The 72089-nt window shown below is 36.0% G+C and overlaps 2 protein-coding genes and 2 long non-coding RNA genes across 26 annotated transcripts; 3 read left to right on the top strand and 1 right to left on the bottom strand.

The window, feature by feature from the left end:
• Positions 1-16989: 16989 nt before the first annotated feature.
• Positions 16990-19872, top strand: LOC130726859 (uncharacterized). Of its 3 annotated transcripts, XR_009015033.1 has the most exons (5): positions 17012-17109; positions 17643-17698; positions 17974-18109; positions 18230-19012; positions 19165-19872. It is a non-coding gene; the product is annotated as an uncharacterized LOC130726859 (long non-coding RNA). The 3 variants fall into 3 exon arrangements; XR_009015031.1 differs by having other exon boundaries at positions 16990-17109; positions 18230-19872; XR_009015032.1 differs by having other exon boundaries at positions 18285-19872.
• Positions 19873-38807: 18935 nt separating this feature from the next.
• On the top strand, positions 38808-39960 carry LOC130726806 (uncharacterized protein At4g04775-like). Its single transcript, XM_057578110.1, has 2 exons — positions 38808-39414; positions 39494-39960. Exons 1-2 carry the CDS (start codon positions 39241-39243, stop codon positions 39764-39766), a joined length of 447 nt encoding a protein of 148 aa, XP_057434093.1. The 5' UTR covers positions 38808-39240; the 3' UTR covers positions 39767-39960.
• Positions 39961-43893: 3933 nt separating this feature from the next.
• LOC130722688 (uncharacterized) lies at positions 43894-48574 on the bottom strand. 21 transcript variants are annotated; one of them, XR_009014075.1, is made up of 7 exons: positions 48045-48574; positions 47725-47847; positions 46700-47618; positions 46530-46572; positions 46003-46130; positions 45121-45851; positions 43894-44306 (listed from the first exon to the last, which is right to left on the bottom strand). It is a non-coding gene; the product is annotated as an uncharacterized LOC130722688 (long non-coding RNA). The 21 variants fall into 21 exon arrangements; XR_009014065.1 differs by having other exon boundaries at positions 46530-47618; positions 47725-47773; positions 48045-48111; positions 48219-48572; XR_009014063.1 differs by having other exon boundaries at positions 46530-47618; positions 47725-47773; positions 48045-48111; positions 48234-48572.
• A 1851-nt stretch (positions 48575-50425) lies between these two features.
• LOC130723688 (uncharacterized) lies at positions 50426-51070 on the top strand. The gene has a single exon (XM_057574799.1). The coding sequence runs from the start codon at positions 50571-50573 to the stop codon at positions 50778-50780; it is 210 nt and encodes a 69-aa protein (XP_057430782.1). The 5' UTR covers positions 50426-50570; the 3' UTR covers positions 50781-51070.
• The last annotated feature ends 21019 nt before the right edge of the window (positions 51071-72089 follow it).

The following is a 72089-nucleotide window of genomic DNA, read 5'->3' as shown; positions in this document are numbered from 1 at the left end:
ATTTGAAGATTTAAAGGTTGTATGTCTTATGAGTTTTCTTTACAAAATAATATCCTTTTAGTCTTATCGCAAATCCTATAAGTTCTCGGGATCTCCTAATCCCCAAATGACTCCAGAGAATGTCTCGATCCATGAAACACCATAACAAGGCCTGAATCTCATTCGTCCTATCAAACTTTCTCAAAACTCTCAAAATAAAATCGGCATGACCTGCCCGCTATTCTCACTACTCAGAAACACAGATATCAGCAAAAGACATAATTAAATCATCACAGTCAACAAACATGTCATATATCAATACATCTCAGAATAAACATGTAGCACTTAGTGTAAGACCCAAGTTTTTAAGCTTAGAATAAGTGGAAGAGATTTCCATTTACGATTAGGCTTGATGTATCGTGAAAGGAAACCTGAACAAGAGTTTACCAAAGGAAATAAATTTATGAAGGAGAAAGTTCAGGAAAAGCCAAAGGATCGTATCGAAGTCGATAAAAGTTATAGCACGATCGTTATACGCTTAAACTTAGGTCAGAAACCCTAATATATAGCTAATTTTCATTTATAGGCACGACGGAAGTTAATTCCAAAAATCTTCAGAGAAATGTTAGAACTTCTCTTTTTCCATATATCACAATCGTTTCGAGGCGAAACTCTAGGATCTACGAACGTCCGATTCCAATCATCGGAAGTTTGCCGAAACCGAATCCCTAGTATTTCAAAACCCTAGAATTTCTCGACAATGAAGACTTTATCTATTTAGAGCCTCAAATGAATATTCTACACGCGTACACCCATTTCTCTTGATGATTTCAATCTTTCTTCCGAAGGAAGTTTTCTATTCCGACATTCGATGCAAAAAGCAACTTATCGGGTAAAATAGTTTTACACCGACTTTGCACCGACTTTGCATTAGTTGCCAAAAATACAAGGAGACATCTTCTTAGCTTAGGAATTCCTTTGCCAAAACCTATCTTAGAATTCATGGAGAATGATGCCGGAAAAATCAGATTCGCGAAACTTTCATTTTCCCGCGAATTACCATTTTCTATATATAGCAAGCAAGTGAGAAGAAATCACAAAACTCTACCATTTTCTACCCAAGGAGGCCGCGAGTTTGCTAAGGAGAGGAGGAGAAGAGATTTTGTTCAATCCTTGCTTGATCGTTGATTAATCAGTTGCTACTTCAAGGTTTCGAGGTATAGTCGCTAATCCTTACCTCTGATCGCTTTTTCCATAGCTTTTCTGTAGAGTTTTCTGAGCGGATAGTTTATGGGTTTTTGCAAAACTATCCTGAATCTTTCATTTCTGATTCTAAACCTCTTCTATATGTGCCCAAGATCACTTCTGCCGGATTAGATTTTCCGTTATGTCGCAGGAATTCCGCCGGAATCAATTTGAACCTAAAATACCCATTTATGTAGTTTTTGAGTAAAGTTCCAACCTTTAGGCTGAAAACTATCGCCTTAGCTTAGTGCTAGTAGGATTAGTTGTCATAAACGTCGTTGGTGACGTCCCTGCAAAATTTTATTTTTGGGATTTCAGTTTTGAAAATCCTAAGTTAAAAATCATGACCAAAATACCCCTGCGACAGTTTTTGATCCGATAATTTTTCCGAGTTCAGAATACCCTTAGTTACGGCTTATGAAAGCATAGGAACCAAGTTTGATCGAAGAAAAATCGAGCCCCATAATTAGCCAAAGTGGCCGAGCCCTATTAAGGGGGAGGAAGAAATTTCCTTTTTCCGAAAACTTGTCTTTCGCGCTAGATTATCGTACCTTAGAGTATAGATTACTTCGTGTAACCTTAGTAAGTATCGATAGCTTAGTTTTCGATAGATTCTGATAGTATTTCTGTGACTTTGCTTTAAAGGAACTTTTGAGGAATTTCCTGAGGAGCAAGGCGTTGATTGTGAAGGAGCTTTAGGAGATAACTCTGGAGAACCTACAGGTGAGGGCTTCTCACTGAATCTCTAGTTAATGCTTAGGGTCGATGTTTCGACATTGTTTACTGTTTATGCATTGGAATTGTGTGTGATTGAAAAATGTTTTCTGAGGCTTCGGCTGACAATGTAGATGATTCATCTACTGAATGTTTTTGAGATTGTCTTACATGCTATGTGCTATGTGGGTAATCTAGGATGTGTGGTGCATGCTTTATATGCTAAGTGCTAAGTGTTTATGATGCGATTTATTGATATATGACATGTTGTTGATTGTGATGATTTAAATATGCTTTACACTGGAAATCTGAGATTCTGAATGGTGAGAATAGCGGGCAGGTCATGCCGATTTTATTTTGAGAGTTTTGAGAAAGTTTGATAGGACGAACGAGGTTCGGGCCTTGATTTTGTTTAGTGGATCGAGACATCCTCTGGAAGCGACTTGGGATTGGGAGATCCTGCAAATGTATAAGACTTGCGATAAGACAAAATGGAATCTATTTTATAAAGAAAACTCATAAGACCTTAAATAACCTCTAAATCTTTAAGTAATGATAACAACCTCGAAGGAAGGCATTGGAAGTGAAATCTTAATTTTGGAAAATGAGGAGTGTCGTCGGATCCAAGTGTTGAGTATGTTGTCGTTGTGCTGTTGGAGCAGCGTTTGATGTTGTGCTGTTGGAGCAGCGTTTATTGTTGTGCTGTTGGAGCAGCGTGTGTTATTGTGCTGTTGGAGCAGCGTGTGTTGTGGTGCTGTTGGAGCAGCTATGTGTCGTTATGAAGTGTGTCTTTTGGTCGCAGAATCGACCTTACCTTAGGGTAAGCTTTTAGAGACTTTAACTTCCCTAGAACACGTGGCGACGTGTCGAGTGAGGTCGGAGACGTTGTTTGACTAATCATTTTGCATACATGCAACATTAATGAGGTATTAACACAGGACGTACACTGGACCTCGTCGGTTTCCAAAATGGTCATAAGACCCGGAATGCCGTGAAAGAGCGTTTGTAAACGTCTCTTGTAGCAGACCGAAATGGCAGACCTACGGGTTACGGCTGATCTGGCTACCTTGGTTTGGTGTAAGAGACACTCGGGCAGAAATGGTCCCACCGTTGCTGGTGCTAGGATTGACCCGTTGATGTCCATCCCAGAGGCACGCGAGCGGAAATGGTCCCACCGTTGCTGGTGCTAGGATTGACTCGTTGTTGTCCATACCTTTGCTTGGTGTAAGAGGCACGCGGGCAGAAATGGTCCCACCGTTGCTGGTGCTAGGATTGATCCGTTTGATGCCCATCCGTTCCGGATTGCATATTGGTTGACTGGGTTAACCTGCATATATATCACGCATCATGCATACTGACTTAGTTGATGAGTGTGGTTGCTATTTGATAAACTTACTTGGAACATGTTAATTGTTATTATTGTCGTTATGATTTTGTGGAACATGCAACCCTAGGAATGATATCTCTAGTTATAAGCCTAAGTGGCTATCTATTATTTGTACCTATTGGGTTTATTATCTACATAGTTCTTTAGAGTTGACCCTCGCGTCTTCTGTGTGTGTTTTGGCGGACAACGCCTTTTGTCAGATGAATATTGCGGATTGGTACACCATGGTCCACCCTTCGGGGGGGATTAGGTATGAGATGATCGATCAGGACGACCCCGGGTCGTGGGTGGTTGACCCCGCGAGCCACCGAGCAACGTATTCGGGGCGCATCATGGAGGACCACGTGGACAGTGGAGGACTCTTGAGGTCAGGAGTGTTGAGGCGATGCTCTATCAGCTTCAACTTGCCACCGGGCGTTCACTGTGGACCAGGACTTGGAGAACCACCACCACCACCATTGTCTTCAGACGAGGAGGATCCCTCAGAGGAGATTCCAGTGGGAGTGCCTTCGGCAGGGTCTAGTGCACCCACCGTTGCGATCATCGATGATCAGGGTTCGGGCCTTAAGCCCGTGAGTCCAGCATCGGAGCGCACTGCGGTTGCGAGGGGAGGACGGATAGGGTTGGTAGACTTGGTCGTTCTGGATTCTGATTCAGACGACGATCATGCTAGCACATAGTTTTGAGTGTTGGTATGAGCTCCTCGAGTTAGGATTAGTGTAGGAGTAGAGTTTTAGCTCTGACAGTCTTGCTTCATTTGTTACTTAGGGGACAGGGTAGATCCGCCTATAGCTTTTTGTGTGGTTTCCTTACGGGGATCACAGAGAGTTGGTTGGACTTAGGAGGTCTTATTTTCAGGCCATTGGGTCAGCTGATTCTCAGTTTTGAGGGATGGTGTTGCGGGCACTTCACCCTTTTCATTTGGTTTGTATGTATTGCCTACGGGCGTTGTACTTTTCTTTCCGTCACTGGAGGTTACTCGTGACGATGTTACTACTACAGCGGGGGCTGTTTATATATTGTATATTAGTTCTGATTATTGTTATTGTTGGGTTTTATTTAATTCAGTCTTGTCTTAGTTATTATCAAAAAAAAAATATATTCACGTTTTTCCGCATTAAGTTTAATTTGGTTACTAAAGTGACGCCACCTAAATCGGGGTGTAACATTGTGGTATCAGAGCACGGTCGAGTCTTTCGGGAGTTGTTGGGGAATAGGTCTTCTGTGCTAGGTTGTGTGACTCTGCAAAGAGTGAAAATTGATTGTCTGCAAGCGATTTTTCGCTTAAAAATTGATTGAAGTTATTGCTTACTCATATTGTATAGTGATGCTAGATGCTATCTTATGATAAGTACTGACTGTTTGCTTCCTTTAACAGAATATGGTGAATACTAACCAGCTAGCTGAGATGATGGCCACTATGGCCCAAGCGGTAACAGCGCAGGCCCAAGCGGTAACAGCACAGGCAAACGATAATGCCATGAGGCGTGCTACTGAAGAAGCACGTGAACAGCATCAGCGCCAGAGGGAAGTCACTCTGGACCAGAACAAAGGCCTCAATGACTTCAGGAAGCAAAACCCACCAAAGTTCTCTGGTGGTACTGATCCAGACGCAGCGGATCTCTGGATCCAGGAAATCGAGAAGATTTTCGGCGTTCTGCAGACTGTAGAGGGTGCTAAGGTGGGCATGGCGACTTATCTTCAGCTGGGAGATGCTGAATACTGGTGGAAGGGCACCAGGGGAATCATGGAAGCCAACCATGAAGAGATCAACTGGAACTCGTTCCGGACCGCATTCTTGGAAAAGTATTTTCCAACAAGTGCTCGGGATGAGCGGGAGTCACAATTTCTGACACTCCGTCAGGGAGGTATGTCAGTGCCGGAATTTGCTTCGAAGCTGGAGTCCTTGGCGAAGCATTTCCAATTCTTTCATGATCACGTGAATGAGCGCTATATGTGCAAGCGCTTCGTGAATGGACTGAGGCCCGATATTGAGGACTCAGTGAGGCCACTAGGAATCATGCGATTCCAATCATTGGTGGAGAAAGCCACGGAAGTGGAGCTGATGAAGAACCGGAGGTTGAACCGGGCTGGAACTGGAGGGCCGATGAGATCAGGTTCTCAAAATTTTCAAGACAAGGGGAAGTTTCAGAGCAGGAAACCATATCAGCGTCCTGCTGGAGGAGGGATTACTTCAGGATCTTACAGACCCATGACGGGTACTGCTGGTGGTTCTGGAGATCGGACTTTGAACAGGGAGGTGACCTGTTTCAGATGTGAGAAGCCGGGGCACTATGCTAATGCTTGTCCCGACAAGAGGCCCAAATGCTTTAATTGTAACAGAATGGGGCATAATGCCGATCAGTGCAGAGCACCCAAGACGGAGCCAACCGTGAACACTGCTCGTGGAAAACGTTCTGCTGCTAAAGCAAGAGTTTACACCATGGACGGTGAGAGAGCTGAAGGATTTGTCAGAGGAGAGCGCAAGAACGATGGTAACCTTCTAACCAATCTTTCTTATTTCAGTATAATATTGTTCCATTTCTCTCGTAGCGTGTGCAAACACACCTATCTTGCTTACATCGTTTAAGCTTTGACCTTATAGTTAGTACGCCTATTAATACCTTATTTGACCGTAGCTCGTATTTTAGCTATAGAAGTTATACGAGGCTTAGAATGACACGCGAAGCTTAGAAAGTAGTCTTCTACCGATGCGTTTACAAGGAAGCTAGAAGCTGAAGAATGAATCTCATAGAGATTTCTTATAGATAGTATACGTATGATGTCGAGGGCGTGTAGTTCCGTAGCGGAATCGTTGAGGATGTGAGGTCAGGATATTTGTGACTATTGGATGATAGGAACTCATTGACTGTTCCAGTGGGTTTTTTCTAAATTTCACCTTCGATGTATTAGGCTTGATCAACTTAATATTGAGGGGGTGATATTCGGAATCAGAGCTGGCTATGGACTTTGATAGAAGGATTGGTAAGATTAACTTGATTGGATCGAGGATTAGTCGAGCTGGGAGGAAAAAGTTCGCATTAAGTATAAGTTCTCTTGCGAAGGAGATATAGTTTGAAGAAATGGATATTCATTCAGGAAACATTGAAGAATTAACGGACATTGGAGGTCCAAACTTGGTGAAGGTTCAGGTTTTAAGTCTATGAATTGTTGTCTTAAGTTTCTAGGACTCGAAGTTGGTTAGAATTTGATAGAGAGATTAAGAAGTTGATTGACGAGATGGTGATCAAGTTACAGAAAAGGGAAGTGTTAGTATTAAGATGAACACTTGAGGTTGTCATATTTGGACAAGTAGCTTAAAGTCTAAGAGTGAATGAAACTTGTTATGGATTTCGGTGATACAAGCTAGAGATTAGCGAGTGAATTTCGCTAAATGGAATGAGAATCTTAGGGTAAAGATTGACTTCAGAAGCTGGAGATCATATTCGAGTAAGAGTTTTAGTGGTGTTATCATTGATGATTGTAGTTAAACCTCGGCAAGTTGAAAGATGATATGTCTGTTGAGACGCCGTTGGTCAACATTGGGACTAGAAGAGTGAAACAATCGAAGGGAAAGCAGAGTGTTTTAGTGAAAATTATTTGGAATAAAGACACGGACGGTGTTATGTGAGAGTTAGAGGAAAAGGCCAAGGAATAATATCCAGAACTATTACTGACCCTTAAGTTTCGAGGACGAAACTTTCTTTTTGGAGGGTAGTAATGTAAGACCCAAGTTTTTAAGCTTAGAATAAGTGGAAGAGATTTCCATTTACGATTAGGCTTGATGTATCGTGAAAGGAAACCTGAACAAGAGTTTACCAAAGGAAATAAATTTATGAAGGATAAAGTTCAGGAAAAGCCAAAGGATCGTATCGAAGTCGATAAAAGTTATAGCACGATCGTTATACGCTTAAACTTAGGTCAGAAACCCTAATATATAGCTAATTTTCATTTATAGGAACGACGGAAGTTAATTCCAAAAATCTTCAGAGAAATGTTAGAACTTCTCTTTTTCCATATATCACAATCGTTTCGAGGCGAAACTCTAGGATCTACGAACGTCCGATTCCAATCATCGGAAGTTTGCCGAAACCGAATCCCTGGTATTTCAAAACCCTAGAATTTCTCGACAATGAAGACTTTATCTATTCAGAGCCTCAAATGAATATTCTACACGCGTACACCCATTTCTCTTGATGATTTCAATCTTTCTTCCGAAGGAAGTTTTCTATTCCGACATTCGATGCAAAAAGCAACTTATCGGGTAAAATAGTTTTACACCGACTTTGCACCGACTTTGCATTAGTTGCCAAAAATACAAGGAGACATCTTCTTAGCTTAGGAATTCCTTTGCCAAAACCTATCTTAGAATTCATGGAGAATGATGCCGGAAAAATCAGATTCGCGAAACTTTCATTTTCCCGCGAATTACCATTTTCTATATATAGCAAGCAAGTGAGAAGAAATCACAAAACTCTACCATTTTCTACCCAAGGAGGCCGCGAGTTTGCTAAGGAGAGGAGGAGAAGAGATTTTGTTCAATCCTTGCTTGATCGTTGATTAATCAGTTGCTACTTCAAGGTTTCGAGGTATAGTCGCTAATCCTTACCTCTGATCGCTTTTTCCATAGCTTTTCTGTAGAGTTTTCTGAGCGGATAGTTTATGGGTTTTTGCAAAACTATCCTGAATCTTTCATTTCTGATTCTAAACCTCTTCTATATGTGCCCAAGATCACTTCTGCCGGATTAGATTTTCCGTTATGTCGCCGGAATTCCGCCGGAATCAATTTGAACCTAAAATACCCATTTATGTAGTTTTTGAGTAAAGTTCCAACCTTTAGGCTGAAAACTATCGCCTTAGCTTAGTGCTAGTAGGATTAGTTGTCATAAACGTCGTTGGTGACGTCCCTGCAAAATTTTATTTTTGGGATTTCAGTTTTGAAAATCCTAAGTTAAAAATCATGACCAAAATACCCCTGCGACAGTTTTTGATCCGATAATTTTTCCGAGTTCAGAATACCCTTAGTTACGGCTTATGAAAGCATAGGAACCAAGTTTGATCGAAGAAAAATCGAGCCCCATAATTAGCCAAAGTGGCCGAGCCCTATTAAGGGGGAGGAAGAAATTTCCTTTTTCCGAAAACTTGTCTTTCGCGCTAGATTATCGTACCTTAGAGTATAGATTACTTCGTGTAACCTTAGTAAGTATCGATAGCTTAGTTTTCGATAGATTCTGATAGTATTTCTGTGACTTTGCTTTAAAGGAACTTTTGAGGAATTTCCTGAGGAGCAAGGCTTTGATTGTGAAGGAGCTTTAGGAGATAACTCTGGAGAACCTACAGGTGAGGGCTTCTCACTGAATCTCTAGTTAATGCTTAGGGTCGATGTTTCGACATTGTTTACTGTTTATGCATTGGAATTGTGTGTGATTGAAAAATGTTTTCTGAGGTTTCGGCTGACAATGTAGATGATTCATCTACTGAATGTTTTTGAGATTGTCTTACATGCTATGTGCTATGTGGGTAATCTAGGATGTGTGGTGCATGCTTTATATGCTAAGTGCTAAGTGTTTATGATGCGATTTATTGATATATGACATGTTGTTGATTGTGATGATTTAAATATGCTTTACACTGGAAATCTGAGATTCTGAATGGTGAGAATAGCGGGCAGGTCATGCCGATTTTATTTTGAGAGTTTTGAGAAAGTTTGATAGGACGAACGAGGTTCGGGCCTTGATTTTGTTTAGTGGATCGAGACATCCTCTGGAAGCGACTTGGGATTGGGAGATCCTGCAAATGTATAAGACTTGCGATAAGACAAAATGGAATCTATTTTATAAAGAAAACTCATAAGACCTTAAATAACCTCTAAATCTTTAAGTAATGATAACAACCTCGAAGGAAGGCATTGGAAGTGAAATCTTAATTTTGGAAAACGAGGAGTGTCGTCGGATCCAAGTGTTGAGTATGTTGTCGTTGTGCTGTTGGAGCAGCGTTTGATGTTGTGCTGTTGGAGCAGCGTTTATTGTTGTGCTGTTGGAGCAGCGTGTGTTATTGTGCTGTTGGAGCAGCGTGTGTTGTGGTGCTGTTGGAGCAGCTATGTGTCGTTATGAAGTGTGTCTTTTGGTCGCAGAATCGACCTTACCTTAGGGTAAGCTTTTAGAGACTTTAACTTCCCTAGAACACATGGCGACGTGTCGAGTGAGGTCGGAGACGTTGTTTGACTAATCATTTTGCATACATGCAACATTAATGAGGTATTAACACAGGACGTACTCTGGACCTCGTCGGTTTCCCAAATGGTCATAAGACCCGGAATGCCGTGAAAGAGCGTTTGTAAACGTCTCTTGTAGCAGACCGAAATGGCAGACCTACGGGTTACGGCTGATCTGGCTACCTTGGTTTGGTGTAAGAGACACGCGGGCAGAAATGGTCCCACCGTTGCTGGTGCTAGGATTGACCCGTTGATGTCCATCCCAGAGGCACGCGAGCGGAAATGGTCCCACCGTTGCTGGTGCTAGGATTGACTCGTTGTTGTCCATACCTTTGCTTGGTGTAAGAGGCACGCGGGCAGAAATGGTCCCACCGTTGCTGGTGCTAGGATTGATCCGTTTGATGCCCATCCGTTCCGGATTGCATATTGGTTGACTGGGTTAACCTGCATATATATCACGCAACATGCATACTGACTTAGTTGATGAGTGTGGTTGCTATTTGATAAACTTACTTGGAACATGTTAATTGTTATTATTGTCGTTATGATTTTGTGGAACATGCAACCCTAGGAATGATATCTCTAGTTATAAGCCTAAGTGGCTATCTATTATTTGTACCTATTGGGTTTATTATCTACATAGTTCTTTAGAGTTGACCCTCGCGTCTTCTGTGTGTGTTTTGGCGGACAACGCCTTTTGTCAGATGAATATTGCGGATTGGTACACCATGGTCCACCCTTCGGGGGGGATTAGGTATGAGATGATCGATCAGGACGACCCCGGGTCGTGGGTGGTTGACCCCGCGAGCCACCGAGCGACGTATTCGGGGCGCATCATGGAGGACCACGTGGACAGTGGAGGACTCTTGAGGTCAGGAGTGTTGAGGCGATGCTCTATCAGCTTCAACTTGCCACCGGGCGTTCACTGTGGACCAGGACTTGGAGAACCACCACCACCACCATTGTCTTCAGACGAGGAGGATCCCTCAGAGGAGATTCCAGTGGGAGTGCCTTCGGCAGGGTCTAGTGCACCCACCGTTGCGATCATCGATGATCAGGGTTCGGGCCCTAAGCCCGTGAGTCCAGCATCGGAGCGCACTGCGGTTGCGAGGGGAGGACGGATAGGGTTGGTAGACTTGGTCGTTCTGGATTCTGATTCAGACGACGATCATGCTAGCACATAGTTTTGAGTGTTGGTATGAGCTCCTCGAGTTAGGATTAGTGTAGGAGTAGAGTTTTAGCTCTGACAGTCTTGCTTCATTTGTTACTTAGGGGACAGGGTAGATCCGCCTATAGCTTTTTGTGTGGTTTCCTTACGGGGATCACAGAGAGTTGGTTGGACTTAGGAGGTCTTATTTTCAGGCCATTGGGTCAGCTGATTCTCAGTTTTGAGGGATGGTGTTGCGGGCACTTCACCCTTTTCATTTGGTTTGTATATATTGCCTACGGGCGTTGTACTTTTCTTTCCGTCACTGGAGGTTACTCGTGACGAGGTTACTACTACAGCGGGGGCTGTTTATATATTGTATATTAGTTCTGATTATTGTTATTGTTGGATTTTATTTAATTCAGTCTTGTCTTAGTTATTATCAAAAAAAAAATATATTCACGTTTTTCCGCATTAAGTTTAATTTGGTTACTAAAGTGACGCCACCTAAATCGGGGTGTAACACTTAGCATATAAAGCCTGCACCACACATCCTAGATTACCCACATAGCACATAGCATGTAAGTCAATCTCAAAAACAGTCAGTAGATGAATCATCTAAATTGTCAGCCGAAGCCTCAGAAAACACTTTTCCAGTCAACCACACACAAGTGCATAAACAGTAAATCAATGTCGAAAGCATCGACCCTAAGCATTAACTAAGGATTCAGTGAGAAGCCCTCACCTGAAGATTCTCCAGGATTGTCCTCGAACTCTTCTTCACAAGCGAAGCCTTGTTCCTCGGGAAACTCTTCAAATGAACCTTTAAAGTAAAACCACAGAATTCTATCAAAATCTACCGGAACTAAGCTATCAATGCTCACTAAGGTTACCCGAAGTAATACATACTCCGAGGTACGATAATCTAGCGCGAAAGGACAAGTTTTCGAAAAAGGAATTTTCCCCCCTCCCCCTTAGGGTGCTCGGCCACTATTGGTAATTGTGGGGTTCGATTTTTCTTCGATCAAACTTGGTTCCTAGGTTATTATTAGTCGTAACTAAGGGTATTCTAAACTCGGAAAAATTATCGGATCAAAAACTGTCGCAGAGGTATTTTGGTCAATATTTTTAGCTCAGAAATTCAAAACTGAAATTTCGAAAAGCAAATTGGATGGGGACGTCACCAACGACGTTTATGACAACTAATCCTTCTAGCACTAAGCTAAGGTGATAGTTTTCAGCCCAAAGGACGAAGCTTTGCCCCAAAATGGGTATTTTAAGCAGAATTGAAACTCGACGGTAGTTTTTCGAGAATCGGCGCAGTATTATTAGCTAAACATACTCAGGAGAACGTAGGGAAGATGTTTAGAATCAAAAATGGAATTATCAGGATAGTTTTGCAAAAACCTCAAAACTATGAGCACAGAAAGACATAGAGAAAAGCTATGGAAAAGACGATCAGAGGTAAGGATTAGCGACTATACCTCGATACCTTGAAGTAGCAACTGTTGGATCAACGATCAAGCAAGAAATGAACAAAAGCTCTTCTTCCTTCCTATTTGGTGAAGCTCGCGGGTTTGGGAGAGAAAATGGTGAAGTTTTGCCATTTTTTTCTCCTTTTCTTGCTATATATAGAGGTTGGCAAAACGCGGTAAAATGAAAGTTTCGCGATTCTGATTTTTCCGGCTTCATTCTCCGTGAATTCTAAGATATGTTTTGGCGAAAGAATTCCAAAACTAAAATGAGGTCTCCTTGTATTTTTGGTAACTAATGCAAAGTCGGTGTAAAACTATTTTACCCGATAAGTTGCTTTTTGCATCGGATGTCGGAATAGAAAACTTCCTTCTGAAGAAAGATTGAGATCATCAAGAGAAATGGGTGTACGCGTGTAGAATCTTCATTTGAAGCTCTGAATAGAAAAAGTCTTCATTGTCGGTTGATTCTAGGGTTTTTGAACTACCAGGGTTTTAGTTTCGGCAAACTTCCGATGATTGGAATCGGACGTTCGTAGATCCTAGAGTTTCGCCTCGAAACGCTTGTTATATATGGAATAAGAGAAGTTCTAACGTTTCTCTGAAGATTTTTGGAATTAGCTTCCATCGTGCCTTTAAGTGAAAGCTAGCTATTTACTAGGGTTTTCGCCCTAGGTTTAAGCGTAAAACGATCGTGCTATAACTTTTGTCGATCATGATGCAATCCTTAGACTTTTCCTGAACTTTCTCCTTCATAAATTTATTTCATTTAGTAAACTCTTGTTCAGGTTTTCCTTCACAATACATCAACCCTAATCGTGAATAAGATTTTATTCACTTAGCATAAGCTTAAAAACTTGGGTCTTACATTACTACCCTCCAAAAAGAAAGTTTCGACCTCGAAACTTAAGGGTCAGTAAAAAAAATTCTGGATACTGTTCTTGAATCTTCTCCTTCAGCTCCCATGTCGCATCGCCGGTGTCTCTGTTCCATATGACCTTCACTAACTCGATCTCTTTTCCTCTTAACTGTTTTATCCTGGTGTCACCAATGCTAATTGGCGGTGTCTCGAAAGACAGATCATCCTTCAACTCAATGTCATCCAGCTCGATAACATGTGTCGGATCCGCAATATATTTCCTCAATTGTGACACGTGGAATACGTCATGAATATTCGATAGGAATGGAGGTAGTGCAATCTGATAAGCGACTGGTCCTATTCGACGAGTGATTTGATAAGGTCCAATAAACTTGGGCGTAAGTTTCTTTGACTTGATTGCTCGACCAACCCCCGTAGTCTGAGTAACTCGCAGAAATACATGGTCTCCTTCTTCGAATTCCAGAGTTCTACGCCTTTGATCTGCATAACTCTTATGTCTACTCTGAGAAGTCTTCATTTTCTCTCTGATCTGCTTGATTTTCTCGGTTGTCTGTTGCAGAAGTTCCGGTCCTACTAACAGATTTTCTCCATTTTGATACCAACACAAAGGTGTTCTACACTTGCGGCCATACAAAGCCTCATACGGTGCCATACCTATGCTCGTATGAAAACTGTTGTTGTACGTGAACTCGATCAATGGCAATAGATTATCCCAACTGCCCTTGTTGTCTAACACGCAAGCTCGTAGCAAATCCTCCAATGATTGGATAGTTCTCTCAGTCTGTCCATCAGTCTGTGGATGATAAGCAGAACTTAGTCTCAGCCTCGTTCCCAAAGCCTCTTGAAGAGCTCCCCAAAAATGTGAAGTAAACTTTGGATCTCGATCGGAAACAATACTGGTCGGTACCCCATGAAGTCGTACAATCTCAGCTATATATATCTCTGATAGTTTCTCCACGTTGTACGTAGTCCTCACAGGTACGAAATGAGCCGACTTAGTCAATCGATCCACTATTACCCAAATAGAATCGTATCCCTTTTGAGTTCTTGGCAAAGCCACTACAAAATCCATCGATATGCTATCCCATTTCCACTCTGGTACATCTAAGCTTTGTAGCATACCTGAAGATTTCTGATGTTCCACATTTGCCTTCTGACAGGTTAAACATGCAGCCACATACTCAGCCACTTGTCTTTTCATTCCTGGCCACCAAAAATTCATCTTCAAGTCCTGATACATCTTTTTCATTCCAGGATGAATGCTTAACTTACTCTTGTGACCCTCATCCATAATCAATCTTCTCAAGTCAGGGTCGTTAGGTACGCAAACCCTATCCTTACACCGTAGGATATTGTCACTTCCTACCTTGAATTCTGGGTCTTTACCTTGACTTACCAAATTCCTTTTCCCGAGTAGAAACTCATCTTGCAACTGTTGGTCTCGGATTTCTTCCATCAATCCATTGGTAATTCTGATCATTCCGAACTTCAGCTCTCCTTCGGATAATCTCACATCCAAGCTCAAATCTCGAAATTGCTCCAGCAGTTGCAGCTCTTTAACCATCATCGACGAGATGTGCATCTTCCTGCTCAAGGCATCAGCAACAACATTCGCCCTAAGAAAAGAAGGTGCTAGATTCGGGAGTCGATTACGAGTAGGGAAGGTGCTAGCACCCTACAACATGCGTTTTTGAACGGTTGCCTCTAATTAATTGTGTACAATTTATTAGCTTCTAAAATACTTGTTTCACCCTAAGAAAATATTTATTATTTAATTGTGTATATTTACTATTAAATTTAATTAAGAAAAGAAAAGGAGGTTATTATTTACAGATTTGGCCCGACAAGCCTCTGAGGCTTGTGCCTACGTATCCCCCATGTGCAATGGGGTCTTCAAGGCCACGTAGTTCTTAGGGTTTAAATGAATTTTGATTTGGGGTGCCTGACGGAAATCGATTCCCGGCCTACGTATTCTCTTTAGAGAGACATCAAGGCAACGTAATTATGGGAAGCTTGAAAGAACTGTGGAAAGATTGAAGGAGCTTGATTATGAAAGGCTTAAGGAAGCCGGAATTTGATCATGAGAGGCTTAAAGAAGCCATATCTTGACCACGAAAGCTTGAAGAAGCCTGATTATGAAAGGTTGGAGAAAGCTTGAAGAAGCTTGATTACAAATGGCTTAAAGAAGCCTGAACTTGGATTTGAAAAAGCCAGAGGGAACTTTAAAAGGAAGAGGGCAGCACCGCTACACATCTCCATTCTTAATTAATTCTTATTTTAAATTGTTATTTAGGAGATTGAAACCGATTAGTTATAAAGAGAGAGTGAAAAGATAAATTACGGTGGGTTTTATATACTTGAGATTATACTACTTTTAATGCATTTACTAGTGTTTTTTACCCGCGCGTTGCACGGGAAATATGTCTATTGTATTTGATACATTAATTAATACTTTGATTATTAAAAATATATTAAACAACGAATGAAATAGAAAAGTCTGAATTGATGAGTAGAGTGAACATAAAGACTTCTCTTCTAAGCCCGATTGAGACCAAGAGGAACTCGTTTCACATTCTTCGTAAATATAAAGACGATAACACAAATCATAGATATAAGGAATTATCAACATATTAATCTTAAAAAAATTAATGTGATAGTAGCACAAATCAGGATTGTGTAAGATATATCATAAAGTATAACATTATTGTGTTTATTCCAACTAAGTAGGGATGACAATGGGTAGGTACTATAGTACCATCTCAATACCCGCGTTTTTAAAAATTACATGTACTCGTCTCCATACTCACGTGGGTAGCAACTCGAAGCTCTCCACCTTTAGACAATTCAATGTCATTACAGGAAGCTATCCATCTTTGTCAAAATCTTAATCTATGGATGACAATGGGTCTCCAAATCATAGGGTACCCGCAAAAAATAGTGGGTATGAGTGCGGGTATGGGCACTATAGTACCCAACCGGCTCATATCCGCACACATATGTTATTATTATTATTATTATTATTATTATTATTATTATTTGGGAATCTATCTATAAACTCTATAAAGGAAGAGTTTTTGCAGCCTTGGGGTAAATCTGTCAAATAATATATAATTTTAAAGATTATGAAGCTTGACCATGGATATTTTCGTAAAAATGTCTTTTATTTCACTTGAATTAAATCTCAGTCATTGATTCACAATAAATTATTAGTTACAGATCAAATCTATACTGTTGAAATCCTCCAGAAATCGTTTGCGTTTCTCAATTTTCATCCGTTTTCATAATGGAGAAAGGTTTCTCTCTGAAGTCTGAACGTTCAAGTTTCTCGCTCTGCTCCGTTTCACTTCCCTTTTCCTTCCCATCTTCCCATTCGACGGTTCCCAAAATCTACCACGTCAAATAGAGAGAAATCGAGAGAGAGAGAGAGAGAGGGAGGATGAGATTGGAGGCGACAGACGTTGAGCGGCCACCGTCAGCGGTAGAAGAGAGCACCAGTGAGGCCAAGCCTCTTAGCGGAGGTGAAGGAGGCGACGTGGAAGACTCGGAGGAGGTTCGTAGGTTTCGGTTTCTCCTTTTCCATCCGTTTTCATTCTTCTTGCGCTTTTAATCGCGTTGCACGTTCTCCGTTTTCCTTCGATCGTGTCTGCAGAACCGGAACAGAGCACGAGCGAGGCGAGGTAGAGCACGAACGAGGCGAAGCAGATGAGATTGAAGGCGGATTTCAATCTTCTGGGCTTTGGTTCTTTTCTTTTCGTTTCTTTTCTTTCGTTTTTCTGATCTTTGTGGGTCTCTGATTGTTGTTTTTTTAAGGGGTTCTTTGCTTCTTGCAGAAATTGGTGGAATGATATGGGGTTTAGGGTTTCTGCCGCTCCTTCAATCATCAGGAATGTTTTCGTTTTGCTAATTTCAGCTTTCACCCACTACCATTGCATGTTTTGCATGTTTTGTTCTCTGTCATCTGAATCCCTGATCTTTCAACGTTTTAACTTATATTCGATTATCCATCTTTATTGTTTCAGATTAATCTGAACCAGAGCATGTCATTTCCGTCAATCCGTCATCATCGTCCAGGTCTAGCGCTTCAACTCTTTTCTTTCTCTTTATTGTTTCAGGTTTTTTCTTCCCTTTTTGTACTCTGTTGTTCTCTTTCAATTAGATTAGTTAATTTCCAAATTAATTATGTCTCTTACAATTCTTTGAAAATCTGAGTATAATTGTTACTACTGTTAAAAAAAGAGTGTATAATTGTTACTTTTCCAGGATACAAATCCAAATACCCTGAGCTTCCTGGTGTGGATTGTATATTAGGCTTCGTAATGTTGCTTCCACCAATCTAATAAATCAGTTTTACATAACAAACAAGCTCAATTCACCACACCACACCCTCAATCAATCCTCCAATATGGAACACAAACTCAAACCATAATTAGTCAAGGATGATTGATTTGTTTAAACCATCATCAAGGGTCAGTGAGTAATGGGTTTGGTTTGGCTTAGCAGAACCTGATGTATCCAAATTACTGGGAAATTTTCAAGATTTCCCAGAAAAGTTTATGATCCAAATTCTGTAACTTAACTTTGTTTTGTGTTTTTCACTGATTCAGAAGATGATGTGAAATGGAGGATCATTACCATTTAAGGACACGTTGAGTTGAATCAGGTAACGTCATTTTCTTATTGCCAATATAATTCATTAACGGCCCATCTCTTTAAACTTTAAGGTTTTTTTTTTAAAATGTGTTTAAAGAATTTATGATGAAACCACGTTTTTTGACATTGTTAGTTATAGCACTTTTAAAATTGAATGATTGAAGTAAGTTGTAACAACAGGGCAAAAGTGCCATGCTAAGAAACTTTTGTTTATGAAATCATGTGAATTGTAGCATTGATTTGGAAAGCATTGTAGATGTTTCATGTAAAAAGCTGTAGTTGCAGATGTAAATTTAATTGGTGAGGGTCTGAATGAGTGGCAGCGGCGCGAAGGAAGACAGGATGGCTGGATCGAAATGCAACGGGACCAGCGAAATGAGTTTCTGCAGCCCCATTCCATTGAGAGAAGATCCTCAATCAGGTAAGACCTATTTTTCCTCCTCACTAATTTGTATCTTTGCAGTTACATTTTAGCTTTTGCTACAAACTCTCTGTGTGTTTCTCTTCGTACAATGCAACTCATGCTGCATTTCTTCCACAGGTTGAACAATAATGTGTACGGAACTTTGGACACTCATTTTCATTTTGCCATTCAGAACCTCTTCTCCTCTGCCGCTCAGCTAACCCCACCATCTGATTACGTCGTCAAGGTCTTCCTTCTGATGAGATCGACGATCAATTTCGTTCTTAGTTAAGTGGTTTTTTGTGCACTAGCTTGCTTGGCTTCTTCCCACATCTATGTGTTTCAATCTCTATCTCTGTAAATAGTGTTGCTTTTATTTTTTAACTGTGCAAGTTGGGTACTGAGTGATATCTTTGAAAAGTTTTAAATTTACATTTCTCTCATTACTTTGTGCTTATAGTTTTCCTTTTTCATTTCTCTCATGGTATATAACTAAAAGCCATTTTGTCATTTGGAACTCAAGGATGATTATGACATTGGAGAATGGCCATCATTGGCAAAAGAATGTGCTATATATTGGATTAGTTTATATTTTCCTTTTTGGCTAGGGTAAAATTAAAAGGGATTTGTTGAATATCGAGCTAAGCTACAGGTTGAGTTTCAAAAGAAAGTTTCAGATATAACACTATTATTCTATTTGTTAAATGCAGCTGCTAAACTATCCTTTTATCTGATTCTGACATGATGCATTCACTCATTTCCTTCATGCTTTACCATGAATACGGAGTAACAGATTTTGGAGCTTATAATGTCAAGCGACTTGAGCAAGAGATTGAAGCAAAAATCCAGTGCTTGAAAACAGAAGCTGCAATAATATCGAATGATGTGTTAGAGGACAAATGTGTTGTCCTTGAAAGCAAAGTATGATGATATTGACATTGGATGTTATGTTTGGCGTTCGCAAACTCAAACTGTCAATTTTAAAAAAGCTTTTTCCTAAAAGCTATTAAAATAATATTGCTATTATTTCTTCCTTGGCTTTTGTGTGAGTTGGAGTATACTTGAATATATAGGTCCATCATTCTTGGTTAAGAAATTAAATCAATTTTGATCTTGAGATTGTCAACTGAAGAAGAAAGAAGCTTAATGGAAGAAGAGAGCAGGTGCCCTTGAAAGAAAGGTATCGTCATATTGACATGCATGTTTGTTTGGCGTTTCCAAAGCCCCAAATCATGGTTTGAAAAAAGTGTGTTTCCCATAGCTTTTATATTTATCGCAGCATTTCTTCTTGCCTTTGTGACGGTTGGATTATCCTTGAATAGACTATGTTATATTTCCTTCATTCTTGGTTAAGAAAATATATGCCAATTATGTTCTCAGGTGTTGATTGTCGCAAGAGAGAAGCTGAATGGAAGAAGAGAGAATCTGCATTGCATCTTGAAGTTAAGAACCTCACAGAGGTATCCTTTATGAATGGGTTCTGCCCAGGTTAGAGCTGGCTGAGAGAAGAACGGAGCACAGTGCAGGTTGTGCCAAGAAGAAGTCAATGGAAGAGTCATTCACAAGAGGATCATGAAGCTCACTCCTGGAAACATCAAATACAGTACCAAGTCAAGAGTCTAGAGAATGTGCAACTGCATGTGTTTAGTGAAGGGCCTCAAACAGTCCTCTTTGTGACAGGAGAATGTGAAATCAAGCTAGCATTAATTTTAAAGTGATCCATGTTTATTTATCATTAAAAAGTGATATGACATTGGTGAATGTCATATGTTACATTATCACATGCTATTTTTTATCAGGGCTTATTTTGTATGTAATAAGTTATTGCCTCTTACATATATGTAATACCTATCCTTATTTAATTATTTGTTCCTAATTACCTATTTTTGTTCACTTAGTGCTTCAATAAATATCTTTTCCCCCCCTTATATAATCATCACATATCATGGAGTTTCTTTGCGGAATAGTTATTGCATAAAGCACTCATTTGCCAACAGAGTCTACTAAATCAACCATTTTTTCCTTTATGCTTTCTTGGAATCTCCTAACTTACAACTTATAAATAGCCTTCTGCAGTTACAGATGCTCGCATAAGACATGGGGCTCGAAAACAACTCATATTACGATAAACTTTTTCAATATATATTGTTGGATGGTAGTTTTTTGTGCCTTATATCTGGTGCTAGATGTATACATACTTTCACTTTTTATTAAACTTTTTAACCTATTGGTATGCTCTTCTTTATTTTACACGTTCCAGTTTTTCTTTTACGACAAAAATTAAAAGATATTAAGTCTGCTAAAAAAATATTAAAAAAAAATGCAACTGATATAAATTATTGTGCAAATGATTTCATTAAATTAGAACATAGGGAAGTTAGCAAAGTCATGGAATCCCAATGGGATTTTAGTGAAGCTTACAATCTATCTATCTATCTATATCTATCTATATCTATCTATACTATATATAAAGGGAGAGTTTGTGCAACCTTGGGGGCAAATCTGTCATTCAACAATTAATTCTACAAACTGTGAAAGATGAACATGGATATTTCGGTAAAAATGCATTTTATTTTGCATAAATTGAATCTCAGCCGTTCATTCCATATAACCTTAAAGAGAACAATTGATCCAACTTCAAAGTGTCAAATAATGTCAAAAGAACCTTTCAAATTCTACAATCATATTCACATAAAAAAGTAATATCAAATTTAACGTTTTAAATTTAAACATGAATTAATGTGTGGTTTTTAATAACATTGATTTTTTATATTCCATTAGGTTAATCAACAATTCTTTAACAATCATGCATACTTTTTTTTAAAAATATTTTTATTTATTATCTGAATTTTTGAGCTATATACAAATATGTTATTTTGTTACCACATAATTTTTAATTTATTCTAAATTTTTAGAATTTATGTAGTTTTATTTCTCTTTCAGTTTCGCCATTTGTCAAATCAACTATTTATATTTTTTATACATTTCCTAAAAAATATATATTTTTAATTCATCTCTTATGAAATTGATTTAAAAATTTGAGAACACTTTAATGATTTTAATACTTTAAATAATTCTTGATCTTTCAATATTCTAATTGTTTCAACTTTTTTAAATTAATGATTCATGACTTTTTATTATCCAAAACTTCTCCTCCAATTTTAATTGATTCTAAAATGAATACTATTCAATGAATGGAATGTGGAAGAAAATTGTTGGAGCTTTTCATATCCTTCATAGTTGAGTCTTTAGGTATAAATACTCTTCATTTGTTTGATTTGTCTACATCTTTCCATTAACGCCATCTACATTTTTGGGCTCCAGAGTTACCATTGACTGCAAATCATAACTCTATGCAGGGTTTCTTTGCTGCTATGAAATTGGTGAGCTACTAGCTTATGTTTTAGGTTTCAAGTTTTGTAAATCCTGCACAAAAAATCAATGTAGTTTTTAGATTGTGTACGTGTTTTGTTTTGTTCTTTATTTTTTCCTTATATTTTTATAGAAGGATGTAAGATCACGATTTCCTGAACAATGACTTCATGTTTATCGATTTCATTTTTGCGTGATTTTTTTTTATTTTTGTGTCAGTATGTTTCCAATATGCATTCTTCATGGTTCAAAAACCAATCCAAGATTTGAAGTCAATATCTTCTTATCTGAGGTCAATTGTTGTTGTCGATCTACTCTCTAAGGTATAATGTAACCGATGTTAAGTTTCTCATGCCAGGCTTGGTGTTAGCCATTAAAAAGTTGTACATCTCAAGGTAGCCAACTACCTAAACTTTATGAAATCTTATCTTATATATAGTTTCTTTATATCATTACTCTTCTTAGTTTAATTCAATCTTTCCATTGCCTATTTGTCATCCTTGAAAAAATTGGTGTATGGCATTCACCAATTTAACATCTAAATTGTCATTGAATAATTTTTTAAAAATTGTTTTGTAGGCTGACAACCCTTTTATTTGGCTTTCTTTGTCAATTGTGAAGGTATGTTTCGTTGAGTGTGATAGATATAATTTATGTCATATTTTGACTCTTTGTCAAATAGAGAAAGATTGTTTCTCAATTTTTATCTTCTTAATGAATAAAAGTTTATGCTTTTGAAAAAAGTTCACTTAGATCTAACATGAAGGCATTTTTTTTTTGAACAATTATATGACAAAAGAACTTCTAACCTTCAAGTTAGATTTTCATAATAAGTGATTTATTATTTTCAATTTTTTTATTAATGATATTTTCTAGACCAAAAATTGAAGGATATTGGTCCTATTTTCTTTTCAGGGTCAAATTCTTATATATACAAATAAAAATGGAATAAACTGATTGCTTTTGTATTGAAAAATATTTCATTAACATGCTTAATCTCTATCAGGAAATATTATTCAATAAAACATCCAAAAGTTAAATCTTAAGTACAGGGGAGGAGAAAAACACAGGAAGATTAAAGAAAACACATTAATATACTATAGGGGTTATATATAAGTTAGAAAATATACTTTAAAGATTGAATTTAAATCTCACCTCAAAGTGTTTGATGATAACACAAAAATAAAGAATTTAATCCACAGATTTTTGCACTTTTGCGATTCCATTCACATAATATTGATTACACACTAATATGAGTTTATGTTGACAAAAAAAAATTGATTACACACTAAATAAAATAAGTTAACTTTAGTTATATAATTTCATTGGACATGGTAAATACGTTTTTATTTATAGAATATTTTAAGTATTATTAATATTTAACAATTATAGGTATGATTTTTAACATTATATTTGATATGAATGCCAAAACAAACATTGGAATAACCTTTCACTTTCACCAAACTTTATTTTTAAGATCATAGTTAATATTACTATATTAGTAATTAAATAAAAGTCTATGAGCTTTACCTAAAAAATGATCATAGTTAATAATAGTTACACGCCAAATAAATATCACTTACAAATTTAAATAGACACACATAATTAGTTTTAATTTATAGAATAATTAATTAAACAATAATTCATATTAATATTAATCCTTAAAAGTTGGAGGAGATGATTTTAATATTAAATATGATATCGATGAAAGAATAACTTTCTCATTATCTAACGGTTCCAATCCTCTCATTAATGTCATGCTATATCCTTCAATTTACCTTAAAATATATAAAAAAGTGTTTATTAGTATTTGGTTCATATGAGTTAGGAAATTCCATAGAGCACATAAAGTTAGTTTTGGTTTATTGAATTATTAGTTAAATAAAAATTAATATTAATATTAATCCATAAAAGATAAAGATAGTGGGTTTAATATGATATCAATGTAGAAAATAACCTTCTCATTATCCCTTTTCCCTGAAACTATATAAGTATTAAATTAATGGTTTTTAATTTTATTAAAACATTAATTATTTACGTTGAAATTTTTGTAAATGAGTGTATTATTATTTAGCTCATTACTATTTAGTTCATATACTTTAGGGAATTCCATAGGTCACAATTAATATGTTTTGATCTAGAGAATTATTAAGCAGTTATTAATTAATATTAATATTAGAATATAAAAATTAAAGGTGGTGGTTTTAATACTAAATATGATATCACTCTAAAAAATAAATTTTCCACTAACCGGCCCTACAACTATATAAATTAGCAGCAACGCTCATTGAAAATGTGCAGTTCATATAGTCTGCGTTTACATATTTGCATTGAATTAAGGCTCGAACTTTTAGTCATTTTGCAAGTGCATATACCCAGAGGCTAGATACTGATTTTTTAGCTTAGAATGTCTAAATGTGCTATAACTTGCTCTTTGATTTTGTAATGATTTCCTATTGATTCCATCCTACTTAATATTGGACAGTTTCCATGGTTTACAAATAGGTTTATTTTCATGTTTTTTTCACGATAAAACAAAACTTCCAAATTTATGATTTTTTATATCTAAATTTAATTTAAAGCTTTTAATTCATAATTTCTTTTGATAAATGTAACAAAAGTAACACAGATTTTGACAAATTATAGGCTATAAAAAAATTAATATTATCTAAGGTTATTGCTAAATTTTACAAAGAGACTCATTCATTTCAAAGAATAAGAAAAGTATATAAATTTATATATGACACATTCAAGGACGTATGCTATACTATGAGTTTACTTGAAGATGATAAACAATACATTGATGAAGTAACAGAAACTTTGCATTGCGGCACAACAAACAATCTTATAAAACTTTTTGCTACATTACTATTATCATATATGCTTTTAAGGGCATAATTTGTATGGAAAGAAACCTGAGAGTATTTAAGTGATGATATTTTACATATAGACGAAGACTTATTACGCAACGTAGTGGTAAGTACATATTTAATCCAAGCTCATACAAAAAAAGTCAGGACAAAAACCAAAAAAAAAATGTACGGCTTCTACAAAATAAAAACAAATACATTCATCACTTGAAAAAGAATACAAATTTATGTTTAATAATATCTAAAATTAATTTTATTCTTTTAACTCATAATAAATTTTCTATCAATAAACATAAAAAAAACACAAATTTAAAAAGAAAAAATATACACGATAAACACAAATGAATAACCCCCGTGCATCGCACGGGTAAAAGTACTAGTATATTAATAAATTAACTTAAGCTATAGCTTTCAAACTCACTCTTTTTAAAAAAAAGTTTGGGATATATTAATTAATACTCTAAAAATAAATAATAAATAAATTAAGATAAAATCAAGAAATAAACTACCTAAATCCTAATCAAATCTAAAATTTAAAAATGTATTTTTTTTACTCTAAAAATAAATTAAAAATAAATTAAGATAAAATCAAGAAATAAACAACATAAATCCTAATCAAATCTAAAATTTTTAAATCTATTTTTTTATGAGAATTAATCTGATAATGACACGTGTTATTTTTTTTTTTTGCAATTAGTGAATATTCTGCACCCTAGAAGATTTTCTTTTCCTCAATCCTTTTGCTTTTGATTAAGAAGAGAAAAGCAGAAATCCTTGAAGCATATGACATCTTACAATTAGTTGAAGAACAAAATTAATTTATGAAGAAGATTGAAACAGAAACCCAAAATGAAGTCTTGAAGAACAAAATACCCTCCTTCACCAATTTGAAAGGACTGTGGTGAAAGAATTGTATTTAGTGTATTTTTGAATCTTGGGGTGGAACCCTTGTGAAACAAAAAATCAAAGGCACATTTCAGTCAAGAGAAACAAAAAATGGTGTATTGCCCCATATGTGCGCACCCCAACAAATTATCTATATATATATGAGAAAAAAACAAAATAATTCTCCCACCCAAAATAATTGTGGTTACTTCACCAATAAATTTATACTAACAATCAATTTAAATTGAACTTAAGGAAATATATAGAGCAAAGTAAGATAAGTCACCCAATTGACATACTAAAACATGAGAATATGCAAAACTAATGAGTTTGAGGAAAACATGAACCAACCTTAAGAGTGGGCTAAACATACTCATGAAGATTAAATGTGAGCTCCTCATATGCTTTCATCAATTTGACTGACCAGTGCATCATTAAAAAAAATTAGTAAGTTGTGCATCATTCACATACAGTGCAAATAGTATGCTTATACACACAGCTCAAACCTGATGAATAAAAACGGGCAAAATTTTATAAATGAATATAAATTCAGGCTATCCTAAGTTTCGTAAATTTCTATAAATTATACCAAAATCTGGTTTAGAATGGCTTCACACACATGGATTTCTACAAACTATACTAAAATCTGGTTTAAAAAAATATAAAAGCAGAAGAATAACAATAGAAAAAACATTACATCAGAATCAAAACATTACGTCTTCAACAATGATTCGTTAAAGGGTCTATGCAAAAATTTGTAAACTTTTGGATAAAAACACACAAAATATGTGAAATTTAAGAATCCAGGATTGAATTACGAACAAAGGATAAACTGAAATGGCACAAACCATCAATCACAACATGATAAACTCTTTTTCACGTAACATCATCTTACGGCATACCTCTGTCCTGATCACGACATGTGGCAGAGGTAGAAATAACAGCTATCAAATCTCAGCGTGTCCATGGTAGCTTTGTGGACCCTCAGCACCAAATCAACTCCTTTTTCTTAGAATTAACATTAAATAAATAATAAGATAAATTATTATAAAATCAAGAAATAAACAACCTAAATCCTAATCAAATCTAAACTTTAAAAAGGTACTAAATAAAGATAGATAAAAACTAACAAAATCTAGCAAATCACAATAAAAAACTCATAAAATCCTGAACTAAATAAAAATATGAAAATTCAATAAAAATACCATAAAAATTCATTTATACTCTAAAAGTAACTCAAAAATAAAATAAAATATTTCATGAAATTAAAATTAAATAAATAATAAATAAGGATAGATAAAAACTATCAAAATCTAGCAAATCACAATAAAAACTCATAAAATCCTGCATTAATTAAAAATCCGAAAATTCAATAAAAATTAATTATTATACTCTATAAATAAATATAAAATAAAATAAAATATTTACTGGAAGTAAAATTAAATAAATAATAAGATAAATTAAAATAAAATTAATAAATAAACAACCTAAATCTCAATCAAATCTAATATTAAAAAAGGTATTAAATAAAGATAGATAAAAACTAACAAAATCTAGCAAATCACAATAAAAACTCATAAAATCATGAATTAATAAAAAATTCAAAAATTCAATAAAAATTAATCAATATATTCTAAAAATAAATTTAAAATAAATTAAAAGACCAAATATTATCTTTTAAAATAATATCAATCAATTATTTTAGAATATATAAAATTAAAACATATATCAATTGAAAATTATATCTTCTAAAATAATATCAATTAATTATGTTAGAATATATAAAATTAAAACATATATCAATTAAAAATTATATCCTCTAACAAATTGACACGTGAAATAATTTTTATGAGAATTAATCTGGTGCTGACACGTCACTAAGAATTAATCTGGTGCTGACACGTCACTATGAAAGTTCTTCTTTTCTAATATATATATTGATTGATTTTAGATTAAAATATTTTAATCATTACAATAATTTCTTTTAAAATTTACAACTTTAAAACTATAGCAACGTTGCTGCTTCTTTCTATTTGATTTAATTTACTTATTAATGTCTTTTGCATTTTATTATTTTTAATTGAATAACTTAATTAATTACATGATTTGAAAAGATTAAAAAAAGAAAAAAACCTAGTCTAAATGGAAGAGAGCAGCGCCACTGCATATCTTCTTGTGCAATTTATTATTTTTAATTCAATATATTAGTTAATGCCTGCATGGCAACCAAAATCTAGTCTGCAATGCAATAGCAAGAGCAGTGCTTCCATTCCAATTTCAATATCTATCCCTTGTTTCTCCCCGTGGGCAAAAATCATAATGATATATATATAACCCCTCACCAATTTAATGATGCCACACAAAGCAAAACAATCAGGTACACTATTAGTTAAGGAGACGCACATGAATAAAAAGCTACTTGCTTTAGCCAAGTTATGATTTCGTGACACATTAAAGGAGGGATGAAAAATATGAGGAAGCTAACAGGTGTGTAGTGCAATACTGCAACGTGATTCTGCGTTATAAGGTTTGAGAATGTTGTTAACAGTTATGGTATAAAATTGATACTGAAGTTGTGCACCATGATATAACTTTATTTTAATTGATTTAAAAGGCATTTGTTAAACTTGTAATTGATTTACTTGCATAATGTTCGAACCCACTGGCAGTTAAACAAAAGGGGACCAATCAACATGTGCACGTAATCACAAACTAGAGAAAGGGAGAAGGTAACCTGGTTGAAGCACCGTAAAGATCTTTCCTTTTGACAATCTTTTGTGTTGTTCTTGATGGCCCCTTGGCTTTATTCCTCCTTTTGATCGTACCTTCTTCCCCTAGACACTCTCACACCGTATGAATTAATTTTAGTTTCAGAACTATGGCTCAATGATGGAACCTCGCAAGTGATCCCTCAGTTATTTCTCTCCCACTTTCAACCTGATCTTTACCACAAAACCTCTCATCTATTTATAGCTGATGAGTCTAGGGTTTCTTGCTCACTACTCCTACAATATTCTTGAGAATTATTCCTCCATTTCCTAAATAACTAGAATATTCTTTGGAACCAATCTTGGAGAGGAAGAAATACTTGACCTAATTTATTTTTGGTATTTTATTATTTTCGTAATTAATTAATTAATATTATAAATCTGAAATTATTTAATTAATCACTATTAATATAATTTTGAGTGTTATTTTTATATTAAATTAATTTTATAAACGGTAGGACAAAATTAGGTGTTCACAATCTGTTATGTGGCGTAGAAAGTGTCAACATAGCCATGAAGTCCACGACGCAAAAAGAAAGCATTTCCATTCGGAAAACATACTTGAAGTTTCAACTAATTGTAAGCAAAACTAAATACCATGAGATAAATTCACCTAAAATGGTATTTATCCAGATCTACCAAAAAAAAGTTTCAGATAAACATATATCATTTTTTATATATATGAATAAATAGCACAAGCGGTGTCAAAACAAACTGTACAGACCCAAGTATCAAAGACGAAACAGAACATAAACAAACAGGGGAGAAATAACATGGAACCCAACCAAAACCCCACCCGCATAGGAAAACCAACGTTTTCTCTCACAACACTGTCAATCAAAATAAACAGAGCCAGGAATCAAAGGAGCTTCCCTGAACTGCTATCTTCTCTTTTACTACCATTTTGACAAGTGCTTCGTATGATCCACCTTCTATTTGCACGGAGGCGTTCGAAAGTAGATTTTCAATCAGCCCATTCAATTAGGGGTGAACATGGGCCGGGTAGATCCAATGAATCCGTCCAACCCAATCTGATCCAATAGAAAAAATGCGGGTTGGATCGGGCAATCGGGTTAATCAGATGGATTTTACTACAACCCAACCAAGTTCGGATCGGATTTCGGATTCAATTCAAATCCATCCAACCCAACCCATAATTCATCCATATAATAATAATTTTTTTATAATTTTACTCATACTTGGAGTGCTAGTGTCGGAGTGATGACTTTTTGAAACTTTGAGACTTAAGTATTTGTAGTTATTTATCATATTTGAACTTAGAGTATTTGTTCGTAGTTATTTGTTACATCTTAATATATAGTTATTTGGCATGTTGGAGACATCTAAGTTCTAAGTGTCATGCCATGACATTTAGTGTTGTTTTTCACTTTTTAGGTACTATTTATGTTAGATTGTTTCATGTGATTTGGTAATAAAGTTTTATGTTTTCATGATATTTGGCTATATCTCATTTATGTGGTATTATTTCATGCTATTCGATATGACTTTTTGTATCTTTTTATGCTATTTAGTATTATAACACATTTAGTATTTTTTATAACTTTTTTTGAATTTATAATAATTTTTGCAAGATTCTTTAATATTTCAGATATATTATTATTTTAATATAGTGACCCAATTGATCCATCCAACCCAATCCGAACTTCGTCGGGTTGGTTCGGATCGGGTCTGAAGAAAAAATTTGTGAAATCCAACCCAACCCAACCCAGACAATTTTGATCGGTTCGGATTTTATTTTGACCAAAATCCATCCAACCCAACCCATGTGCACCCCTACATTCAATGATGACTTCTCTGTCCACCACGCCCTGTCACTCGATGAAAACTGTCGTAGGCTAACACCATTTAAAAATCAGGAGGAGAGTAACCGTTAAAGGCAGCCCGCGAAGAGGAGGAGAAAGTTCTTCATCCCACCAGTCAAGCAAAGCGTGGAGTTCCACTGATTGGGTGAGGAAGTCATCCGAACTGCTAAACCTGACTGAGGAGCTCGACAACTTTGTGGCTATCCGTGACTACGCGGTCAAGGTTGATGAAGGAGGGGGATCTTGAGGATTTTGGCGGTCGTCCTATACTCCGTTCTTAGAATACTAGAAAAATGGATTTTTACTACATCTAAGCACTTTGGTAAAAAAATTCTAAATTTTGTATTTCAATTTCTTGTACTTGACGTTTGTTTCTTGCAAAATAAAGGTATGGGTACCATTTTCTCTCCCATTAGAGGTTAGTTTTTTATTTGGCCCACTAAGGGGGGTAGCACTACAGTGTATCTTCGCCATTGCTATCTCAGGATCTCAGTCAACTTTGGTTGCACATCGAGTTTCACCACCTGGTCCTCAGCCACGTGCGTTATCCGTCCACCAACTTCGGTTGCACGTCGACACTCACCACCTTGGTTCTCGGCCAGGTGCGTTACTCCTTCGCAAACTCCGGTTGAGCATCAAGACTCACCACTTAGTCCTAGGCCAGGTGCGTTACTCCTCCGTCAACTCCAGTTGCGCGTCGAGACTCTCCGCCATGGTCCTCGGCCAGGTGCGTTACTCCTCCGCCAACTCCGGCTGAGCGTCGAGAGTCTCCACTTGGTCCTCGACCAGGTGCATTACTTCTCCACCAACTTCGGTTGAGTGTCTCCCGAGAAACAATTGACCGCAATGCGGTCGCCAATGCTATTCGTTTACAGTGAAAAGAAGAGCAACCGTTGGCACACGAGATTAAACTCTTTCCCAAGACGCGATAAGAAGAGCAACCATGGACACATGAGACTTAACTCTTACCCATGGCACGAAATGAAGATCAATTGTTCGCTCGGAAGACTTAATTTTTGCTCAAAGACTAATTTGGCTAACTCCGGCGAACAGCCTCTAACATCAAATGTGTTCAGCATCCCCGACAACTCATAGTTGGTCGACGCATCAAATGTTTGGCCGTTCATTCTGCTTACTCTTCTAAACCAGGAGATGATAAAACTTAAGGGACACCCATAAGTCACACACATAATGAATTCTCTTAAGGCTTTTGTGGGAGAAGCTTCAGCCATAAGCCTTGGGGGGTTGTGGACCGTCAAGGATTTTGTACTGGACAGTTGAGCTGGACGGTTGAGCTCCTTGCTAGTAGGCTAGACGATTGAACTCCTCACTAATAGGTTGGATGGTTGAGCTCCTCACTAGTAGGAAAGACGGTTGAGCTCCTCACTAGTAGCTTGGATGGTTGAGCTCCTCCCTAGTAGGTTGGATGGTTGAGTTTCTCGCTAGTAGGCTGGATGGTTGAACTCCTCACTAGTAGGTTGGATGGTTAAACTCTTCACTAGTAGGTTGGATGGTTGAACTCCTCTACTTGGGCCAGTCGGATGAAACTTGGGTTGCAGGCTTGGAAACCAAAGCTCGAGCCCATAATATTGAGAGGAGAGCTGACTGTCAGCTAAGCGGTTGAGCATCCTCCAATCGCGTGAGTGGCTAAGGAAAGAAGTTAAGACTCCACCCTGATTGACGCGTTGTGTCTCCAGGTCAACCAACCGTGTAGTAAGACAATCTCATGATTGATGCTATCTGCCTATAAGTCAACCAACAACGTAATAATGTCTCATCTATGGTTTGTGGGTTAACCCACTATAAAAGGGAGATCTTTGCCGCACCAATGAACTCATATGCTACCTACTAAAATAAACTAAATCTTTTGCTCATCCGTTTAGCTCTTAGATTTTTATATCAGAACAAATAGCTATTTTTGTGCTGACTTGCACTTCGTTTCTATACTTAGGAAATGTGTTTAAAAGTTTCTGACCTTGTAGATCATAAGTCATGTTGGTCTAAACTATCTTTTTCCATTTATCATTTTTTAAGTCTGTTGTTAAATTACGCATGAATTTCAATTTGATCACTAAAGTTGTGAATTTTTATATTTATTTTCTGATAGTGAGTTAATCTCATTTAATACCCTGTATTGAAAAGTCTCTCTCTCTCTCTCTCTAACATACTATCATCATACACAAACTCCTAATAACAGCTTTCTCACTCCTTAAAAGGTACCGTGAAAAACAAAAAAATGTTAACCACCCCCCTCCCCTAGTCATTGTGCTTAAAATAGGTTTAGGGGGAAAAAATTGGGCATAAACATTTTTACTCACTTTTTATATGATCAGACAAAATAGTTATTTTATTGAATTATATTTTCAACAACAACTTTTGTTTATATATTTTTTTAATATATTAGGATTTTGGAGGTGTAATTTTAACGCAAAAGTTATGGTAAGAGTTAATGACTGTTTTATCCAAGGTTATTAAAACCGAACCGGTAATCAAACAAAGAGGGCACTGGTTCACGGTTCATTGGTTCAACCGTAATTGAATCGTGGTCCAACCGGTTTTACCGCTATCAATTAATTAATATTATTTTAAAATAAATATATAACATATAAGATAATAATATTGAATAAAAAAATAAAAACATCAAACTACAAATGAAAATTACACAATATAGTCAGAATTATACAACTAAAATAATAGATTTAAAATAACAATGGATAAGATTAACTATTTTTTTTTGCTACATCGGAAAATAAACAAACACAAACAACTACAAAGCCGCAAAACGATCACCCATAATGAGGATCTCTAAGTCCAATGGCGGAGAATCAAGCACACAAAGGGGCACCGTAGGGGAAGAGGCTCCTTTCTTTGCTAACCAATCTGCCGGCTTATTACAATCACGCGAGACACGAATCAGGGAGACTGACCACTGCCTGCTAATAAGCTCATGAATGTCATCCAGGATAGGTAGGCACATCCTACTCTCTTCATCCTCCAAAGACTTCAATAAGTCAGCACAATCAACATTGCATATGACATCTCTGAAGCCCCAATCCCAAACCAACTGCAAGCCAAGCTTTAAGGCCCAAGCTTCAGCCAGGAGGGCATTTCCCGTCGTTTGGAAGGCATGAAACCCACGCACCCAGTGTCCCTGGTCATCCCGCACAAGGCCCCCAGCACCCATACGCTGATCCTGCAACCAAAAACTACCATCCACGCACAGATTTATTTTCCCAGATGGAGGCACCGCCCACCTGTTGCACATCCAGTTTTCAGTCGTTGCAGCAATGTTATTATCCAGGAACTGAGCCACTTCATCATGCTCATGGCAGATGCGCCTCCATGCTTCCTGAATCAGCCATGGCGAGGTTTCAAAAACCATATTATTTCTCCATTTCCAGATTCCCCATAAACACATCATGAACTTCAAGCCATCTGGTCCCTGCGCTAGTCTTCGAACCCAATTCTGGCAGTCGCTATCCATAAATCCCCTCCATCGCAAGGCACCCGCCATCCTCCAAATCTCTCTGGAATGCGGACAATCTCTCAGGCAATGGAGAATGTCTTCCACCGCCGCTGAACACCGGCCACAGTTCGGCGAATCCGCCATATTGCATCTGAATCTGTAACGATTCACCTGGAGGGAGTTATGCAATACCAACCAGATAAACAATCGAACTTTTTCAGGAATCTTCAAACGCCAAAGCCATCGCCAATCCCCTTGAGGTGTTTCTGGTTGGTCCTGCTGACGAAGCCATACATATGCCTCTCTTACCGTGTAACACCCTTTGTCGCTGGGATCCCAAATCCAAGTATCTCGACGCCCCTGAATCAGATTTGGCTTCACTTTCTCCAGTTGTTCCACCACCTCAGTCGGCATAACAGTATATAAGTTGCTCACGTTCCAAGCTCCATCTGAAATAACATCCCTCAATGACAAGCTAACATCATGGATGTCCACGTAAGGGACCATGGTGGCAATTTTTCCGCTCCCACTCCAATCATCATACCATAGGGAAGTTGTGCCATCACCTAGCCGATACAGGAATCCATTCTTCAATTGATCCCGCGCTTTAAGTAAGCCCTTCCACACATGAGAATCCGACGGTTTCGATTGGACCTGTAAAATTGAAGACTTACGCAAATATTTATGTGTTAGTGCTTGAACCCACAATTTATGGGGTTTATGGAAGATACCCCAAATTGCTTTGCCAAGTAAAGCTGTGTTTGCATAGTTCATATCACGGAGTGCCAAACCTCCCTCATCCTTAGGTCTTGCCACATTATGCCAACCCACGAGGTGCCATCCTTTTCCTCCTTGATTATTTCTCCAGATGAATGAACGCATGATCTTGTTGATTCGGCTTGTCACACTACGAGGAAGGTAAAAAACTTGCATAGCATAGGTTGGAATGGAAGCTATAACTGACTTTGCAAGGCACACTCTACCTGCTAGGTTCAGCATATTCATTTTCCATGATCCCAACTTGCGTTGAATATTTTCAAGGAGGAAATCAAAACTCTGCCGCTGAACTCTGCCTCCTTTAAGTGGAAAGCCCAAGTATTTTCCCAAGTCATTGACAAAGGGAATGGGAGCAATACTAGAAATCTCAGCTTTCACCTCCGCTCCTACACCTTTGGATGTGATAGCCTTTGATTTATTCAAATTAATTTTGAGACCAGAACTGTCACAGAATAATTTCATGGTGGAAGCCAGAAGGTTCACCTGATTTGTTGACGCTTGGCAGAATAGAAGCACATCATCCGCAAAGAAAAGATGGGAAATTGGAGGACCATCTTTGGATATCCGAATAGGTTTCCAAACACCGTCATCAACCAGGCTTTGAATAGAGACCGATAAGCGCTCCATGCAAAGCACAAAAAGGTAAGGTGATAGCGGATCTCCCTGTCTAAGACCTCTCCCCGGCTTGAACTTAGGTAGGCGCGAGCCATTCCAAAGAATAGAAATATGAGAAGAGGTGACACAGCACATGATGAGGCGGATGGTAGGTTCCGGAAAGCCAAAATATTCCAAGGTCTCCTTCAGAAAATTCCAGGAAACACTATCATATGCCTTTTCCAAATCAATTTTGAAGGCCACCTTACCCTTCTTTGCAGGAGAGTGGGCCATGTGATGGATAATCTCTTGAGCAAGAAAAGCATTGTCCATCGTCCCTCTTCCTGGAAGGAAACTATTTTGCGTAGGGCCAATCAAATCATGGAGGAAAGGCCGAAGCCTATTAACCAACACTTTGGTGATCAATTTATAGGTCACATTGCACAAACTAATGGGACGGAGTTCTTTAACCGTAGAAGGATGATCAACCTTCGGGATAAGGACCACTAGAATTTCCATCAACTCTTCATCCACCACTCCTGCCTGAAACGCACCCTCTACCATCCTCCAAAGCGAGTCTCCAACATGATTCCAATATTTCTTGTAGAAAAAAGGTTGGAAGCCGTCTGGGCCCGGCGCAGTGAAGGACTTCATTCTCATTAAAGCTTCCCTAACCTCCACCTTGATTACTGGTTGCACTAGCATGTCTTGCGCTGCCGAAGTCAGTCTAGGGAACCGACTGTGGCTAAGAACCGAAGCCGTTGTAGGAGGAGGGGCCGCAAAAAGATTAGTGAAGAAGTATTGCACCTCTTGCTTTAGCACCTCCCCGTCAGAGCACCATTCACCATTCTGCAACTTAAGGTGGTGAATATAATTCTTTTTCCTTCTTATAACAGTTTGGGTGTGAAAGTACGCTGTGTTCCGGTCACCCAACTTCACCCTATTTTCTCTTGCTTTCTGGTACCACAAAAGCTCTTCTTGTCTCAAGATACTTCTATAGTCCCGCTGCAACTCCGCTTCAAAGAGAACCATATCTGAGGTGACTCTTAACTCAAGCTCTCGTTGGACCCCTCGAAGGCGAGCTTCCACATGCCTCTTCTTTCTGAAGATATTGCCAAAGACATCTTTGTTAAACTCCTGAGATGCTCTCTGTACCCTGCCAAGATTTTGGTGAATACTTTCTTCCCCCGCTCTCCAAGAATTCTCAACTAAGGCTTCAAACTGAGAGTGTTCTGCCCATGCAGCAAGAAAACGGAAAGGACGGTCTTGAGTAGAGGCCAAGGTGATGCCACAATGAAGAAGGAGAGGACTATGATCAGAGTGAACCCTGTTTAGAATCTCCACAAACGCATCAGGGAACGCCACTCGCCAAAAATATAATCAACAAATAAAAATTACACGCCTTTTTTTTAAAAAATTAAGAAGTAAAATGATTGGTATTGTTTTACACCATTTTATATCCACTGAGTAGTAAGTGAGAGTAAGTGATTGCAGAATACCAAAAGTTGGAAATGAAAAAAACTTAAGAAAGAGAAAATGGTGAGAGGTGTAAAAGACTAAAGAAATTGAAAAATTGAAAAAAAAATGGAAATGGTGAAATGATACAGTAGGTGCCACGGGAATAGGAAAATTTATGGAAAAAGTCAAAAAGGTAATGTTCGGGTGCGTGTGAGCTCACAAGTGACACATATAATATAACCAATAATGTTTTATTCACCTATCATTTCCACCTCCACCTTGGGAGGTATTGAAGGAATGAAAGAGATATATGCAGAGAGAGATAGGAAGAAAAATAGGTGGAAATGAGATGGAAGAGAAAGTGAGGTGTGTATATATCATTACTCTAATATAACTGAACATTAATTTTTCCCTTTTCCATGCGCGTGGTACATGTTTCCATTTCTGGTAAAAAAATACAGAACCGTTTTAAACTGCTGAACCACCGGTTTTGACCGGTTTACCGGTTTTTTGACCGGTTCAATGGTTTTTGACCGGTTTTAGCTACCTCCGATTATGAGAGAGGACCGAACCGGCCTAGATTTCGGTTCCCGATCAGAACGGTCAGACCGGCCGATTCGGTCCGGTTCTGACAACCATGGTTTTATCCATTATAAAGACTACTTATATTATATTTTCATTAAATGTGAGCCTTTTTACATAATAATATTTATAAGTCAATTTCTTCAGTACCCTCCTCCACCAGTAAAGCGTTCAATACCTTTTAGTAATATTTTTTCATAATATATTTTAGACTTAATTGCATATTTGGTCTCACACGAATTGCGTTTTTGCATTCTTGGTCCTACACGAATGAAAATAGCAGACAGAGTCCTAATCTAATGGCTCCGTTAGCATTAATGGTCCTTCCGTCAAAATTCTAACAGAAGTTACTTACTACGCCCCTCCCTCATTTTACTATTCTCACCCCTCTCTTCATAAATAAAAAACAAAAAATGAATTAAAAAATAAAAAATCCAAAAACTTGTTTAACCCCTTCATCTTCTTCAACCACTTCATTTTCTTCTTTTTCTTCATTTTCTTGACCCAAAAAGTGTTGCTTCCATCATATTGAAAGGAGGTGCAAGAACTCGCTTATTTCCTCTTACTAGCAGAAGAGCCAAGCCTGCAGTATGTACTATGTATATATTTTCCTTTTGGGTTTGAGTGTTGATTACTAGTGGAGTGGTTTCTTTGAAATTGCAAATCTTTTATGTTGAGTTTATGTATTTTTGATGAAATTTATAGGTTCCTATTGGAGAATGTTACAGGCTCATAGATATCCCAATGAGCAATTGCATCAATAGTGGCATTAGGAAAATCTTCATTTTGACACAGTTCAACTCTTTCTCCCTCAATAGTCACTTGGCCCGGGCATACAATTTTGGAAATGGCATGAATTTTGGAAACGGTTTTGTGAAGGTGAGATTATGCTATACATGTTATATTGACGGAATGACTATTAATGCTAACAGAGCCATTCGTTTAGGACTCCGTCTCCTATTTTCATTCATGTAGGACCAAAGTGGTTGAAGAAGATAAAGGGGTTAAAGAAGTTTTTGGGTTTTTTATTTTTTAATTCATTTTTTATTTTTTATTTATGAAGAGAGGGGTGAGAATAGTAAAATGAGAGGTGTAGTAAGTAACTTATGTTAGAATTTTGACGGAATGACTATTAATGCTAACAGAGCCATTCGTTTAGGACTCCGTCTGCTATTTTCATTCGTGTAGGACCAAGAATGCAAAAACGCAATTCGTGTAAGACTAAAAATGCAATTAAGTCAATAATCGTATATTTTAATATGTTTATAATCTAATCCCTTACATACTAAAAAATGAGTTAAAAAATATTCTACGCATTCATTTTCAATAGGGCAATTGTCCTATTTATAAATGATCCTTCAAATAACACATAGACATTAAATGGGGCCAGCTTACTAGTTTATTTATCAAGTGCTGATATGGACATGGGAGAAATCCAACCAATTTTCATTCATACTAGTGTTTTTACCCGTGCGCTGCACAGCGAAGATGACTATTATATTTGATACCTCAACCAATATTTTAATTATAAAAAAATTAACATACTAAAAATGATACACAAATCATTTATTTCTCAACATTTCTTATATATTTATATATTATTTCTCTTTTTGAAAAAAAAAATCATTTACAAATTTAAATTTTTAAATTTCAAAAAAGTAGGTTTAAAAAAATATTTAGTACCTTCTAAATACATTATTTTTGTTTTTGTTTTTGAATTTGATCCAGAGAAAAAATAGATATCATTTTAATGAACTCAGCAATCTGCAAAGGCTTCTATCATTGAAAGTATTGTTCCTCTCAAAAGATGAGATTCTCTGCTATAAACTTTGCCCTTGTTTCTTTCATCCCTTAACAAAAAAAACCACTTCTACTACTATTGTGTAATTCCCGTGAGAGATTTCTACATGAAAGTATTTTCATGCCCGTTCCTCCTTGTAGCAACTTGTAACTCTGTAATTTAAACATAAATAAATATAGATTATATACGTAAGTAACTCTGTAATTATATTTATATATATATATAGGGATAACTATCATATTAGTCCCTGTCTTTGTCTCACCGTCTGAGGTAAGTCCCTCCCCGGAAAATTTATTGTCTAAAGTCCTCGTGTTTGAAAAACGTATGGAGCAGATCCTCACCGGAGGGCGGAGCTCCGGCGAGTGTCTCAATGGCATGCTGACTGGATTAATGAGCATGACGTGGAATTAAAAAAAAATTAAAAATTAAAAAAAATTACAACTCAGATTATTAAACCTAATTAACATATTCCTAATTAAAACCCTAACTTAATTAATCAAAACAAATTTCCCCCCCAAACTTAACCCAATTCACATCAATTAAACCCAAACCCAAAATCCCCAATCCCTATCCAGAACTTAACCTAAACCCCGTTCTTCCTCTACCATCGACTTCTCCGCCTCTCTATCTGTTCTTCTTCGTCTTCTTCCCCCTTTGCTAGTTCTTCGTATGATTTTGGCTTGTTTTCTTCCTCGCAAACGCATCCCTGCAACCCAACCCTGTGATTCGTAGCATCTTGTATCCTTTCCTAACATGAATGGTTCTTCTGCTTTGAATGGTTCTACTGCCTCCTCCTCTCGTTCCAGGCAAAGGCATAGGTCTGTAGGGGCTAGGGCAAAATGTCAATGTGGTCTTCCTCTCATGCTTTACACTGCTGGTACTCAAGAGAACCCAGAGAGGAGATTTCTGAGATGCAGAAATTGGCATGTAAGTGTGGTTTAATTTGTAATTCATTTTTGGTTCCTTAAATTTTGCTTCAACTTTCATGATACGTATCTTTTTTCAGTTACCAGGCACATGTGATTTCTTTTTTTGGATTGATGAACCTGTTCAAGAAAGAGAACCCAGACATGTAGAGGCAGAAATTGATAATTCTGAGATTGGCGAATCATCTAACTCAATGCTTCCTGGAGCTGATTTGAAGAAGAAGATTAAGAAGTTGAAGAAGAAGCTTGAAATTGAGACTTTTCACAAGAAAGTTGCATGTTTGATTGCTCTAATTTCTTGGATAGTCACATTTTGGTTTTTCTGTAGGGATGAAAAGAGTTTGAAGGGATGAATGGTTTGAAGTGTATTCTGTTTTGGGTAGTTGTTTTGTGTTAGTGAATTAAAAGCTTGGATGTAGCTTTGATGAAAGGTTGTTTGTATTTCTGGGCTTGAATTGAATATGTGGCCATCATTTCTATCTTGGGTTGATGTACCATGTATGGAAGTTAATGAAATGGCAGACCATGTTGTTGTGTCTCATTTATGTTTTACTCCTACTTCCTTTATCATACACATCTAACATGAAAGAAAAATCATGAAATGGTGGACAAAATAATGACTTAAACCATGAAAATAAAAATCAACATCATACATTACTTAAACCATGAACTTAATAATCAACATCATTTCTGTTTGGACAAAGTACAGATAGGGTAAATAGAAACAAGATAATGACTTAAACCATGAACTTAAAAATCAACATCATACATAATGGTTAAACCATTTCTGTTTGGACAAAATGGTGACAGCCTACAAAACACCATAATAGCACTAAGCACTTATAATAACAAAAGCAAGTGGGCATAGTTTATGTGGTCTAGAAATCCCCACTCCTTGATTAGTTGCATTTTCTCCCTCCATGCCTCTTCATATGTAGCTTTTGCTGCTGCCATTATTAAGTTCCTTAAAAGCACTCCACCACCAAACTTGGTCTTTAAATTTGCATACAAATGCCTCACACACAGCCTATGATCCATACCTTGCATCATCTCCTCTTTAAAGACTTCCATCAAACCCTGTCATGATAACATAACACAATCATTTGCAATTACAATATTCACCATTAGATTGTAACGAATTTAGGAGAAAGATGATATATACTTACCTTTTGTTGGTCTGAGATAAAGACCCATCTACGAGACCTTGAAGGATCAATGTCATCCATCAATAGCTCCAAAAACCACCTCCAACTGTCCTTGTTTTCACTTTCAACCACAGCAAAAGCAAGGGGGAAGTATTCCTCATTTGCATCACGAGCTACAGCTGACAAAAGGATCCCTCCATGTTTAGTTTTCAGATGGCATCCATCCAAGCCAATAAATGGCCTACATCCATTGAGGAACCCTCTCTTACACCCTTCCAAGCACATATAATATCTACTAAACCTTGGATGCAAGCTAGCTCTTGGTGTTTCAAAGCTCATTTTGCATGTGTTACCTGCATTCCTTCTTCTCAACTCATTGCTGAATCTCCACAGCAAAGTATACTGCATTGCAGTAGCTCCATCCACCTCTTCAGTTGCCAATTGCTTACCCTTCCAAGCTCTGTACCTGGTAATTCCAATCCCAAGGTTTACCCTAAAGTCATCAACAATCTCATTTGTGCTAATTTTATTAACAGTCCTCACCTTGTTCAACAATTTTTTTGTCACAAATCTAACACTGGCAGACTTATTATCAAAAACTCTAGCACATGTGTGCTCTCCCCTAAGAGTTTTGATTCTATAAGTCTCTTTGTTTCCAACCTTGCTACATAAGATCAGAAATGGACAGTCATCGCTCCTGCAAACAATCCTACATCTCTTGCTATCATTCTTCTTGTATTTATATTCTCTATTATTTTCCACACAATACTGAGTCATAGCATCTTTAAACTGTGTAAGTGATATGAAGTCCATACCTAGTTTAAATTTGAAATCTGAGCCCATGTCTTCCTCACGGAATCTTTCAAACTTTCTCCTGGGAATGTCTTCTTGATCACTATCAGTAGGGACACTGTGAAGGTCCTCACTCTCATAGCCTCCATCTAAATCTGTCTCATCACCATTATCCCCATTGCCACCACTTTGTTGAAGCATCTGGGCAATGTGCTCATTCAATAGGGACTCAGCCTCAGCAAATCCTGGGTTTGTAACTAACTCAACATGCTCAAAATCCCTTTCTTCGTCACTATCATGGAGCCTATCAACTTGTTCAGAAACATCAGACTCATAATTTTCATGTTCCTGGTTACCATCAACAGCCATATCATCAGGGAGGATAGTATCATTTACCACAACATCAGGGAGGACAGTATCATTTACCACAACATCAGGGAGGACATTATCTGTTACCATAACATCAGGGAAGACAGCTTCAGGGGCCACAACATCAGATAATTGTGATGCATTCATCTCAGCTTCATCATCAGATAATTCTACAATTACAGGAGGCCCCTGATTTATTCCCTTCCTCACCACAGCTTGCAACCTACTTGACTTTCTCACACTCTTTACTTGTTTGGCAGCCTTGCTTCCAGGTTTCTTCTTTTCCTTAACAACAGTAGGTACAGTGGGTGCACGCAAAGGGGGAATGTCTTTAGAGAGATTGTCCACAAAAATCAGAGCTTCATGCCGGTCATTTGAAACTGCATACTTAGCCAATTCTAGAGCATCCCCATCTGTTTTGTAGTTCCTGAAAACATGATTAGTAGCATCCTCAGGAGTAACCCACATTAGATCAAACTCCTTGTAGCCTAGTCCTTTGACAATTTGTACAGTGTCAGAGAAGGACCAATTAGCCTCGTCAAGATTCTGGAACACACTTTTTGCACCACCAAAGTAATGCCAGTATGGAGAAGTTCCAAACCAACCCCCATGTCGCACCATCAATTTGAACACCATCCCTGCAAAAATAGCAACCACATCAACCTATATCCCTTCCATCAAACTAAACATGGAAAGCTCTTGGTAAAAATAGGAATCAGTGTCAAAAATAGCAACAACATAAGAAGAAGTAAAAACCCAAATCCCTTCCATCACTCTACCCGAAAGACCAAAAGCCAAAATCATCGCAAATCACTATCGAGTACGAGGAACATCAGAACAACAATAACAAAAACAAACACAGATTGGAGAAGAGATAACTTTAACTTACTTTGAAGATGATGGTCCCTCACGAGCGGCGAACAACACGGTGGAACACGACAGAGAACACGACAGTGGAAGACAAGGTTGAGGCGGAGAAGTCGATGGTAGAGGAAGAACGGGGTTTAGGTTAAGTTCTGGATAGGGGATTGGGGATTTTGGGTTTGGGTTTAATTGATGTGAATTGGGTTAAGTTTGGGGGGGAAATTTGTTTTGATTAATTAAGTTAGGGTTTTAATTAGGAATATGTTAATTAGGTTTAATAATCTGAGTTGTAATTTTTTTTAATTTTTAATTTTTTTTTAATTCCACGTCATGCTCATTAATCCAGTCAGCATGCCATTGAGACACTCGCCGGAGCTCCGCCCTCCGGCGAGCATCTGCTCCATACGTTTTTCAAACACGAGGACTTTAGACAATAAATTTTCCGGGGAGGAACTTACCTCAGGCGGTGAGACAAAGACAGGGACTAATATGATAGTTATCCCTATATATATATATATATATATATATATATATATATATATATATTTTACTCCAAAAGTTATTTTAAAAATTACGAAAATTAAAATTAACAAAATTACATAAAAAATCTTGGGAAAGACACTTTAGCTTTCATTCTTGTGGTTAATGCACCTATTCAGTTTATTCTTTTAACCCTCTCATTTGTATATTTTATATATTAAAAATTATGACATTAGTTGAAATATATTTTTCTATTATTAGTTTATTCATTATTCAGTTATTATAGTTTCTAACCTCCTCTCTGTTTATTCTTCAAACTCTCTAAGTAGCCCAATTTTCTTTTTCAGCTCCCCAATTGAGATAAAATCAGAAATTTTAATAGCATCGCTCACCACACTGTATAAAAGAGATACTACACTTCAACATTCAACCTTTATCATGTTCCTAACATAGGGTGAATAATTCATTCAGTTGTCATTTTATATAGTTGTCCTCCATCTTTTTTATACCTTGGAACCCACAAAAGTCTCATACTTCAATCAAGGCTCCCACTGTAAAATCTGCATCAGTGAGAATATTTCATGCCAATTACTCAGCAATGTCATTGCACAATAAGATAATAACCTCCTAAATATATGAGTTAACTTTTCATGATGCAAAGAGTTCCACTATAAATTTGTAGAAGTATATTATGAACACATCTATAAAGTGTTTGAGGTTTCCTATTGCCAAGTTTCCTGACAATATATCAATAATGATAACAATGAAACATGATTAGGAAGCTAAAGTAATGAAAACATGATGAGGAAGCTAAAAAACACGTAGGCACCTAAAGAAAGTTAATCAAGTTGTTAAAATTGTCACAATATGCTTACAAAATGGAACTCAATCCCCCGAACTCTAAAGATCATGGTGACATCGCATATTTCACCATTGGTCCTTTAAAATTGTCATCAATTCATCATATCAAAGTGTCACCTCAATAATCTGCCTCAAAGAATTGTTTATCGGATTAGTATCTATGATAGTTCTTAATCTTCTCAGTCCATTTCAGTGACAGCTAACATTCTTGATAAACTTCATTAGCTAATTTCACTTAACATAATGAGTCTATTGTTCTTGCATATTTGGATGTAATGTTGTAACATCTCTTCCTTGAAAAGCCAGAAAGTATGGCATTCGACGACAAATTCCCAAACTAACATTGCTCTATGGACTACGCATTCATCTTTCCAATGACAACCTGAACAATAAATTAAACATGATTATCATCATTTGAATTCTGATATGAAATGTTAAAGAACAATTATAGAATAAAAGCTCAAACATTAGATAGAAAATGACTTAGTCATGGAAAGTACCAAAGTGAAAATCCATAACATTCTAATGAAATTTTCAAACTTAAGAGATATATACTAATAGATTCAAACTTACATTTGCAGACATATCCTTCATTCATTACTTTTTAAAGCCTGCTTGTGAATAACTCATCACCAAAATCCACAAAGACCTCTCACAAATGTTTTCATAAACTAAATGTAAATATTTACACGCTTTCAAGTTGTTGGAGAAGGTCACTGCAACACTTCTTATTAGAATTGAAACTTATTCATTAATATTTGCAAACTTTAACCAAATTGGCTCACCATCTGTTCACCAAAATGCCAAGAAAAAAAGAGGATTGAAGAGAAAGAGGAAAAGTTTAGGAGAATAAATAAAAAAAGGTACACTTAGCTGTTCCTCCCTCGAGTTCCAAGAGTGAATTGAAATGATGAAGAAAAAAAATCCACTCATTTAACCGACTTGCTATATTACAGAGAATTGAATAAGATAATGAGAATAAGAATGCGGAACAAATGGATTTTGGGCTGCAACCAACCAACATGCATTGGTACACTTTAAAACTTAATACCACTGTAGTTAAAATTAGAATTACAATATAAGAACCAACTTGAAGATCAATGATAAAAGAGAAAATTCTCTTTTCTAACGCAACCAATATAGGCACTCATAGATTAAATCAGGATAGAGAAGCAAGCATTAAAGGAAAATGAAACCTGTGGAAGGAAGGCAGAAGCATTCTAATTTTCTCCATCAAACTCATCATTATCTGCACCAGAAAGTTGACTTAGCAAGTCCTACAAATAAAAAAGATAGATATAAGTCCCAAAACTAATCAGCAATAAGGCTAGGGAAAATGCAGATATTTGAGTTTGAATTACAGCAGCAGTGTGAATGATATGAGTACTTATAAAATTTCATAAAGGCTCTAGAAAATCTAGCTCTATTTGACTCTAAACAACATATAACTGAGTTAGCAAAGATCCTTCATAAAATAAAATTGTAAGCGATTCCAATTTCTAAGACTTCTAACTAATCCATTAATTTTTAACCAATCCCATTTATTTTAGAGATATGCTTGCTCAATAAACTTATGTTCAATAAACTACTGATCCCAACAAAACTAAGGTATACATGTACATATTCCATTCCCTTTCCTCTGCTCACGGGCCTGCATCCTGTTCAGAATCATTGATTTTAATTAGATGCAACACTTCTGAATAGCAAACTGGAGATTAGAGAAAAATAATGAGGTTAGCTTACTTAACATTGATAAAATTAAATGTTATTGAATTGAAATCTTTGGACCTTGACAGCAGAAACAATATTGAATGTCATCTCCAATATATTCTTTCCAGTTCCTTTGAATGGGATTTTGGAGCTCACAATGCTCACAAAGACATCAATTCTCTCTCCCACTATCTGGTTGAGTTTGTAACTACACCAACTGAACCCTCATAAAATTAATATAAAACTGAAAAAGTACTTGTAACATGAGACATTGCAGCAAAAGAATGAACATTTACATATCAATAAACATAACAAAAAAAAATTGCATACTAAATCTGCAATTAATTTATCAATAAACATCACAATACCATCTTCATATGGATATTCTTCCATCACATTCTATCATGTTCAAGTTCTCCCATGGAATACCTTGAATGTCCTTCCTATTCGGACACCTTAGTAAGCTGCTTCAATCATCAAAAACTGCAAAGAAAATCTGAAATAACTTCAGTGAAATAGATCCAATCATCCAAGGTTAGAACAAATTCATTACATTGATTCATGCAAGGTAAGGATTATATGTGAGGGGGGAAGTAAATGAATAAACAACTTTTTCCATTGCTAAAGATACTTCCATGTCCCATTAAGGAGAATCTCACACAATCAACATGAGACAACCATCATAAAATCACTTCTTTTATTCATAAAAGATGAGAATTTGAATCAATCTACAGGAGACAAACAAATTCTAATACATTATAAGTTCTTGAAGTAAAAGCTAAATAAATCACCACACAAATTTCAACCAAAGACAATAATTTTCTGTTAAATTATTGGTTCTTAACCTTTTGCGTACCAAAGTCATCCACAAAATAATCAACATTTTAATATATACCTGGAACTTAAAGAGACCAGACCAATCCATTTGAATAAACTACCTGCAAAAAATGAAGACCCCAGACTTTAATTTCAATTTGGGAGGCCTATACTCAACCACAAAAGCTAGCTCACCGACTGGAACAGGCCAAAAAACAGAAACAAGAGACCTCAAACACAGAAACGAACCACAGAAGAGGAATCCTGGAATAAAAACAAGCAAACCCAGAAAAATTGTCAGCGGCGACCGGCGGCGACGGCAGCGGCTGGCGGTGGCGGCTGATCACGACACAGTGGTGGCAGCAGCGGACTATGGTAGCAGCAGCCAACAGCAGTGGTGGCGGCCGGTGGTTGCTTCCGGAATTCTAACTGGTAAAAATAAGGGTTAGCCTACGATGGCTGAAACCCTAAACTAAACTAGTAAACCAGAGGGAGACTTGAATCAGAAAGCTCTGGTACCAAGTCAAATAACCACTTAATCCCAAAAGCTTAAGCTGTTGGGTAAGGGTCACTTTAATGGTTTTATATTATATTCTAACAACATCGTTTAAAAAAAATCATAACTATTATTAATAACATTAAAGGAAGCTCTTCTACAGATTTCCAAGAAACTCTTCTATGGGGCAAGCTCACCCCCTTTTAGTGATGATCTAGACAAAGCCACATTTCCCAAACATAAAATTACACACATCACTTAATCAAAGAAAGGTCATATGATTTTTTCTACTTGTCAGCTAGATGCCCAGAACCAAGCACATCAATGAAGAGCGTCCTAGTTTGAGGGGCATTTTCAAAATCTCTTGATAAAGGAGTTCAATTTATAAATCTTGATGAGGATTTGACAGAGAAGTGATTCAGATCAAATAAAGAGGAACAAAGAAAGTCAATAATGACAAAAGAAGAGAAGGGATTCAGCTCAAAATCACTCCTTCCATTACACAAAAATAGTACTCCAAATAATCGATGAGATTTTCCAAGAACTTGTATTGAAATTCTTCATTTTCTTGCTCAATGAACAAAAATCATCTGTCAAGAGTATTCCACTTTGCTTCTCCAGCCATTAATAGATGGATCCTGGTTTTGAAAATGTGTTTACATAACACCATACCTGCAACAATACATAGTAAGCCAATGAAGTGAGGAACAAAGTAATCTATTACAAAAGAACTCTGATAAAATCCAGGAAAATCGTCTCCACAGAGCTTCAATTTTACCTTAATTAAATCTGCTGATTTCTTCACTGCAACTAAAAGAATCAAAAATCTGAAAGGAAACATATAATATTGCAATCAATGAATCCAGCTTAAATAAACTGAGCAGTAACTGGACTCTATGACCTGTCAACGCCAAAGAAGAGCTTGTTAACACAGGTTTCAACAGGACCAGCCAATAAATTGAAGAAAAAACAAAATTAAAAAATCCAGATAATTCTAACAGAAAGGATTTGAGAAACAAATGTGTTCCAAAACTTTTCTACACAAAATGGAAACTGTATTCATATTTATAATCGCAGAAAAGTAGTACCAACACTTACCCCATTCTTAAATTGATCTATGGAGTAACCATTCCTCTTTTCAATGACATCTAAATAGCCTACATGGCTGCATAGTACATCTTATAAATCAAGATTTGTTTCACATGTTCCCACATGTATGGAATCAAATCTTATAAACCCAAACAGAGGCAAAAAAAACTCATTAATGAGAACCTTGTCGAACCATACCAAACTCATCAGGGAGGCGACGGCGGAACGTGGCTCGTCGGACCATGCTTTCACGGAATGGGGCTTGGAGATGGGAATTGGAAGGGGGGGGTGTGGGGTGGCTTTGGAGGAAGGAAAGTTTGAGGGGGAATAGAGAAGAGGAATGGCCACCACCATATCGACCTCTTCGTCGGTATTTTATCATGTATGGGAATCCTAGAGTTTGATCCGGTGAAAGTTTCACAATCGCGATGGGAAGAAGAGAGGGAGCACAATGAGAGAAACTGATAAGAGAGTATGGGAGGTGAGATTTAATCATGTTCATTCATCTATAACTTTGAAAAAGAGGGTCTTAATTTTGTATTTCAAATTTGAAATTTGAAAGAAAAGTGGGTAGGCATTATTAATTGAAATTCTAGGTATTTCAGATTATTAATTGGTCTTGGAGAAAGAAATAGGAAGATTGGTATTTTCACACATGCTTAAGAAGTGATAGTGGGATGAAATCATTTGATTGGCTACAATTGTTGTAAAAAAAACTCGTGGAACGTGCGCATAGGGCTATGTTTGGATTGATGGGACATAGTGGAGCGGAGCGGAATGAAATATAATGGAACGGAATGGAATAAAAATTTCAATCCATTGTTTGGGTATTTAATGAAAGAGCGGAACAAAGTTACTACTCCATTGTATGGATAATGGATGGAGCGGAATGAGTTATATTTTTTTATTCCTATACTACCCTTATTAATTGTACTTTATATATTACTAACTCACCAAGCATCTAGTCCTAATAAAGGACTTCCAAAGAAAACATGAAACTAATATATTGGGTGACATGGAGATGCTCCGAACGAAGCCTAAATGTATAGAATTGAAACAAGTGAATAGAATTGCAGTGCTAATTTAGTAATTTACTACCAAATTTATTTATTTACTCATTCATTTTGTTTTTGTTTTTAAGTTTTTGTTTCTACAGAAATTCCGAATTACATTCAATTGTTTCTAAGTTCATAAGATATACGTTCTACAAATTATTGCTGGGTACCATACATTGAATAGGTAGTCCTACAAATTAATAGGAAATGGTTTACCAACAATCACTTCACTAATCGACATATACGTTCTGTATATTGATGATGAAAGGCAAGTCACAGCAGTGAAATTGTTGAAGATGAGTCCGGCATTATTAAGAAAAAATTAACAGATTAGCAAGCACCGTGGGTGGCAGTTTGACATCAAGATGAGCAGTGACTTCATGCATGATGGCTTGGTGAGGGTAATACAGTAATTTCAAAATTTTAATGCTTCAACACTTTTTTGCTCCATCCCATTCCTCCCAAATTTGGGGGAGCAAAAGTGAGGGTAAAGAGTGGTATCTAATGGAATGTGTACCACTGGATTCCATTTCTTTCCATCTATTTTAAAATAATCCAAACATCCCTCCCCTCCCTTCCGCTCCATTCCCTCCCCCTCCATCAATCCAAACGAAGCCTAGGAGAAGATGGAAGAACGCTAGAGGATGGATGGATATAATGAGGCTTTGGGTGGGAGAGAGAAAAATAAGAATAAGATAGTGGGAGAGAAAAATGGGGTGAAAGAATGAATAAAAACTAATAAAATAATAGGGGAAGGAATAAAATATTCTAGTTTATTTAGGGTGGGGAATAAAATATTGCCAAATATTTGAGGAACTGACACATCAGCTAAAAACTTCTTGGAGTGATTGTGTTTTAATATAGTTATTGATGATGATTTCCCACACGGCACTAGCCCGTAGAGTGACACGAATCTATCAGTCATTCCTTTTTCGACCGTATAGAGACACGTATTAATAATGTTATGTTTACCTTCCAATACCACTTTCATTTTGAGCTATTTAAAAATGGAAAAGGAGAAATAACTGATATAATTTGAGATTAATATGAAAGAAGGTGCAGATAAATATAGAAAAAAATATATATGAAAAAGAGATAGAATATAAAATGAAGTGTGAATGAATAAATACTCATACACGCATTAATTGATTCGACCTTATCTTGCTTTCAATGAAATTCAGTTATTTATTTATTTATAAAATTTAAAAAACCACCCGATTCAGGATATGCAGGCACGTAATGGTTGCTTCAAAAAGCACTCCACCTCCCTGACTATGACATGCACATTTCTACCAGCTCCTTATAATTAATTTCTTTTATTTGTATTTATAGTTGATAGTCCTTTTGATTCCATTTATTCCTTTCTTGAGTTTGAGTTACCCCATTCACCAAACTAAACCAGTCGATCACCCAGCATTAATTGAGCACTTGGTAATCTGTATCATCAGGTTGTTGTTTCGTTTGTAAGTAGTATAATTTAATGGCGGATTGGGGTCCTGTAGTCATAGCAGTGGTCCTGTTCGTGCTGCTAACTCCTGGTTTGCTGTTTCAGTTGCCAGGGAGAAACAAAGTGGTGGAGTTTGGGAACATGCAAACAAGTGGCGTGTCTATCTTGGTCCACACTATCATCTTCTTTGGCCTCATAACCATCTTTCTTATTGCTATTGGTGTGCATATAAACACTGGTTAATTAATCAGTAAAGTAATCACCCCCTTCAGTCACCATATTTCTTTCCTCTTTTTTTTTTCATTTTATTCTTAATTTATGAATAATATTATGTACACACCTCTTGGAGAGGTGGAAAGAGGTGGAAGGAAGAGAGAGATAGGAAGAAAAGAAAAAATAAGAGAGAGAAAGTATGAGATGTGATAGATGATAAGAGGAGAGAGATAGAAATAAAAAGAGGTGAAAATAGAGTGTTTAAAAAATGAAGTGTGTATATATCATTACTCTTAATTTATGGTTGTGATTTGAATTTATCATTTATGTTGTGAGTAACTGAGAAGTGGGTGGGTGTGACGGTTTTATCTCAATTATTATCCTCGCTTTGACATTTCTCTGATTATATATTGGTCTTGGACATTCTAGCGGAGGACAATATTCTTGATTTGATAGAATGAATTAATAATCACATGCGCGCGGTAGCTGGTACCATATATGGGTTCATGATCTATGCTTTGTCTATTTGATTATTTATTTATGAATGAATCAAATTATTTTCCCCGATGCTATTTCAAATTCGAAATTATTAAAATAATTTTGTAAATAAAAAATTAGAGAAGTGTCATGTTGTCTTTGTACTAGTTTTTAACCCGTGCAAGACACGGGGAATTTAATTTTGGATTTATTTTTTTTTATTTTTGTTAATCAATTAATATATTTTTTTATTTATTTTATATAGGTATTTGGTTTATTTTTCGTTTTTTACACATTTGTGGTGTAAGTTATTTTTTTTTGCAAAGTAATGTATTTAAGGGTCGAAAGCATATTTAAATTGACGTATGCACGGAGATTTGCAATAATAAAACGATTTATTGAATATTTTAGTAACATGGTCAATATACGAAAAACAAATGTCAAAATGTTTGAAAGTTACCAAGAGGTCAATTTACCAAAAAAACACATTGTCAACGTGGGTAAAGACATAAAAGTGAAAGTTTAGCACATAAGCTCTTTATTTGTAAACAATCTTGAGGAAATGCTACTAATCCTTTGAAAACTTGATCTTTTTGAACATTTTTGCATCGTTACTTCCAACAACTTCTGTTATAGATCCATCGTCTGAACGACGTTTAATAAGTGTGTTGGAGTCTTCAATTATAGGTGGAGGTGTGTTTTGTTTAACACTTTTAGTGATTGTCTGCAAAACAAACATATTTTGAAATAGTGATGACCAATGTCTAAGACAAACCTAGTTGACAATAGTGATGACCAATACCTCAATCAGAGATTTTACATTTGAATCGGAAATATCAAAATTCATTATGTAGATATAAATAATCATTATTTAGCAATAAGAGTTTAAAATTTTACCTTTGTTTTGAATTTTGAAATTATTTGTGGGTCCTTGCAAATTTTCAAGATGTTAAATGCTGATTTAAACCACCTTCCGCATCTATCCTTCCCTTCAACCTTGAAATGAAATTCCTTGTGCACTAAATCTACAATTTCTTGTGGGGGGTCTTCCATGTTCCCGGTCTACATTAAATTTAAATTAAAATGAAAAAATCAATATATTATGAATTAAGTGAGCAATGGAAATGTACCTTTTTTTGACATGACTATGTTTATCTTTTTCATTTTTTCCAATATCTCGTTGCCTTTTTTGTTCATCAGATAACAACCTTCGCGATAAAAAACGGTAAACGTTGCAGATCCAATATCATCAGCAACATTAAGCAACAATTTGTACATGATGTAAACATTAATAATTAAATAAACTGAATATTTTACAAATTAATTTTTTTTATCGAATTTGTAGATTATCGTATGGTAGGAGTGACATGCTTGTTACATTTTTCACAATAATATTGTGCTCCGTCAGAGTATGTTGCTGAGTGACATTCACAGTTATGGTAATACTAATCATTTGTGCTCTAAATTTTCTTACTCGTGGCATTTATAATGAATATTGTACGCTGTAGAAATGAATAAAATGTAAAAAAAAATCGTAGTTACAACTGATTGTTAGATTAACAGTGATGATAACATATGTAAATGTAATACGTTTAAATGTAAATACAGTAACATGTTTTTTTAAATGGAAAATGATTGTACTTGATTTTGTTGTTATTTTTTTAGATTGTAATTTATTTATAGAAAAAGTAATTAAATTTGTATATTGTAAACTTTATTTTTCTAAAAGGAGGGATTATAGTGTCTACTGTTTTTATAACTCAATATAAAACACACTATTTAAGATCCATTAAATACATTTATATAGTAACAAAAAAAATACTTTTATATAAGAGTTTTTATATTTATTAAATGATAATTAAAATACTCGTTTTTTTTTTTTGAAAATGAAAGAAGTATTATTAATAATGAGTCAAGCCTAGACAATCAAAGCTCTTACAAGAGCATCTATACCCCCAAATAGAACTATCCGGCTCCCAAGTAAACTCCTCCCTACAATGGCTATAAAGACCTTAAAGGTGAGCCTCATTAAAAACCTTGCTAAGAACTAGCAAGGAAAAAGAGTACAACACCCTTAAGATAGCCAATTATGCATCCCTATTACAAAATCACCACATAGGCCAGAAGCTAAACCCACATAAACATGCCACACCATCCCTAAAAAATACAAAACCTAGCCAGCAAAAACCAAACAGCAAGAAACAGCAACGACACCCTCAAACCAATACAGCACAGCAAACAACGACAGCAATTATGGAATTAAAATACTCGTTAAAAGACCTTTAAGTAGCTTTTTATTTTCTTTTTTACAAAAAAATTAAAACGTTTTTTTTTAAGAATTGAATATAGTAGCTGTTGTTTTAGCTGTTGACTATGAATTAATCTTTTTAAAAAATGTTCAAAACGTGTATCAAAATCTTTTTTTCCTATTATAACGTTATGAATTTAAAGCAATTAAATTCAATGAAAAAGTATAAGAGTTTATGGTATAATTAATTGATATTTTATCTTATTATTCATGTGTTGTTAATTTCCCATAATAGGTGATTATTAAATTAGTTTAATAAGTATTTAAGTTTGTTGTTAGTGTTTAAAACACTCTAACCCCATGAATTTTGTATTTAAAATGCATTTTGGTTTAGTGTACTAACATTAAATGTTTATTTACTAATTTAAATATTTATTCATTAATAATAAGTTAATAATATAATAAGTAATTGTGTTATTTAATTAAAACATTGAATGAAAATCAATGTCTATTTTCTTTTAATAAAAAAATGTCTAATAAATTAAATTAAAAGTGATGAGAACATACGGATCTACGAGTAACCAAATTTTTAATACTTGTGCTTGGGAAAAGCGTTAGGAACTCATCTTTTTCAGTAACGTTTAATCTTTCAATTACAACGTTCATTACTTGAGTATGAACTGTGTCACACTCAAATAATCTGCGAAGAAACAAATATTATGTTGTTATTTATCATCTAAATTTGTTCAAAGTAATATGAAATCCACAGTACATACATACCTTTCTCTGTAGGACACTGCTTGTGGAATGTCAGGATTGAACATTACTTTAGTGCAGTTTAACCCAGCAGTTAGTTTATATTCCCCTGGAAAAAAATTAGCGATCGATTGTAAGTTTAAGTTTGAACATGTTGATTTATTAAATAGAAGTTTATGTTTGTTTGTTACTCAAAATAATTAAATGTACCTTGATGAATTGTTACAACTCCCAACAATATGATAATAACAACATGTTTATGATCTTTTGAATTAAGAAGTGCATCCAATTCGTCGACAAACTGGCCGTATAAAAAACATTTAATTTTTTTGCTGGAAAAAAATTAAATAAAAGTTGTTAACTTTCTTCCATGGGAATTTATAGAAATTAATAATACTAATTTGTTATTGATAAAAGCAAATTTATCCTTGAGATTCAATTTCAATGTCTCTGCTCTGCGTATGGACTCCGTTCCGCTCAAATTCGTTGTAATATCCGACGTGCGTTACTTCTCCCATAACATTTGTTTAATGGTAATGTCAATACATGGAAGTGTTGATGTATTTGAAGTTATTTAAATGAAACTATTTACATACCAACTAAGAACCGCTCATCAAAGTCAGGATTTAGAATTTCATGCACGTTGTCAAATATCAGATCACGCATAGGAAACACATCTTTATTATATCGAACCATCCTTATCCTAATTTGCAAGTGTATCTTGTAGATTTACCTAGATTCACTAAAACCTCGGAAATTATGCCATACCCAGAAATATTCAAAACGCTTTACCAAACCTTCCGTGATTCTGTTGGCAAAAGTTCATGAAGGTTACGCCTACACTCTGCATGGATTGTTTGACCCTAGAGCGGAGCCTCATTAGGGGGTTTTAATGAGGCTCCGCTCTAGCTCTATTTTGGCCTCAATTTTCAGCTAGGGATGATTAAGCTTTTGCTTATTTGCTAGTGTTTGAACTCTTTTGTTCTGCTTAGTGTCCCATCCACTTGAGAGGATTGTTCTCATGTTTTGTTTTTCCCATTAATAATATCATGATTTTAGTTCTCAAAAAAAAAAAGAAATGAAGGAGTTACATATGAATTTATGTCTGTGAATTAAATTAAAATACAATTACATATTTAATAATAGCGAAATTGTTTCTGGTTTACATACCCTTCGACCCATCAACAACAGATTATAGAACGAACCGTCGTGTCCTTCCTCGTCTTCTTCCTCCTCTTCTTCAGCAAACCACACCCTTATTACTCGAACGACAATAGTCCAATCATGTGCTAAAGGAGTTAGTTGGTCAAGTAGGCTATAGCTCGGATTCATGATGCATGAAAGTTTTGGAGATGAAAACTAACGTCTGTTGATTTTGGTCTGAACTTGTGTATCATAGGAGATGTATACTAAAGTATATATATATATATATATATATATATATATATATATGCTTATTGCTCTTCTGTGATTCCTAATTGATTTTGTTTTGATTTTGTTTTGGTTGAAGCTCGAATTTTTATTAGTATAAGTTGAAAATTTTAAAAGATTTAATGCGTTATTCAATTTTTTACTTGATTCCGAATTTTTCATTTATGTATGTAGGTTTTATTTACTTAATTAATGCACATAATTTTGTATAATTAATGTATATAATCAAGTAATTGTAATTAATGAATTATTACTAAGTTGTTGCTTGTTTTTTTAAAAATAAATCGATGTAATTAATATACTTAATTGTGATGGATGAATTTTAAAATTAAATAATGTTATTAATTTTTTTAATTCTAATTTAAAATTATTTTTATTCGATTTTCCTAAATAGCAGTCAACGGTTTTAAGGAAAGATATTTTTAAGGAATATTTGTTAAAAATAATTGAATGTAATTACTGTAGTTAGACTATTTTGTTATTTTGAATTTAATGTACTTTCTCGCGTTATTCATGCAATAAATTTGGTATATTTTTAATAAATATGGTTTTTTTACGCATTAAAGGTTGAAAAATACCTTTATTTAAATGAGTTTAATTTCTATGCACTGACGGTGTAAAGTTTTTTTACACCGTCAACCAATCAGATTTCAAGGATGTGAGAAAATCTCTCATTTTATTTAATTTCATTAATTGACGTGGCACATCCTTAAAATCTGATTGGTTGACGGTGTAAAAAAACTTTACACCGTCGGTGCATCAAACTTTTTCTCTATTTAAATTTTAATTTTTTTAAATGCTAAACATTATAAATGCGTTTGATTATATATTGACTAAAAGTTAATGCAGAAAAAAATCATTAAATGCGTGACTAATAATTTTTTCGTAAACGTAACTTAAATTATATAATTAAATCATTGTAATTAAGGAAATAAAATAAATTTTGTCATGAATTTTTAAAGATAAGTCAACCGAATTAATGAAAAACTTTTACGGATTCATTCTAAAAATAATTGAACGTAATTAATGCAATTAAACTATTTTGTTATTTTTAATTTATTTTACAATATGTCGTAATTAATGCAATAAATTTGGAATAAATGACGGTTATTACTATTTTTACCCATTAAAAATTAATTAAATTATAATTTATTTGTAGTTAAGTAGTTTTTTTAGTAACAGGGGAGTAACTGCAATTAAATAAATTTAATTTTATTTTAAAAATTTTAATAATCAAATTATTAAAAAAAAGGTCAAGCATTAAATCAAGTTTTTTTTTGTACCAATAAAGGTTGAAAAATACATTTTTTAAAATTTTAAGTTTTAAATGTTAAAAATCATAAATGCGCGTGATTATTAATTGACTAAAAGTTAATGCAGTAAAAAATCATTAAATGCATGACCTGTTTCATGTTTAAGCATTAATTAAAGTATATAATTAAATCATTGTGTTTTCAAAAGAGAAAAAATCTAATGAAATCATTGTAATTAAAGAAATAAAATTAATTTTGTCATGAATTTTTAAAGATTAGTCAACTGAATTAATGATAAACTTTAACGGATTCATTATAAAAAAATTGAACGTAATTAATGCTGTTAGACTATTTTGTATTTATTTTAGAATATCTAGTTATTAATGTAATAAATTTGGAATATTTATAATAAGTGATGGTTATTCATTTTTTTACGCATTTAAACATTAATTAAATTATAATTTCATTATAGTTATGTAATTTCTTTTTTTTTTAAACAGGAGTACGCCCTTGAATGAAATTATAAGTAATTAAAATTTTAGAAATTTTATTTTCTAAAGTTTAGTAATCAAATTGTTAAAAAAAAGTCAAGCATTAAATAATTTTTTTCTACAAATTAAAGTTGAAAAATACATTTATTTAAATTTTAATTTTTAAATACAAAAACACATAAATGCGCGTGATTATTTAAGGAATAAAAGTAAATGTAGGAAAAAGTCATCAAAATGCGTTTATTAATTTGTAAAGTGAGAAGTTTTTTTTTTTAGAAAATGAAAGTAATATTATTAATAATGAATAAAGGAGCAAACATGAGAAGAAGGTTCTCATGGCGATTACAAAGTATCCCAAAACTGCACCTCCCACCATAACCATCTCTCAAATGTCTTCCCCGCAAAAGGTAAAAAATAATATTAAGGATGAGGCTCATTAAAACCTTGTTAAGAAAAACCCATTGGGAAAAAACCTAACAAGAAAAAAGAGTGACACAACCTTAGAATAGCCAGAATTGCATCCTTGATACAATATCATAACAACAGCAAATTAATTGACAGCAGCTCCAGAACACAACATCAGCAACAGCGGCAACAGAGATTTTGACAGCAACAACAGCAAATAATTATACCAGTAGCAGGAGCAACAACAAACGACAACACCAGCAAATAAATAACAGCAATGCACAACATCAACTAATTGACGTTGATCGCAGCACGTTGCACCAGCGAAACAGCAACATTAGATAATTTTGACAGCAAACCTATCATCAAACCCCTTCCTATCAGTTCCGAAAGATACAAACCCTCCAAAGCGTCCCTCCCCTCCTTCAAACACCGCTGTCCCTCCTCATCTTCCAAGCACCACTTGTAACTACCACTCTGAATGCAACTTTTTTCGACCCCAAACCCCCTCCACTCACACCCCTCCAAAAAATTACATCTCAACCCTTTTCAATTAGCTCCAAAACAAAGCCAGACCAACCTATTCGAAACTAATCCAAAGTCCAGGCGTGTCAACGAAGGTGTGGGTGATTAAGACGAATTTGAGCCTCTAGACCCTTAATCATCAAAGCTTCTGATCCTCTTGGTTTTAAACCCAATTGTTTACCAATCAGCCAAGTCTGTTGCGCACGCGTCGTTACTCCATCTTCCCCTTGGACGGGCTCTAAAAAATCAACAGGAAGCGGCTTTGGTTTATTCTTGCTGCCCTTTGGGCGACCTCGCTGTAAATTTTCCCCTAAGGAGGTTGTCTGAGGAGAAACAACCACACCAGAAGCAGTCAAAAATGGTGAGTCCACACCAGAAAGTGACGAATTTTGAATCACCACAGGCGGTTCAGAAACGCGAGCAGGTGAAGGTTCGCAAGCTGCTATTGGTTGATGACGTATAATCTGATTTGGTGATGTACGAATAAAAACAGAAGGTTCACGAACAGCCCCAGGGAAATCCTCAACATTTGGTTCAGTAAACGTGTTTTGCAAAGGCAAACACGGCTTTGGTGACTGACTGAAATAAAGGTAGTTTGGATCCCTGTATGCAGCATGAGGTGGCCAATTAAAATTTGTTGACAAAAATAAATCTTTTGAATTAAAGGAATAACCTGTAACTGTCAGTTTGTTAGCACAATTATAGGGTAGATTGTGTTCTTTTTTATTCAAAATCTCCAAATCTGTTTTTAATTTCTCCTCAAATTGGATTGACTGTTTCCAAGCCATTATTTCCTCCTCTGAATACCCTGATTCGAATAAGTCCCTTAATTGTGTTGAAACTGCTCTTCCTCTCTCGTTATTCAATTCTGACAGACAAGGCGTGATTTGCTCCCATAACAACGGCTGTGCTGAAACTGCTCCTTCACTCTCGTTTTTCAATTCTGAAGGAACTTGTGTGACTGGCTCCCCTACTCCTTCTCTCTCGTTTTTCAAATTTGTAACGACAGGCGTGATTGGCTCCCCTAACAACGGTTGTGTTGTAACTGCTCCTTTGGCATCGATTTTCAAATTCAAATTTAACGCTCCTAACGAAGTCTCCGGTGACTGCTCCGCCACCGGCGACTGGACCGCCCCTAAACGGAATTCAATGTGGCTGTTGTGCGTCTCTTGTCTAGCAAACTCGACACCGTTCATACTTTCCTCCTTGTAATCATCTCCTTGACCTGAATCCATGTCTACAGCGGAACCATAATCTTTCTCCATAGCAAACTTTGCAATATCATGTGTATCATTCAGACCTGGGCTATCATCATCAGACGTGTCCTCCTCCCCTGAAACATAAACCTTAACCGGCGTCGATGGCATGGCGTCGACAACGCCATAATCGTATGTAACATCCTCCTTTTCTAGAAGTTATGATTTTTAATCACTACTTTAATTTATTTATTTATTAAAAAATTCGCAGTGTAATATGTTTCAATACGATTGTTCAACAATATTTTTGGACAATGAGTAAAGAAGCAAAACGTATAAAGAAAACCAATAATAACAACAACATAAAATAGAATTGCTAAGCAAATTAAATAAGGTTGTCAAAACTAAAATCTGGCAATCACATTTGACTAATTTATGTAAATTTGTGATGCCTCATAAATTTTACCGTCATACAAATTTCATAAAATTCAGAATTATTTAGGTTGTGAATTGGATAACTTCAGAAAAATCAACATCCAAGATACATGTAAATTCTTTTAGAGACTTCCCATTAGACTGAAGATGCTTGTCAATGTAATTAATTCAATGTAACTACTTAATAATGCAGTAAATTTGTAATATTTATAACAAAAAATGAAGTGTTAGCATGCGGCCCACTGGCTCTGCTAGGGCTCCGCCGCCTCGGTGGAGTTGTCATGAGAGATCTGAGGTAGCGGAGGAAAATATCAGATTATTCGTGGATGGCTTGGATAGGGACACTAAGCACAGTCAAGTACGCAAATTATTCGAAAGGTTTGGCACTGTGGTTAGTGTGTTTGTTCCGAAAACCATCAAACGAGTGAGGAGGGCAAAGTTAGGCTTTGTTCTCTTTCAGAGTAAGAGGGATGGTATAGCGGCTATGAGGTCATTGCATGGAACAAGGTTAAATTCCTTCTTCCTATCAATAAATCCTGCTAGATTTGTTGATCGAAAGTACAAATGGAACCCTCCGGCGAAACAGCATGAAGAACTCCCTGGAAGGAAGAAGATTCGTCAAGAATGGAGGATTAAACATAGAGTGGGAGCCCCTTTCTCTGGAACTGGTGGATTTTCCCAGGAAAGCCAAAAGGTTTGGCGTGTGAAGAAGTCCACTAGAAAATCTCCTGAGAAGAAAGTTGAGGAACAAGAGAGAAGTGGGATGACCATGAACCAGGTGAGGGTGGGATTGAATATGGATTTATCTAGAATGGCAATCGCCTCCTTGACGGAGGTGCTCACCTGTGAGGATGTCTCGAGGTGGCTTGATGAGAAAGGATTTTCAAACTTCCAAGTAAAACCTTTTGGTGCAAAACAAAAAGTCCTAGAATTTAGCTCTTCGATTGACTGTCAAGCCTTTTTGGAAACTAAGGATTATAGACTAGAAGCCATTTTCCATTCTGTGGAGCCAGCACTCTCCAAACAGCTCCCCAATGGATACTTGATTTGGCTAAAACTATGGAAGATCCCCATTGGTTTCTGGACTGTGGACTTCATCTCTAAGGTGGTTAGTACTATGGGCTCTCTTGTGAGTCTAGATGAGGATACATCTCAATGTAAAAGATTTGATGTGGCTAGAGCGCTTATTATTGCTGAAGATCCGATCCTCGAAAATCAACTAATCCCACTAACCATTGAAGGAGTTGATATGCATATCCTTGTTGAAATTGATTATATTTTTAATGAAAACTTAGATTCACCAGATGATGGAGGCTACGACGACATGCCAAATGCTGACTCTGGTGGTGATTTTCATATGCCAGCTACGGTGGTGGAGACGGCTACTTCTGATGTGGCGGTGGTCGTTCCGGATGCTGTCGCCGGAGTCTCGGAGACTGTCATTAATCAGCGTGTGGGTAGCGTCTGGGAAGATGATCAGGCTCATGATGAGAGAATTAATGGGAGTTTCTTGGAGGGGGAAATGAATTTTGAATTGGTTAAATCTGATTGGTCGAAGGCAAGAAGTTGGAATTGGGATGCGGGCTTCCTGGGGCCCATTAGTTTACTTATCAATGGGAGGGGTCCACACTCAAATACTAACCCTATTCGAATTCTTATTCCAACTGAAGGGTTCAATCTGTTATTCTTTGGGTGCAGCTTTCCATTAAAACCAATTACGCTCTTGGACCCGGGCCTACTTCTAAATCTTATGAATATCTTATTGGACCGGGTCTCCCCACCCACCATTAATAATGGTATTTCAGTGAATGAGATTGAAAATTCATATCTAGACAAGCCTCCCAACCCTTCAATAGTGCAATCCTGTGGTTATCTATCTGCCTCCGGCTTTAGTGGTGTGAATCTGCCCGAAGATGAGGCTGTGTTAAAAAAGGCGAAACAAGGGATTAGTCGCATCTCGAAACTCAAGTCGTTGGAAAGCTTGGAGTTAGATTGCGCCAAACCTGGGCAAATCAAGTCGAAAAGGGGGAGGAAACCTAAATCCATTGTTGGCCCATCCATATTGAGGGAGATTTCAGAAGGTTCTGGAGGAATTGATCCTCACTTTGCTGATCTCCAGGTGACAGCTGCTAGGAGTGGTGCTGATAAGTACTTCACTAGAGCTACCAAGGCCTGGATACTGGGAAAATCTGCTGGATTAGTCTTTCCAGGTTCTGATGATGATGCTATCAAAGGGCTAGCAAAAGAACTAGAAGAAGATTTGCCTGATAGTGTAAAGTGATGGGAAGATCTTGGAGATGGGTTACGTGGAATGTCCGGGGTTTGGGGAGTGCAGAGAAGCGTCGATCAGTTAAAGATGCCTTAAAAAAGTATAAATTTGAGGTTGTTCTCTTCCAGGAGACTAAGTTGGGTGATAATAAAGGAAGAATAGGTGAGCTCTTTGCTAAATCTCTTCATTTCAATTTTGAGGAGGTCCTGGCTGAAGGCTCCGCTGGGGGTCTCCTCTCATGCTGGGACCCTAGTTCTATTCATGTTACGAATGTTATCAAGGAACAGCGGTACATCCTTCTTGTGGCCCAAACCCCCTTCCTCTCTTCCCCTGTTATAATCGGCAATTTTTATGGGCCCAATTCTGAGGTGCAGAGGAGCATTGTTTTGAATAATCTAGCATTGGAGATTGAAAGACTGGACCTTGGATGTTTTCTAGGGGGCGATTTCAATGGAACCCTAAGCTTCGGGGAGAGAAAGGGCATGGCTGATGTGGTTGACAATAATCTTTGTGATTTTGTGTTAGGCCTTAATCTAATTGATTTGCCGCTTGCTAATGCTGATTTCACATGGTTTAGCTTGAGGCAAGGCGGCATATGGAGCAGACTTGATCGCTGGTTGATAAGTGAGGAGGCTGTTCGTGACCTCGATGGGGTAAATCAATGTGTAGAAGATTGGGGGTTATCGGATCATAGAGCAGTATCTCTGGTTATGGGCGCTGTGGACTTCGGACCCAAACCGTTCAGGTTCTACAATAGTTGGATGTTAGAGGAGGACTTTAATTCCTTGGTAAAGGCTTGGTGGCAATCCCCTCTGGTAGCTGGTTGGGTCGGGGCGTCACTTCATGAGAAACTGAAATCCTTAAAGAAGGAAATTAAGAAGTGGAAGGGTAGTAGTGCTAATGCTTCAGCTACAAAGATTACCAGTCTTGAGAAAGAACTTCAGAATGTTATGGATCAGATGGTGTGTGAAGGAGCCTCTTATCCATTGAGGTCTAAGAGAATTAAGATCCTTGATGATCTTTGGAGTGCGTTCAGAGTGGAGGAAACTAGGTGGCGCCAGAAGTCAAGGACTAAATGGGCTAGCGAAGGGGATAGAAACTCTGCGTATTTCCATAGAATTTGCAAGGTAAGGAATGCAAAGCAGAACATCTCCAAACTCCAGGTGGAGGGATTGATCTTAGAGGAAGGTCCTGAAATTAAACAAGCAATCTTTGAACACTTCAAGACATTCTTTACTAAACAACCCAAAGTGAGACCAAAGCTGGCTTGTCATAACATCATGAAACTCTCACGGTTAGAACAGAAGGAGCTAGAGGAACCTTTCTCAGTAGAAGAAATATGGTCAGTTGTGAAAGGGATGGATGGCAACAAAGCACCAGGCCCTGATGGGTTTAACATAAAATTTTTCCAAGAGTATTGGAGCCTCGTTAAGGAGGATGTGATTAAACTGTTTGAGGATTTTCATAGCTCTGGGAAAATTACTCGCGGAATGAATGCTGCTTTTATAACCTTGGTCCCAAAACAGGATAATGCTCTTTCCCTCTCCCACTATAGGCCGATCAGTTTGATAGGTAGTACATACAAACTAATTGCCAAAGTCCTTGCCTCTCGCTTACAGAATATTATGCCACGGCTTATTGCTCAAAACCAGTTTGCATTCACCAGAGGCCGCCAGATTTCTGACTGCATTCTCATAGCCAATGAGATTGCAGATTTTCTTTCTAAAAGTAGTGGTGGTGGTTTGTTACTTAAAGTTGATCTTGCCAAAGCCTACGACCAAATTGATTGGGACTTTCTCATCAGCATTCTTCAGGAGATGAACTTTGGTTCAAAGTGGGTGACTTGGATGAAGAATTGTATCTCTACAGCCTCTCTCTCAGTTTTGGTAAACGGATCCCCCACGGACTTTTTCTCCATTGAAAAGGGTCTTCGTCAGGGGGATCCCCTGTCCCCTCTTCTTTTTAATTTATGTGTGAACGGACTTTCATGCATCCTGAATCAATTCCTGGATGGTGATAATTTTTGTGGGGTAAAGATAAGTAGAAATTTATCCATTAACCATCTTTTATTTGCAGATGATACCCTACTTTTTTGTGAAAATAGTGAGAAGCAATTCGAGACAATCTGCAGCCTGCTATACTCTTTTCTATTTGCTTCCGGTCTGAAAATAAACTATCAGAAATCGGAGCTGATTGGATGCAATGTACAACAAGATGTGGTGGTTTGCCTTGCTAGAACCTTTGGATGGAAGGTGGGTGCTCTTCCTATTCAATATTTGGGGGCACCTTTGAGTGGTAACCCAAGAAGAGTTGATTTTTGGAAACCAATGTTGAATAAATTAAACTGCAAAGCAAGATCATGGAACTCCAAGTTCATCTCCCTCAGTGGAAGGCTAGTACTAATCAAATCTGCCCTATGTACAATTCCTCTGTTCCTAATGGCAATTTTCAAGGCTCCCAAGGGAGTGGTGGCGGAGGTGGAAAAAACCCTTCGTACGTTTCTTTGGGGCAGAGAACAGGGTCATAGTAAGATCAACTGGATCTGTTGGGAACAAGTTTGCTTAAATAAAGAGGCAGGAGGGTTGGGTCTTGGATTCCTGGAATGGAAAAATAGAGCATTTTTACTCAAATGGGCATGGAGATATGGAAGGGAGTCCAATAGCCTATGGAGGAAGGTCATTGTGGAACGCTACAATCATGAGTCATCCCCCCTTTTACTTCACAATGAACCTGTTAGTCCTGTCCCATGGTCCAATATTATCAGAGACATTATGCGGGTTCTTCGTGATGATCATGTGATGTCTGTTGGTTTTAAAGAGAATCTTGGAATCGCTATTGGGGATGGGAGAAAGACAAAATTCTGGAAGGATCCTTGGGTGAACGATTTAGCCTTATGTGACCTTTTCCCTCGGCTGTTTGCTATGAGCGACAACCGCGAGGCTCGATTAGCTGAGGTGGGCTTGTTTCGGTACGGAAAATGGCAATGGACACTATCTTTCCGCCGTAGCTTCTTCACCTGGGAATTGGAACTCTATGATCAATTCTGTGCCATTATTAATGGATACATTCCAGCAGTTGGGTGTGAGGATGCTGTTATATGGAAACTGAAACCGAATGGCCTCTTCTCTGTGAAAGACCTGTGCTGCTGGGTTGAGGGGCAGGTCTTCTCCCAACATAATTGGCAAGTCCCTAAATCAGTGTCAAAACTTATTCCACCGAAAGTTGGCCTTTTCTTCTGGCAAGCCATGAGAAACAAGATTGCAACTAAAGCTAACCTCCAAGCTAGAGGTGTTGTTCTCACTACCGCAGACATTTGTGTTCTATGTAATGAGGTAAGTGAAAATACTTCCCATCTATTTCTACATTGTTTCAAATCTTGGAGCCTGTGGTCTTCCATATTTCTTCGTGAAAGTCTGAACTGGGTTATTCCGGCTTCCTTATCTGAACTTATGGCTGAATGGGACTATCTTTGTTGTGTTTCTGATAAAGTTCTCTGGCGGTTGATCCCATATGCCCTGTTGCGGTCCATTTGGTTATCCCGTAATGAGTCGTGTTTTAACCAAAGACGCTTTGAATGCTCGGAGGTTTGGGACTCTCATCTATTACGTATTGGCTGGTGGGCTTTTCCTCTGCTTCATTCTTGTTCTTATTCGATTGACCAACTTTCCAGAAACTTTGAGCTCATCAAACTTCCCTCTAGACCATTGAAATTTCGTTCTGCTACATGGTTACCACCTGACGCGGGTCTCATCAAAGTTAATGTTGATGGTGCGGCCAGAGGATGTCCGGGTATTTGCAGTATTGGGGGAATTTTTAGAAATTCCAGGGAAGAAATTCTGGGTTTCTTCTCAAAAAATATTGGAGAAGGTTTTGCTTTTGAGGCCGAGGTCAGGGCTATACATGAGGCTTTTCTATACTGTTTGAACAGAAACATTAGAAACCTGATTTTGGAAAGTGATTCATCTCTAGCAGTCGGCTGGGTTAACAATCAGAGTAACAGACCTTGGAAGCTTATCAGTTATTTGAACCAGATTGATTTGTGGGTTGTTGAGCTCAACTGTCTCAAGGTGTCGCATATTTACCGTGAAGCAAACTCCAACGCAGATAAACTGGCTAAACGTGGTGCTGCTTTTGTAAAAGATTTTTTCTATTTCAATTCTACTGTTTCAGTGTAAATCATTCCCAGATGAGGGGGACTGTCCTCATCTTTTGGTTCAATCTTGAATAAAACTTTTGTTCTCAAAAAAAAAAATATTTATAACAAATGATCAGAATTAATTTTATTACGCATTAAAACGAATGTCAATTTTTTTTTTATAGTTAACGACCTTCTTGAATGTAAGTGAACATAATTTTTTTTTGTTACAATTTTTTTTTGGAAACTGGTTACCAAATTAATTGTAATATAATTACAATAATGTTGTTTCCCTTTTTAATAAACAATAGTAAAAAACATTCAAGAATTAAAGTAATTTTTTGTTTCTATAAATTAAAGTTTGATAAAGACCTTGATTTAACATTTTGAATTTTAAAAATAGGAAATGCGTGTTATTATTAATTAACTAAAATTTAATATAGAAAAAAATCATTAAATGCGTGACTATATGTTGTATTTATAAAAAGGATTGAACTATACTAATCATTGTTTTTATCAATGTCTAAAAATAAAAATGAAAATGAAAAATAGTTCAAGTTCGTGTGATACAGCCCTTAAGAAACAAAACAGATCGTCATAATAGTACTGACAAGAATTAGGTTTATCATAGTGAAGAACAGAAACAAAGTTCATCAAAATTTCACTACAATTCAAATGCTAAATTTGCTGGCTTATAAAAAAAAATGCTAAATTTGCTGGAATTTATGAAGACAATTGGGTCTTCATTCTGTTAAGCTGAAGACAACGATCTGGGAGCGTTACTTCACCATTAAATCTTCTTCAAATAACTGCTCGATAAAAAATTATGGTTGGACCAAATATTGCAGCTATATATCTGTCAGTAGTGCCTACATCGGTGAACAACATATATTTTATAAATTAAGAAATAACTAAATAGTAAATTTGAAAACACTAATTTGGCAATGAAAAATTGTACACGCAACATACCTGGGTGCGTCTTTACTTTCCCAAGTGGAATCAAAACCACTGCTCCGTCTGCACGAACAGTGGAGACGAAATCAATGTATTCGTCTACAAAGTTCCTTATCAAAGCACATTTTATTTTGGCTCTACAAAATCAAATAATGAAATACATTAGACTTTTTGGTCTAAAATAAAATATTGAAATTATTTTCACAACAAGGCCAATACGGTTACCCTGCTGTAGAAAGCTCAAATTATTTTTCATAAATAAATAGTCAATGCATTAAAATTTATTTAATTATTTTAAATTTCCTTATTTAAAAAAAAACGAAAATAGAATTTATTTCAAAAAGCATTTAATGTCTTTTATGATTTTAAATAATTAAATTAATAAAATAAAAGGTTTATATAAGGAAATTGAAGGAAATAAATAATCAATTTTGAAAATATTTTCCATAAATAAATAGTCAATGCATTAAAATTTATTTAATTATTTTAAATTTTATTATTTAAAAAAACGAAAATAACATTTATTACATAAAGTATTTAATGTCTTTTATGATTTTAAATAAAGAAATTAATATAATTAAGTGGTTTATATAAGAGAATTGAAGGAAATAAATAATTTATTTTGAAAATATTGTCTTAAATAAATAGTCAATGCATTAAAATTTATTTAATTATTTTAAATTTCCTTATTTAAAAAAACTGAAAATAACATTTATTCCATAAAGCATTTAATGTTTTTAATGATTTTAAATAAGGAAGTTAATATTATTATGTGGTTTATATAAGGAAATTGAAGAAAATAAATAATTAATTTCGAAAATATTTTCCTTAAATAAATAGTCAATGCATTAAAATTTATTTAATTATTTTAAATTTCCTTGTTTAAAAAATACGAAAAATAGCATTTAAATAAGGAAATTAATATAATTAAGTTGTTTATATAAGGAAATTGAAGGAAATAAATAATTAATGTCGAAAATATTTTTCCTTATATAAATTTGGCTACCGAATTTAAAAAATAATTAATTTTTTTTTACCTTTTCTTATCATTTTAAAATTTGAAATTATTTTAAAACCAAGGAAAATGGGATTCTCGTAATTAATTATTTAAACATTTTTTTTTCATCTTTAAAATGGAACTTATTTCAAAAGGGATTTTTTTTAAAAATCGTATAAAGCAATAATTTGACATGAATGATATTGATATTAGACTAACTTAAATTGGCTATTAAAAACAATTTTTATTTTAAAAAATGTATGGTAAAAAAGTGTTTTTGGTATTTGACTAAAGTTTTTTTTTATATATAATCTTGTTTGGATCTTGACCGTAAAAGGATGACAAAGAAAAGAACCACCATTGGGCATATATGGGTATCTTATTATTATAAATCGCCGGTGAATGCAAAATTGTCAAATATATCAAGCTTGATTCAGCCCACAAGACAAAGTGATGAAGTCAAGGAAAAAATTGTACGTGTAAAACAAAGGAAAAACAAAGTAAATCATGAGAACAATTTCAAACTAAAAAAATAACAATTAATCTTGGATTTTATTTGATAAATAAAGTAAATCATGAGAACAATCCTCTCATGTAGATTGAGAAAAACAAAACCACGAAAAGATACCCAAGACAAAACAACAACTGATTAAATTTTGGAATGAATAACAACTAACTAAATATTTCCATATACCACCTTAACTTCAATAATTATATTTGCTATTCTTTCAAACCTAAAACAAACTATGTCACCGCTCTAATTTCCATTAATTTGCAGAACACTCACGAAATCAATAATAATAATATACCCTTGATCCATATCCGTGAAATTGTTATTTTCAGCGTCTATAGGTCTAATGACACCATAATCCTGTAAAAAAATTGTTGAAAGGGAATGAGGAGAATAACATATTAGGGTTAGTAAAACATGAATTTTGAAGGAATGAGATTAGATTACAATAACACACACTAAAGACATGAAAAATTGATTTCAGATGAGAAAAAGTACATACCTTGTATAATCATGAAGAATCACAAAATGAGATCTTGAAGCCATGTAGAAAGACTCAAAAAATACAAAACGCAGGAGATGATTGAAGTAGCAGTGTAGGTTAAGGAGAAATCCAAATAATGGAGAGATGAATGAAGAATAAGAGTCTTATATAGGCTTTTAAATAGAGAGGAGTGTAGGTTAAGGAGAAGGGTGTACATTAAGAGGAAAGGAGGAATGATTGCCATGTAGAATTTTTAATGAAATTAGCTAACCATGAGATGTCACGTATGCGATGATTGGACCTAGAAAAACCCCTGAATGTATATATTATGGATTTGCTGCTTGAGTGTCCCACTCTTAAGCCTTTTGATAATATATCTTTTGCTTTCTAAAAATAAAAAATTAGGGCTTAGTGTTTTATAGATATATAAAAAGGAATCTTCAAATGATAGTTCAAGTAGTAAGAACTAAAAACATATAGGTTAGGGAGAAAAAGGTTCATGAATTAATCCGAACAGTGTGATTTATATTTTCAATCAATCAAAAATACATATAAAAAGGAAGGGTAGGGATGAAATTTTGTTAAAATGATAAGAATAAAAATATAAAAAGGAAGGGTAGTGATGAAATTTTGTTAATTAAAATGATAAGAATAAAAATGAAAGTAAATTCATGCATATCATCAGATGCAAAGACTAATAGTAATAGATGCAATAAGTTTTATGGTTTAACTAAGGCATATTTCAATACACAAACAGGGAGGGAATGATATAATTATCGAATAAATTTTATGAAATGATGGGGGAAGATTTTATGGGTTTAAGTTTTGAGTTTTGGTGAAGATGATGGAAGAAGATAATGGAAGAAGGGGGATGAAGATGGTGGAAGAAAGAAGGAAGTAGAAAGGCACCAAAGTGATAGGAAATTAGACAGATAATATTGACTTTTCAATGGAAGGACTAAATTAACGGCTCAAAGAATGTGTAAGTGGAAAAAAAAACATGTCACATTAACTCCTCTGTTAATTAACGTTGTCAGCTTTTGAAACGTTAGGGACTAAACTGACTGACGTTAGTCACTTCCAGGAACCGCGAGTTGACTTTTTGTAGTTTAGGGATGACTGTGACAGCGTCTGACACATTCAAGGATCAAAGTGAGTATTTACCCTCTATCAACTCATTCCAAATCTTCAAGGATTACACGAGAAAGAATTAGCATTAATACTTTGATATGTGATCTTGAAAAACATCCACAAATTTAAAATTGCTCTACATATCAATCAACAAGAAGAAACATGAAAGTTAAATGCTTGAAAGTTGTTTTGACCATCTCAAATTATTTATTAAAACTTGCATGTTCGCTACCTTCTCAAATTCTATCATTTTCTGATTTCTTCTGACAATGTGTTGCTGGTTTAATGAAAGCTAATTTGTTGTTTAATATCCATTGTACTCAATATATTTATATATATTTCTTCTTTTAAAATTGCTGCACAAATTATATAACAAAATATTTTTACATTAAATTTGTTGCCCAAATTATACATGTATGTATAAATTTTCATAGAAGTCATATATATTTTAAACTAGGTTCCCCGAAATTTAAATCCTCCCTCCGCCACTGAATTGAAGAAAAATGGTGAAAGTACGGCGAGGAAAGGTAGCAAGATGATAATCTCCATGGTACTCTCTTGTCAGTCATGTCAGGATGGGGTCTCTAAGATAACCCTCGAACAGTGGCGGAGCCAAGGCTCGGCCTACCTGGGCACTTGTCGGGGCTCCGTGGCCAGGTGGCATTTGGGCTGCATGCTGTGTTGGCCGTTGTGTTGCCGTAGGTGGCACTTGCCCGAGCTCCATCGGTGGTGTTGTTTGGTCACTGTGTTGCCAAGCCAATTTCTTACCGCACTTCCAATCATGCGGTAACTCTAGGAAGAGGGGAGGGGCATGGATAATATGGATTGCAGCTATCTGGTGCATTTGGTGTGCAAGAAATTCAGTGATTTTTTTAGAACGGGGTTTGATGCACTCAGAATAGTAAAATTAGTTCAATACCGATCCTAGATGTGGCTCACAGCGAAATCAAGGGGCTTTAGCTTCTCTTTTTATGAGTGGAACCTGAACCTTGTCTTGAGGCGCTATTAGGAAGGGAGTTTCAAAATAATCCCTGTAACTGGAAATTATACTATAGGAGAAATAGGTATTGATAGATTGATGTTTTATTATGCAGGATTCTTTCAATGTGGACCTGAGTTAGCAGCATGGACTTCTATTCCATTTAATTTTGGATGTGTTAGGATTTTTTTCTCAATTAAGTTGGGGGTAGCAGTTTATGTCAGCGTAGAGGAAAGGAACTGTTAGATGAAGAAGTAAAATAAAGCAGTAAAATAAATCAGGAACGCAATCAACAACAGAAGAATATAACGTGAAAACACCAAAACTGGAGAAAAAACTACGACCATTGTCAAAACCGACAACTAGAGAATAAACACTATGTGAAAACTGTTACAACAAATAGACTTCACTCTCAACCATCCCATGAACTCAGTACACCCACACTCTTCAAAGTGAATATTTGATGTTCTTGTTTTATCAAAATTACTCCCTAATACACTATTTATCTCTCTTATTAGTTCTTACTCTTTACTTTCAAAAAAAAAGTTCTTACTCTTTAATTTTCATACCACAATTAAGTTAAAGGTGCGATTAGAAAAAAATAATTAATACGCTCTTAAAATTGTAAAAGTGACAAATAAATAAGTGCGATTAGAAAAAAA

The sequence above is a fragment of the Lotus japonicus genome, chromosome 6 (assembly GCF_012489685.1).
Source record: "Lotus japonicus ecotype B-129 chromosome 6, LjGifu_v1.2".
NCBI lineage: Eukaryota > Viridiplantae > Streptophyta > Magnoliopsida > Fabales > Fabaceae > Lotus > Lotus japonicus.
This window is presented reverse-complemented; position numbering and strand designations above follow the sequence as displayed.

What these genes read in the sequence shown, in the direction of transcription:
- LOC130726806 (XM_057578110.1), top strand. Translation starts at nt 39,241, where the DNA reads ATGAATGGTTCTTCTGCTTTGAATGGTTCTACTGCCTCCTCCTCTCGT. An exon ending in TGAGATGCAGAAATTGGCAT is followed by an intron (nt 39,415 to 39,493) that starts GTAAGTGTGGTT and finishes ATCTTTTTTCAG; the next exon opens with TTACCAGGCACATGTGATTT.
- LOC130723688 (XM_057574799.1), top strand. Translation starts at nt 50,571, where the DNA reads ATGGCGGATTGGGGTCCTGTAGTCATAGCAGTGGTCCTGTTCGTGCTG.